The sequence below is a fragment of the Cibotium barometz genome, chromosome 2, assembly GCF_041138505.1.
Source record: "Cibotium barometz isolate CiBa-2024 chromosome 2, ASM4113850v1, whole genome shotgun sequence".
Taxonomy (NCBI): Eukaryota; Viridiplantae; Streptophyta; class Polypodiopsida; order Cyatheales; family Cibotiaceae; genus Cibotium; species Cibotium barometz.
This window is the reverse complement of record NC_141047.1, coordinates 40,961,360-41,033,448: the sequence shown is the minus strand read 5'-3', so window position 1 is coordinate 41,033,448 and position 72,089 is coordinate 40,961,360. Positions and strand designations below refer to the sequence as shown.

Sequence of the window (72,089 nt, the reverse complement as noted above, 5' to 3'; positions counted from 1 at the left end):
GGCGGCAAATTACAGCAACTTCCCGTGATGGAATTGCTCTACCTGCCAAGTACTTGATGTCTACGGCCTACCTGGTGCTAGTCCAGCACTCCCGGCTCGAAAACTACACATCTTGCTCACCCGCCGCAGGCTACTCTGGCTCTGGTTCTTGCTCCCTCTAGCCTCCTCTCAGTAAATTCAGCAGCCTCCGCTCGCCGTCTTCTCTCCGGGCAACCGTAGCAAGCCCACAGTTGATCTCCTCTACTTTCGCAGCTTCGTAGCTTCCCAAATTTTTAAAAAACACATGCACCTCCTTCAGCTCCACGCTCCTGGTCGCTCCCAATCCTTCTCCTTTAGCCCACGATAGTCCTTCCCCTCTCCTACTGATGGCGCTCCTCCTATGGATCTCCCGACTTGCAGTAGCGACCTCTGAACCCGTCGAGAGCTCTCCAAAGCAACAGTCCACCAGAGAGAAGCGCCAGCAAAGGAAGCCTACGTCCAAGGCTTTAGTCTCCCAGCTAGCCCGTCAGATACTGCCTCCTCTCTCCCTCCTGGCCTGCAGTTGATGCCACCATCAACCCACGAGACGACTCTACCCCAAGCTCCTCTGAGGGATCCTCTGCTCCCCCTATGTTGCCCATCTCCCCCCCTGCAAATACTCAGTGGCTCCTTCTTTATGTGATCATCCTCCATGTGTCCACGAACTCCTTCCCGAATCCTCCTACAACCTGTCATCTCCATTTTCATCCAGCTCGTCGACTTGCCTTTTCTTCTCTACATAGCCACATGCATGCTTTTCTTAAAATTAGCCACGTCACCTTTGCCTTTTACCACTCTCCAAGGATTCCCACAATTTCATACACCAAGGCACTTAAGCACATATTCATTGACTATGTGCACACAAATGCATGCCACCAGCATTTAGTGCCATATTGCCCATACTACCACATATGGTGAAAACCATCCTGACACAATGGATTTACAAGACAACCGTGACAAAAAAATGCTCATGCCCTCATATAGAAAGAACTCGGGACAACCATGAAAGGTGTATGTCATCCCACAACAAAACCCCGTCATACTCTGGATACCATGCTCTGGATTAGCCTAGTGCTCCCACACCTTGGGCTCATCATTTCCCTTGCACATACACTTCCATCAAAGCGTAAAGCTTGATTGCCACATATAACCACACATCCATGATGCCCACAGTGAGTCAATGAGTGCTCCCATGACTTTACCACAATACGGAACAGTGCTCCCACACCTTGGGCTCATCATTTCCCTTGCACATACACTTCCATCAAAGCGTAAAGCTTGATTGCCACATATAACCACACATCCATGATGCCCACAGTGAGTCAATGAGTGCTCCCATGACTTTACCACAATACGGAACATCACTCATGTACACATGTACAAGTTGAGTTTGGGGTTTTCAAAAATCTTCACACATATTTAGCAACCCCACTCTTCTGCTGTGACATTCATGTCCAGCAGTAGCGGTACAAACAAAAACTATTTATCCTCCTGGATCAAAAAAAAATCTCGGTGCATACACCTTCCAATTCTTCAAGCATTTTCCTCTGTCCAATAACCATTGATACATTCTGTCATGATCTTCCATTTTCAGCAACCCCCTGGGTTCTTTATATATGTCATCATCAATATATACTATTGCATTTCCTCCTCCATACCAGCTCACATAATCTTGTGATGGAAACAACCATTCCTCACCTCTACTCCTCTCTAACACATCTGAATCCCACTCATAATCATATACTGAATTAACAAACATCTGATCATCAACTTCCATCTCATGCAACCTACATCATTGGTTTCCAACTCTTCCTCTAGACAAACTGCCAAACTAAGACTATAGCCAAACCACTCATCCATATGTTGAGCATCAACATGAGGTGTATCCCCACCATAAATTCATTTCCCTTCAGCTCATCAACATCAAACATAGCAACTTCATGCACTGTAGACTCATCATTGCCACTTCCCTGTAGTTTCTCCAGCTTCAAGATCATTGGTGTGATCAAGATTCTCCACATCTTGCACAGGCATCTCTACCAAGTCTAAGCTTCCTAAACTACCAGAGGCAAAGCATCTTGGTCCCCTTGACCAACAACAATAACCTCACATGCATTCTCACTACTGACAACTGACTCATTCTCTTGGGCATGACACGAAACACACACCTTATGATCATCAACCACACATGCAAAATCTATCACATCATCTTCCAAAATAGCATCTAACTCATCATCAGTCACACCATCACTCCCTTCCTGCACAACTGGTATGCAAGTATTTGTTATCTTCTCCAAGGAATCCAATTCCAACAGATCATCCAATGCATTATCAAGAATACAATTCAACTCATCATCCAAATTCTCACAAGCTACAATATCCAACTCATCACCTGGATCATCAATATGTACTTCATCCATGGTATCTTCATTAGTAACATTTTGATCATCACATTCTACCTTGACTGGCTGAAGTACAGGCACATGCAAGTCATTACTCATTTCTAAATCAAAGAGAACATCCAAGTCATATCCATACTCAAACACATCAGGTTCCTCAGCATTAACATCACTGTCACAATCTACAGCATCATCAATAATCTTCTTGAACAACATATCACGATTTCTTTGCCAAGAGTCAGAAGTACAATCAACAAGCTCATAATCAGTTTCAGCCTGTTTAATAGTATGACCAGTAGCCTCTTCCACATTAAAATCATGACAAACAGACATACAGGAACCCTTATCCTCATCCTTGATAACATGCAAGGAAAAAATAGTAAACTGTTCACATGGTAGATAGCACACTGGAGTCTTCATCACTTCCCTAATCATAGCCTGAATAACTGGCTGCACATCATCAATACTTCCATCCTCCTCCTCCTCATCTTCTGAAAACTCTTCAGGGCTGATTCCAAAAACCTTACCCTTCTCCATTTCCAACAGGTTAATCTGTCCCATATCCTGCTCTGCAAATGTGACCTTACGGACTTCATGAACATTGGGCTGAATTGCATCCTTCATCTGCATACTAGGGTCAATCACCCTATCATTCATTCCTATAGACAATTGATACATACCACCATTAGCTTTGGCTGGTTTCTCACATTGCGGACTGATATGACCCCACTCATCACAATTCCAGCATTGCACATTACTCGGATACCGTCTCCCTCTTCCAATATCTGCTGAATTTCCTTCAGAACTAGATGATGCCTCAGTCTTCCTTCCCATAACACCTATGTCTCTTCCTCTTCCTGCAGACTCTATCCAATTCAAGCTTAAAGACTTCATGAGCTCCACTGCTTCATGAACATCTTTCTTCAATGAATCCTCTTGTTTAGGAATTGCTATAGCTTCTTTCTCAGGATGTACATTCACCATCTCTGGAACATTCACATGCTTCTTCGGTTCTTCCTGTATTCCCAACTGCCTCCTCAGACGCTTCACCTTCCACTCCTTCTCACGAGCAACTCTGACAGCCTCCTCAAAGCTATCAGATTCTTCAGCTCCATCTTCAGACGGAGGGTTGGCTCCAGCCACAAACCGGTCTCCCTTAATCATCTGTGGGGGTACTTCAGGAATCAAAGCCTCACACCATAGACTCCACAGTCTACCAAACTCAATTAGATACTGATCCACATCCTGTCCATCCTTCTCTGCTGAATTTTACACAACTCTTTCCACACATCATTCGGACTTCTTACATGGGCAAACTGTGTCAAAAATGCAGCTCTAGCTACACGGTACTCAGGGTCCTGTTGAGCATTCCTGTGTGTAGTCACAAACATCTATAGCCATGCTTTTGCATCACCCTGTAAGCAATAAGTCAAAATCTGAGGGAGGATCTCCAAGGTTGTCCTGTCTTTCATCAACGCTGTAAATTCCATCTTTTCCATAAATTTAAACGCACTTTCATGTGGTAATCCCCAATATTCTGGAAAGTCCTGAGCCATCTCTTCAATCTTTCTTCACTCAAACCCTTGTCTTCTTTCACAAACCAAAGAAAATTTCTTCCCCTATGGAGGCACCAAAAAGTGATGACACAGAAGCGGTATAGCTATATATGCCTTTATAGAGTGTCACACTTCCACACACTAATACAAACACACCCAGAACACTAGACCCAAGAGTATGTACAAACCTTTATTTCAATACAAGTCTTCATCTTTACAGAGTTAAACATCCATTACATCCTCAGAACCATCTTCATCTAACACCCATTCATAATCGGCCTGCTTCTCTGCACTGCCTCGCAACAAGAAACTCCAAAAAAATAAAAGTTGCCAACCTTTGGCCACTGATTGGCTCCTGTCTGCTTCTCAATCAGCTTAGCCTACTCCTCAGGCTCTAAAACACTGTAAACAGGCCGCTTCTCCTCTGTGTTTCTCCTGCAAGTAGATACAGCACAAAGAAAAAGTACACTTACCTTTTTCCCTTGTTCTTGCGCCTGCTACCAAGGATCCTTTTTTTTCAGGTCACCCTGCTGATTTGCTCTCCCTGGCTCTGTTTTAGCAAAATCTCACTTCTCAACTCTCTTGACACCCAAGGGCGGAAAATTACAGCAACTTCCCGTGATGGAATTGCTCTACCTGCCAAGTACTTGTGTCTACGGCCTACCTGGTGCTAGTCCCCAGCTCAAAAACTGCACATCTGGCTCACCCGCAAGCTACTCTGGCTTTGGTTCTTGCTCCCTCCAGCCTCCTCTCAGTAAATTCAGTAGCCTCCACTCGCCATCTTCTCTCCGGGCAACCGTAGAAGCAAGCCCACAGTTGATCTCCTCTACTTCCGCAGCTTCGCAGCTTCCCCAAATTTTTAAAAAACACACGCGCCTCCTTCAGCTCCACGCTCCTAGTCGCTCCCAATCCTTCTCGTTTAGCCCACGATAGTCCTTACCCTCTCCTACTGATGGTGCCCCTCCTACGGATCTCCCAACTTGCAGTAGCGACCTCTGAACCCGAGAGCTCTCCAAAGCAATAGTCCACCAAAGAGAAGCGCCAGCAAAGGAAGCCCAAGGCTTTAGTCTCCTAGCTAGCCCATTGGATACTGCCTCCTCTCTCCCTCCTAGCCTGCAGTCGATGCCACCATCAACCCACGAGACGACTCTACCCCAAGCTACTCTAAGGGATCCTCTGCTCCCCCTCTGTTGCCCATCTCCCCCCTGCAAATACTTAGTGGCTCCTTCTTTACGTGATCATCCTCCATGTGTCCACGAACTCCTTCCTGAATCCTCCTGCAAGCTGTCATCTCCATTTTGACTTGCCTTTTCTTCTCTACATAGCCACATGTATGCGTTTCTTAAAACTAGCCACGTCACCTTTGCCTTTTACCACTCTCCAAGGATTCCCACTTTCATACACCCAGGCACTTAAGCACATATTCATTGACTATGTGCACACAAATGCATGCCACCAGCATTTAGTGCCATATTGCCCATACTACCACATATGGTGAACACCATCCTGACACAATGGATTTACAAGACAACCACGACAAAAAAATGCTCATGCCCTCATACAGAAAGAACTCGGGACAACCATGAAAGGTGTATGTCATCCCACAACAAAACCCCGTCATACTCTGGATACCATGAAAGGTGTATGTCATCCCACAACCATGAAAGGTGTATGTCATCCCACAACAAAACCCCGTCATACTCTGGATACCATGCTCTGGATTAGCCTGGTACTCCCACACCTTGGGCTCATCATTTCCCTTGCACATACACTTCCATCAAAGCCTAAAGCTTGATTTCCACATATAACCACACATCCATGACGCCCACATTGAGTCAATGAGTGCTCCCATGACTTTACCACAATACGGAACATCACTCATGTACACATGTACAAGTTGAGTTTGGGGTTTTCAAAAATCTTCACACACCGTAAGGCAGCTCAGAGTAGTAGGTCCCATTGTTGAACCATATGGAGCCTTCACATGTGCAATATGAGTAGAACCACTCTCTTGAGTACCTTTGTATTGCAACTATGAGCATATTTCTCCTTATAAATCTTAGCCAACATCATAGCTTCCTTAATAGAGAAGAAAGAGGTCTTTGTGCATTCACATTCGCACCAATGCCACGCTTTAAGCCCTTGATGTACTTGATTATTCGGTAATTTTCACTCACCCCTTATACATGTAAAGCAAGCTTGAGAAAACAGTGTGAGACTCCTTAACACTATTTTCCCTTTGTTCCAAGTCATTCCAAGCACCAAAATGACCTTATTATTGTGCAATTCTAATGATGTAAAAGTCTCCCTCATATCTTCTTTAAAAGTTTTCCAAGTATTAACCTCAAAATCATGACAAGAAATGTGTCTCCACCAAGTGTGAGCATATACTTCAAGGTGAAGAGTGGAGAAATAGACTTTGTTCCTTTCACTCCTTGGATTGAGATGAAAATACATGTCCATTTTGTTGACCCATATTCGTTAAACTCCTAGTTGGAATTACTTTCTCCTTTGAGCTGCTTGGTAAAAACTACTTTGTCTTTGACCCCTTTGAATTCATCCCTCTATTCATCATTAGTGTTATCCGAATGCATACTTGTAGAAGGTCTTCTATCATTCCAAATGCCATCCATGCATGTGAAATCATGTCACATGTTTCCCATATTCTTTAAACTCCTAGTTGGAATTACTTTCTCCTTTGAGCTGCTTGGTAAAAACTACTTTGTCTTTGACCCCTTTGAATTCATCCCTCTATTCATCATTAGTGTTATCCAAATGCATACTTGTAGAAGGTCTTCTATCATTCCAAGTGCCATCCATGCATGTGAAATCATGTCACATGTTTCCCTTTATCTTGACTCCGTAATGAAGGAGGCACTTGGTAATGATTTCCTCCCATGGTTCATGATGGTGGTGGATGATTCTTCTTATTGGCATGAATACCCTCATTTGTATTGCCAATAAAAATTCCCATAGGTTGCCTTAAATAGTGATGTCATTTCTTCATATACCCTAGAAGAAGAACCCACTCCTTGTGTACCATGCATTGGATTTACACCATGAGTTGCACCAAGTGATGATTTGCCACCATAATGCATGCCTTCACTCTTAAGATAATTTCAATCAACTTCTCTTGTTTCTTGTTGTTGAAATTATCCCATCATGCCCTCCATCATAGAATACATCATCATTATCATTGATTTCATCTCCATGCTCATTAGAGGGTTTGTACTAGTCATCCCCACACGGTAATCCACACTCTCATCCATGTCATGCACTTTTTCCATAATATTGTGACTATCGTCGCCTAGATGCACTGAGAAACATTCTTTTCATCAATTGTATCCATATTGTGAAGCTCCACATTGGCATCTTGTAACACTTCTGAAAACCTCTTTGGTCTTCCCCTTGGCACGGCTAAAAAACTATTCAAATTAGTTGAGCACCAAAATAATGTTAAATTTAGAATTTCTTTAGCTTAATGGAAATGTTATGATCTCTATTTTCCGAATATGTATGCTATTTCTTTAGCTTAATGGAAAATTTATGATCTCTATTATCCCAATATGTATGTCATTTCATTTTAGTCCGAGACTAACCATTCTCTATTATTTTAACTTCTTTAGGAAGTCAACTAGTGCAATGGACTATCCAAACAACATCCAAATGTAGTGCTCTTTAGCTCAATATAGGAAGCTCATAGGGTGTAATTTCGAACTATGTAATCATTTCCCAAAAATATTATGAGGTTCATTATTGGTCCCACTTGCAAGTTATAAGAACTTTGCCAAAATGACCCACAAAACAAACTCCAAATTAAGTTTTCTTGGCTTGTTATTAGGAAGCCCCAAGATAGCTCTATTGAACTATGTAAATTCTTTTGAAATATCCCTTAGGGTTTTGATCTAAATTAGGGTTTAGCACTTTCTTAAATATTGCTAATTTTGACCAAATTTTGCACATAAATCCACCAAAATGAATATATCAAGTCCTTCTTATCCATAATCAGCCACTCCTGGGACAATAAGGCATACCCTTGCTGCCTGCCTCCTCCTGGGCTGTCACCCTACTACTAGATGTGGCTTCACCCCTAGTTGCCTTCAGATCCATCCAATGCTGGACCAAGCCTATCAGTTGCTCTCCTATTTCCTCGCTCAAACCACATAATTGAGGAAGGGTGATTTTCACCTTTCCTCCTCCCAACTTAAATTACTAACCTTGGGTTGGGTAGACTCCTCATCCGTCTTTGAAGGTGTAGCGATTGAGGGTATGACCAAGGTGGGTGCCGCTACCTAGGTGTGGTGTTTGAGTGAACTCCTCAACAGTCTCCTTATAAGATTTTTCCACCATGGATGGGTAAATTGCACCATCAAGAGGAGGAGTTAGTGTCTTTGGGGCTCCTTGGGATCGGGTGTCAGCCGCCACTATTGGAGTGCCAGCAATGGGACGTGGCACCACTGCCACTATTGGAGTGTCAACCCTGGGAGATGAAACCACTACTTCCACCATGTTAACTAGTGGAGTTCTAGGACAATACTTGGTGTAGTGGTCTCGGCTCTCTAGGAGGAAATGGAGGCATGGGATCGAGCCCTCTCTGGTACAATGCATTGAGCTTGCATGTGGCCACTTTCCCTCTCACAACGGTAGCATATAAGAGGTCGAGTGGGGTTGTTGTTGGGAGGACAGCGACTGGCGAGCCTTTGGTTAGTAGGCCAAGCCTCATACGTGTTGTTAGTAGTAGCCGAAGGTACTAGAGGGGCTGCCGCATAGACCACCGAGGGTGGGTTTTGATAGACTTGGGGTGTTTGTGGGACTGTCAATCACAGGTGGGAGGTACTATTGATAGGTTGGCAGAGTGCTTGCTTAATATGGGATTTGCATAGGCAGAGGGTTGTATGTTAGGGTTTGTGTATGCTAATGTGGCTACTTGAGCTCCCTGAGATGATGTGGCCTGGGGTAGTGGAGGGGTTTGTACAAAAGTAGCCATGGGGGAGGGAAGGGTATGTGGGGAAGCTAAGTAGGAGGGACCAATGGGAACAGGGTAAATATAAGCTTGGGATTGGGGGGTAACTACTCTAGTTGATTGAGGGTTCAAGAAGGGTGTTGGGCTTGTTTGGTGCTTGGGGGCCTAGGCAAAAGTTGAAGCACTACTGGTTGGGGTCACCATGTAGTCTTTGGCAAAGGGATTAAGTGGGGAGGCACCTTGCTTAAGTTGGTGTTGCATATAAGGCAAAGTCCCTTGAGATAGTAACACTCCTTGTCCTCATGGCTCGCCTTTGAGCAAAATGAGCAATATTTTGGAAGATGGCCTTGCGAGCTACATACTGGGCATCATGGACTCATCGTGGGATCTTCAACCTTGAGTTGCTCGATCTCCTTCCTAAGTGCTCCCACAACCGCGTCCTCTTGTTGTGACCTTTTGAAATCTTCAATCTCCTTCTTGAGCTTGGCTAGCTCGTCCATGGAAGTGGATGTAGAAGCTACCATCAGGACTAAAGGAACAATTGGAGGAGCTGAAGACATGCCGGAGATAAGTGGAGACCAGGAGCTATTGTGCTCCGCCACATGAGGCGAGCATTCTCCAATTGTGTAGCACTGTTACAGCATGTAGTTTCCAGGATCTTAGGGTAGTCGAGTAACCAAAACTTTAGCTCTTGTGAGTGACAAATTGGGCCACTGACTCCCCCGTCTTCATGGAGAGTTGGTTGAGCTCTTGAGTAATGAGGTCGAAGTAGTTCCCCGGCCAAAAGGTAGCCAAGAACTGTAGCCTGGGAGTGGCCCAATCTGAGAAGTGGTTGACGGGAAATTAACTGCACCATCGGTCGGCACTTTCTTCCAATGTTGTCAGGAACAAGACCAAGCATGCATTATCTCGATTTTGAGACCTCTTGAGTCACACATAATGAGGAACTGCCCTGCCGTACATGGTCTTCCGCATCTTCAGTGATGGTACCTTTGAAGGTTGGTGGCTTAACTTGCACGTGGTTAAGGACAGTAGCCAATGGCTCTGGCCCTAGAGCTTCCATAGGGTAAGAAGAGGAAGATGCTGAGGGAAGAGTAAGGAAACAAGGAAGAACCCTACGAGAGAGACGACTAGTTTGAAGAGGAGAATGAAGGGGTGAATCACCTCCAGAAGCTCTAGTCTTTGGGGCATGCATAAAACTCCTCTCACCACGATCAAAAATCACCAAAAAAGAAAAAGAAAAAATTTTGAGACTATCCTTGACCTCTAGGAGAGTCCCACCATGATTGCCAAATTTTATCTTAGCTGTGGATGACTCCATCGATCCTCGCTAGGGAAATCAAGGACTACTGACATAAACACTAAGGTTGGGAAGAAGGGAGCGTGGATCCTCTCAGGGGGGGAAGTATACCTGCCCGCCAAGGATGAGTCAACCTCACTAGCTAGACATGGAAGACCTATGCTCCACACTGTCTATCATGCTCTTCGACCACCACCTAGCACCGTAGTATCCCTACAGGCCTCTCACTCACACCACACACACCAGACCACTCACTCACCTCGCTCACACAAAGAGATAGACAAAACACCACAAGAGCGCAACACTGCATATCACGATACTGAAAGGAATGATACAAGAGAGACTCTCCTCCCACCGAGAATGTGCTAGAATGAATGTGATACAAGAGAGTGTTCCTCGTGTGAGAGTGTGTCCGAGATTGTGTGAGTGTCCTGCTCTACCGAGAGAGAGTGCTCCCCTTCCCCTTATCTCCTGCTTGGGTGTCCTCCTCCTCGGGTGGTGCTCAAGAGGATCTCTCCCTGCCTTGGGAAAGGGAGAGGGGAAAACAAGATGGTGCTCAAGATCTCGAAGAGGATCTCTCCTTGCCTTGGGAAAGGGAGAGGGGTGTTGTCTCCATGAGTGTCATCGGAGTTGGCCATGCACGTCTGAGATATCGGAGGGGACCGATGGTCGGAGGGCACCGATCGGAGGGGTTGAAGAGCACTGAGATGGTCGAAGGGCACCAGCAGTGATGGTGGTGAGAGCGGTCAGAGGGGGCACTAGTGCAGTTGAGCAGTCAAAGGAGGGCACCGGTGGTGACCGTGGTCAGAGCCATTGAAGGGCACCGGCGGTGGTCAGAGCCATCAGAGGGCAGTGGGGGTCGGAGTGGTCGGAGCACACCGATGGTGATTTGGCGGTCAGAGGAGGGCACCGGCGGTCAGGGAGCGATCGGAGCACACTGGTGGTCGAAGCGGTCGGAGGGCACTAACGATCGGAGCGGTCGGAGATGTCAGAGGTGATGGTGGGAAGCTCTTGGTGGAGTGTGGAGGACGTGGCTTTCCATCCACAACGTCAACAAGTGTGCTTTGGAAACAAATGAGCACCAACATTAGCTCCTAAGGGATTATACATGCAAAATTGTGTCATGTACTAGCCATGTCTTTTGCATTGCAATTAACATTGGCATCATTCCTTATCCATGTATTGGCAAGACAAGTATCATATAATCTATGACTTGAAGTGGAAAAGTCAATGCCATGCCTCTTTCAATGCCTCCTCGGTGGTACCTAATCTCTTCCTTAGCACTTTACAATGGCACTCATGGCGGCAAGGAAGATTCAAGAAAACTCTCTCACTTGGCACCTCTTCTTTGCTTGCCAAGCCTACCCTAATCCTCTTCCTTATTAGAACTTTACCATGGCACTCATGGCAAGGAAGATTTAAGAAAACTCTCCGACTTGGAACCTCTTCTCTGCTTGCCAAGCCTACCCTTGCAATATACTAGATTTGAATGATGGAAAAAATTTATGTAATACAAGGGAGTAAAGATGTGATTCTCTTACAATGGCCTGCATGAACTCATGCCAAAACTTTTATTAATCACGTGTGAAGAATAAGCCAACATTGAAAAAGAAAGCTCCCCTTCCTCTTCGCTGCAAGCCAATGTCCTTGTCTCTGACCTGTTGTTTGTGACCCTAGAACCTAGACAGAGCAACAGGATACTCGAATCATCATCAACAAAACACTTGATAGTCGAATCATTCGAATGTTAGATTATCTATGTTAGAGATCACCTATGATATGAGAATCCAAATCAAATCATCAAATTGTTGGAATGCTTGATCATCATTCAGAAGATAGTTGGAATGTTAGATCATCTACAACTTGAGAGCCTAATCATCAAATCATTGTTTGGAACGCTAGATGTTAGATTGCTTGTGATCTGAGATCATCTAGAATCTAAGAGCCTAATCATCAAATCATTGTTTGGAACACTGGATGTTAGATTGCTTGTGATCTGAGATCATCTAGAATCTAAAAGCCTAATCATCAAATCATTGTTTGGAATGATGGATGATGGATTGCTTGTGATCTGAGATCCCAAATGAGATCATCTCATTTTAGGATCATCACATCATTCAAACATTGGATTGCCGGTGTGATTAGAGAGCTCTGAACTGTTGATGCTAGTGAGATCTTCCAAACGGATTGCTAGAACACTGGATTGTCTATGATTGAAGAGCCTAGAGGAATCTTCTAATGCTAATTGGTGATTGTCTGAATGGATCACTGGATCATTGGAATGTTGGATCATCTATGATCAAAGAGCACAACGGAATCGTATGCTGGTGTTCATCCAAACAGATTGTTGGAACTAGATCATCTATGTTTGTCTACATCTAATGGTCTATAATCTAAGAACCTCCTTCTACAATCTAAGAACCTGAACAAATCATTGGAGTACTAGAAATCATTAGTGATGTTGAAATCATCAATAAAGTGAAAAAATTGCATTGTATATCCGAAATCCATATCTGAAATCCAATGGTAACAAGATATTCCTTGATCTTGTTTGACCATGCTTTGGGTGCCTACTTCAAAGCCATACAAGCCTTTGCGTAACCTACACACAAAATCTAGATGTGTATCGCTCTCATGTATACTTCTTACAAATCACCATATACATGAATGTATTATTTACATATCTCATGTAAATACAAACCCTTCTCACCATAACCATAGTAATGGTAGCTCTCATGGTTTTCCATTTTTGCAATCAAGATGAATGTCTCCTCGTAGTGAATGCCATATGTCTGCACATACTCCTTGGTATAACCCTTGGCAACAACTAGTCATGCCGTATACCTGCTCATAGATCCATCTGAGTTATGCTTGTTCTTCTACACCCACTTACATCCGATTGCCTTGTTATCCTTAGTCAAAGGCACTAATTCCCATATGGCATCTTTTCATTTTCAATTTCCAAGTGCCTACTTAAAGAAACTATATCTCTTATATTTCTTTAATCATATAATCATAATGATAGGTTATATATCCATTTTATCTAAGCCAACATGGTATCTAACCCGAGTAAACCTATCTACACCTCAATCACTAGGAAGTGTCCTCAAAATATTCATGGTTATCCATGCAGCAGTAACCCCACTAATGGAATGCCATGCTTCTCATTAAGGCTCAACAACTTGGAGCCATTATGCCATGCTTCTCATTAAGGCTCAACAACTCGGAGCCATTATGTCACTACCATCCACGAAAGAGCGACCTGCTAGTAGATCATGCGTAAAAGGTTGATATACCTTTTCCTTCCCTTTGCATGATACATGTGAACCACCAGCTCTATAGTACCCTGAGATGATGCATTTACATTCCTTGCATCTGTCTTAACCTGCTTGACCATGGACTAAACTAGATATAGTACACTGAGATGATGCATCAACATTCTTTGCATCTATCTTAACCTACTTGACCATGCACTAACACTAGACCCACCGTTAGAGGACTCTCTAGGTCCACTAAGCACCTGTGATTGCTGCTCTACATGTGGAGTAGCATCATTACTTCTTACATCTGTATCTTTAGTTGTCTTTAATAGTGCATAACAGCTACTAATCTCATCATGGGTAGTGGGGTTATAGCATCTATAATATTTCTACTACTCTCCAAAGCATGTCTAATGAAGGTGTAATTCTCTACCTTTGGGATCCAACTTGGCAGAAATCTACTTACATATAAGGGGGTTTTAAATGGCATTTTGAAAAAAAAAACATAAGTTTACAAAGAAAAAGGGGTCATTTATTAAGTCAAATGCATAGAAAAAGGTATTTTTTAATACTGTTTGGACGCACGTTGTATGTAGGTCTTCCTAAAAGTACACCCCTCGAGCATACATCAGAATGTATAACATTCAATGACATTGCATTGATGTGTTTTTCATGTTGAGAAGTATGTTTAGCCTACCTACATTCAGAATGTATAACATCCAAATGGTCTTGCATTGACATGCTTTTCATGTGGAAAATCATGTTTGACGTGCTTTTACTATACCAAGGCAGCATGCTTCACATACTTTATACATAATATCAACCTTAAACTTTGGAAAACCTACAACATTATTTTAGACTGCATATAATTCAACCACATGACCAATATTTTTATATGTCAATATCTACAAGGACACATACCCCATTATGCAAACATAAACATGACTGCCTTTACCTCAAACATGTTCACATCCAAAGTAAACATCGTGCCATTTATATTACCCTTTAATACCAAGTAGCATAGATTTTTTAAGTCTTCCACAAAATACCCTTGAGGATTGAACCTTGCGCAACTATCTATCCAATCATGATCGGATTTTGATAATATTAGAAACATGGAGTACATCTCTCATGTACTTTAATTTTCCATCCTCCTGCATAGACAATGGCACTTTACCAACATGCATAATGGGGTGTGTAGTATCATTGCATGTTTCCACACACCCTCGTTTTTACATTTTTTACATATCTCTAAACCTCCCTCCATGATTGGTCATGTTATGGTCATGTGGTTAGAGGTGCCTACATCAATATACCATACATCTCTATGGTTCCTTATATCTTCAGTCATAGAACTAAGTATATGTTGCATCACAAAAAGCTGCTTTTTTCTATCTTTAGCTTGATTTCTTGAAGATGTATAACTCTCTTATTGTTGTAGCATTCCTTTGCCATATAACCTAGTTTGCCATAATAATAGCACTTCTTACTATTTCCACTCTGGTTTCTTTGCCATCCATCTCGACCTCTTTGGCTACCCCTACCTCTAGAGTAGCCTATTCCATCTATTTGTACATTAGATCCTTTTTATTGCTAACCATGATTTCGGTTTCCAAATTATCCTGCACCTTGGCCTTTAGATAATGATATTCCTCTACCTCTACATGTATCTGATTAGGCTTGATCATGTGAATTTACAAAGGATGAACCACCAATATTTATCTCCTCACAGATGAAAATATGAAAAGTTATCTTGGACTCCAATGGAGGTCTAAAACTAATTATATTCCATGACAAGACCATTCACGATCATCAATACCATATCATCATTAGCTACTATACTTGTGATTTAATAGAATCAAGGGCATTTGTAAGCCTTTTAACCTTCTGAGTAATCATTTAAACTCAACTTCCCTTTGGTCACATTATGAATCTCCTGCTTTAGTTACATCTTCTAAGCTTGAGTGTTAAGGATTTGTATTGCATATCTTCACACACCAAGGTGTCCTTCCTCCTTAGGCATTTGTGCATCTTTTATATGTAAAATCACAGAGTTTGTCATACTAATAGAAAAGCAATATAGTACATTTCTAGTTCTTTCATACCATGATTTATATGCCTAAAACTACTGTGGAGCGGCATTTTCTTTCATAATCTATAGCTTCTTTTTATCACATATAATGAACTCCCAATATCCTTTTCCCATAAGGAAATTGGTCATCCTAAACTTCCATGCTGGAAATTATTCTTGTCTAGCTTCTCACTCAATTTGGAATAGGCTATCAAACATAATTACATGTAGCAACTTACTAAATAGTGCTTGCAAATACTTCTACACTTACAGTAAACTTTGTAATCTTTAATACAACGGTACCATACACCTATTATACTGTAACTATATGTGGATCAGTTACACAAACATACATCCACCAACAACCTGGAAATCTCAGAATATCTGTGTAAACAGCTGCACATTTTTCTCCAACCAAAAATTAGGCATACACAATAAAAAATGATACTTTTATAGAGTTCTTGCAAAAAAATTGCACAACCAAAACGAAGGTCGAAATGTACCCAAATCATGTCAAAACGCACAAAAACATAGTTAACTAAGGATCAATAGGATCTTCTTCCTTCACCCAAAAGGAATGCCTTAATCTGAGACAAAGACTTCCATGTGTGCCTGTAGCTCACAGCTACTACCCAAAGGTGTTTCTCCAAAATCAAAGAGAGAAAAAGATGAAATCACCCTTACCCGTATACTTCTTTCTTTGTTTTTCTCTTTATCCCTTTACATATGGATCACAACTTTGATACCATGAGAAGAACTCTGATACCATGAGAAGAATGCGAGGGAGAAGATGATCTCTTTACACAAACCATAGCGCTCTAATACCATGAAAAGAATGCGAGGGAGAAGATGATCTCTTTACACAAACCATAGCGCTCTAATACCATGAGAAAATGCAGGAGAGAAGATGAGCTTGAGCTCCTTACAAGGAAACACACACATAAGAGTAGACAAGCACACACATAAGAGTAGACAAGCTTGAGCTCCTTACAAGGAAACACACACACATAAGAGTAGACAAGCAGACAACAGATATGGACAGCTTAATTTTTTATATTCTCTTCTCTTCTCTATAACCATTAAAATAAAGACGTAATATATCCTCTTCGTAGTCAAGAGGAGCTGGTTGACTCTGAGTTAGGTGATGACACAACCATGTTCTTGGAGGCCTCACACATATGCTTATGTTCCTTCTGGGTAGCATTGGAAGAGTTTTGTTTGGGAGTAGGGGCACGCATTAATTGGCACAAATCTGTTGGTTTTTGGATTATTGACTCAACGAGAGTTGCTTGGGGTGCAAAGCTTGGTTTTCCTTAGATCAATGGATGCACTACTAGATATTTGGGATGCCAGGTTGGGGTTGATATTTATCCTGAACAGGAGTTTGCTCCGGTACTTATGAAAATCCGTAAGAAGCTTCTTCATTGGAGCTCCAGGAGATTAGATTTAGCCTCCAGAGTTTTGGTGGCTAATCAGGTATTGCCTGCTCCGCCTCGGTTTATTGCCTCTTGTTTGTGGTTCTCTCATGTGTGCATTGGTCAATTGTGGAGATTGATCTGCAATTTTCTTTGGTCTGGTTTGGATGGCACCACAAACACTCGTGCCAGGGTAGCTTGACTCACAGCTATTCAGCCCAGACGAGAGGGGTGGCTGAATATTATTGATCCGGATGTTCAGTACGGGGTGTTGCTATGCAAACTTGTGGTCAGAGGTTTCCTACCAAGCACTGGGCCTTAGGACTTTTTCTTGTCTCAAATTTTCGGATGTACACCCCGTGTTGGGAGAGATTGGCTGCCCAACACACGGTTTTTGTTCACAGAGGCCGATATCATGGCACCATCTTCCCCTCTTATTGTACCCATTGTCAGAGCATGGAGAAGCATGATAATATTTTTGCGACAAAGGCTTCCTAGGTCTTTGGATAAGGCTGACTGACAACCTATTATGTGGAACGAGTTCATTAGGGATGAGACTAGTCGGGCATTGTGCATCTCATTACATACAGTGATCAGGATGGGAGGAATGTGCATACACAGTTATGCACAGTTCTTGCTTGGAAGACTCTAAAGAGTCTTACGGAGGATCGAAGACTTGCATCCATGCAACATCTTAGGGGCTCTCTCATATGTATTGATCGGGTTGATTCAACTATTTCACGTGAGTGGCTCTCTGGGATCTTTCATGGAGACTGTCATCTGAGTTGGCTGGGAGTCTTTTCAAAGATAGGCATACATTTGCAGGTCATTGCTCTCCCGAGCCAAGAGGCTACATATTGCAACGTTTATTCTATCATGCCTGGAGGGAGATTGAGGATATGTAGCATGGAGGAGATCATCCCAGATAATGGGCTTAGTCTAGTGAGGATTGTTGGTCGTTCGGGGAAGCATTGGTTCATTGACCCTTCTCCTCCGATGGTGACTCATGTGGCTATATGGTGGCATTCCTATCAGATATCTTTAGTGGGATCCAAGAGAGTGGGAGTAGATTGATGCCTTCAATCCATTGAAAAGCCTTCCCTTTTCCAGTTTCACAGTCCAGAATGCCAAGCTTCTCCTCACTCGACAGATGCATAAGATCCCTGCTCTAAAGACTCATTGGGAGAGTTATGATATCGATCCAACAATACAGTGCAGATATTGGCATAGGCTTTGGCATTCATACAGAAGGAGTCAGATCTATCGGTTCTTTTGGTTATTTTACATGGTGGTCTTCCCACCATCAGTGGAGATCAATCTTCGGTGTACCACCAACCTGCCCAAGATGTGTAGCATCAGTGGAGATCGATCTTCCCACCATCAGTGGAGATCAGTCTTTGGTGTAGCACCTACCTGCCCAAGATGTGTAGCAAATTCTGAGACCATATAGCATTGTTTATGGGGATGCAACACTACACAACAGATTTGGGTTTATATAACCCAACTTATGGGCAAATTGAGTGGTCGCGCCATGCATGTGACTTGGGGGATAATTGCTTGGCTCTCCCAGTCCAATCCGTAACCTTTTTACTAGGGCAGTGGTAAGAGACTGGTATTTTCATTCGTAGAGGTATTGCCCAACATGGTTTGTTGCAAGATGTCCATCACTTTGATTATACACCCCCCAGACAGAGGATTGACACCAATAGAGAGATTGTTGCCAATATTACAACATGGCAGATCTGGAGAGCTAGATGCGCAGAGACTATTGAGGGTGTCTAGATCTTTGGATCTAAGTACATTAGTACTATATGGGATGATATCATCCATACTCTCATGGCTACTTGGGCTCGTATTCAAAGGTCCTCTCATTCCAAGCAAAAAAAGCGCATTATATTTATGCAAGAGTGAAACCATGGCATTTTCTTTTCCGCTAGTCCCACATGTCTCTAATGGCATCATGATGCTCCTCAATGGTTGAAATCACCTTACATATTGGGGTGATTCTATTCTATTCCTGCTCATAGCTGTGATTGTCGTATGCCTTTTTCATACTTAATAGAAGTCTCTTTCCTGGAAAAAAAATTGAACATGAATGCACTACAATACGTGGATTGATTACTAAACAAAGATAACAAAAACATGTACATGAACAAAGATATTTCTACAAGATCTATAGCCTTGGATAACTTTAAAGATCCATGAATATCATTTGAAATCTTGGCCTTATAGATTCTCAGAGATCATTGACGAAGGATTGGCCATTCTATAGAATCCCAAGAAGAGTTTGGAGCATACCATACCTACTTGTTTTGGTTGGGACTATATAGAAACTTGTAAAAGAATATTAGCAAGAGAGGATGATTTTCCAACGAACATCATCACACCCACATTAACATGGAAGTGCTTAAAATGCCTTGTCAATCCCTTGATAGAAATATAATTGCACATGTAAAAAAAATAACTTCTACATTTTTCCCATCATTTGCTAGTGATAATGCTTACGTCCACTCCTCCATCTAGGGATTGCAGTTCCTTGGTACCCATTATGGTGGATTGGAATCATGGCATTAGTCTCATTGCTTTCATAGTAACGACCTAGTTGATTCTATGAAAGCTTTTAGCATATCAACAATTCACAAACGAGGGAGAGAGAGAGAGAGAGAGAGCGCGCATGCACTCATTTCAAACATTGAAGACTGAAATCATGCCCATGCAAGCGTCTTAGAATCAGTCGGTTCAGAATTTCTGAGGCAATTGCCCAAAAGAAGGCAAACTCTGTTTTAAAAAAATTAGCCACTTTCCTCTGAAAGCACCATTGTTGTTACCGACTTGCTGTTTACTCTGATCATTACAATCGGAAAATGGAGCACCAAAGTGGGCAGCCTCACATGATTCTCTGTGGCAGAAGTTCTAAATAGAGTAGCTTCCATGTGACACTTTCCACTCAACCAGGGTGCAATGGCAGGGACGTCATAGCTGTAGTCTCTGTTGGCACTGGACTCATTGGTGAACACTAACACTGCAGTTTTTGCCGAAGAGTTTGCAGCAACAAGACGACGGTCCGAGAATGTATCAGCCGGAAAGACTTGAAAACCAGGCCTGATCCACTTGGTGAATTGCATGAAAACATAATACTGCTTAGTTATGGTAAGGTTTATTGGGTGGACATCGCAGCTGAAAGGTGTTTGAAGGAGGCCCCATAAGCTTCCAGGCAACTCCAATGCTTGCCAATAACACCACGCTGAAGCCTGGAGCTCATTTAGATCGAGTGTGATGTGCCTCCCTAATCCTAAGGCTACATCAATATCTTCACCATGCCAGTTCAAAGGACCATATTCTGACATCCAAATCTTTTTACCACTCCTTGCAGCCGCTTCTCTCACCTGAATGTGCAAAGGAACTGCCAAGTCAGAGTGTAGCATTTCATGTTACTAATGTCAGGCTAAACCAGCTTTATCAGCAAATTAAGCAACAATACTACAAATTAAACCCACACACATCACTGGCCTTAGGTATCCCCACTCCATTCTTTGTGCCAAATTGATCTCAAAATGCTTAATGCATAAGTGCAAATTAACCTTGTGATGCATTGCTAAAACTGTCTCCATTGCCATCATGCAGTTTTGCTCTGTAACAACTAGCTTTGCCATCCACTGGTTATCAGACATGCTGCAACCACAAACAGTATTTTTCAATCTTCTCCAATGCCACACACTGCCAATAAGATGTAGGTCAGCTCACAAAACCAAGCCAGTCACAATCACAGACCCCAGTTTCTCCTAAACCACAGGACCAAGCCTCAACCACAGGGGCACCATTTGTCCTAATCCACACAGCCAAAATACTAATCTAATAGATCTTGCAAGGGTGATAATGCATTGAAAGTTGATGCTGGGAGCTCTGTTCAACCTAATGTGGATTTGATTCAGAAGAGCCTTCTTCTTATGAAGAAGCACATGAGAATGAGCATTGGTTGCAAGCTATGCAAGCTGAAATTTCTTCTATAATGAAGAACAATACATGGGATCTTGTGGAATTGCCTAAAGGCAAGCATGTCATTGGAACAAAGTGGGTGTACAAAGTCAAAAGAAAGTCTGATGGTACTATTGACAGGTACAAAGCAAGACTTGTGGCTAAAGGCTACTCCCAGAAAAAGGGAATAGATTATGAAGAGACTTTTGCTCCTACTTCGAGAATGACCACAATAAGATCAGTGATTGCATTGGCTGCACATAAAGGATGGAAAGTGCATCAATTGGACATCAAAACTGCATTCTTAAATGGGGATTTACAAGAGGAAGTATATGTAAATCAGCCCATTGGTTTTGTAGTTCCTTGTGAGGAACATAAAGTATGCAGGTTACACAAAGCATTGTATGGGTTAAAGCAAGCTCCAAGAGCTTGGTATGATAAGATACATGCTCATCTAACCAGCCAAGGTTATGATAATAGTCCAATTGAAAGCACATTGTATGTGAAGAAAACCGATGCCGATATTCTCTATATGTAGATGACATGCTCATTACAGGAACTAGCAAAGCACAAATTTCAGATTTCAAAGCTGAATTCGATATGTCAGATTTGGGACCTTTACACTACTATCTTGGCATACAGTTTATGCATACAGATGATGGCATTGTTATGCAGCAAACTAAGTACATAAAAAGTTTACTAAAAAGGTTTCACATGGATGAATGTAAGCCCATTTCTACTCCGGTAGAACCAGGTGTACGGCTTACTATGCATGATATTGGAGAGCCTTTTGAGGCCGGCATTTACAGCCAGGCAGTGGGATGCCTCATTTACTTGTGTAACACGAGGCCAGACATATCTTTTGGGGTGTCTTTTCTATCCCAGGGGGGCAGCTTGCAGCTTTATGCATACAGCGATTCAGATTGGGCTGGTGATTATGATACCAGGCAATCCACCAGTGGGAATTGTTTTTTTCTTGGCAATTCATGCATATCTTGGTTGAGTAAAAAGCAACCCTGTTGCTACATCTACTTGTGAGGCTGAGTACAGGGCAGTCTTTACAGCTACAGTAGATTGTGTATGGTTGAGGAGACTATTGGCTGATCTTCGTGAGTGTCAGCAGACACCCACCACCATTCTCACTGATAGCCAGAGTGCTATGGCCATGGCATGAAATCCAGTATTTCATGCACGTACCAAGCACATAGAGATTCATTATCACTATGTCAGAGAGAGGCTACATGCAAGGGAGATCAGTTTATCTTATTGCCCTACACAGCATAATGTTGCAGATCTATTCACAAAGGCTTTACCTCGAGAAAAGTTTGAAGCTTTCCGCAAAGCTTTGGACTTACTCTCATACAGAGCGTGATCTGCTACCTTATATAGGTTCACACTTCCACTACAGGGGGGATTTGTAGGCATATGCTCACTTATGGTAGTGCTATGTGTGAACAGGGCTTAACCAAGGGCACTTTTTCCCATGTGGTTTTTCCCCTTGAACATCAAGTGTGAAAGGACACTCTAACATAATATATTTTGTACTTCTATATTATATGGATGTGGCACACATGCAAGGGTTGACTTGCATTTTGTGGATACCACACTTTTGGCTCTCTCTCTCATTTCTGTGTGTGAGCTATTCTACCCTGCACCTAACCCTAATGTGCAGGTTTGTGTGTGTGAGTGTGTGAGTCCAACACCCAACAAAACTTGTTGTCCCTTACGTACTCCCTTGAGAAGATGCTTTGCCTTTACTACCCTAGACTTAGGTTTACATGTCTTCCCTTGAAGTGATCCTACTTGGCCATGCTTATTTTTAAAAGTGATACTCCCCTAGTTACAGAGTGAATACTAGAATTGTTTGAAATTAACAAGTCCATCCCAAGGATCCCATCATAAATTCCTAACGAGACAGGACTCTAAAATGGCCATGATTTTTCTCACTACCTAATTCAAAATCAAGGTTTCCTATAGAGTATTGAGATACTACTTGCTTCCCACTAGCTAGTTCTACAATCATTCTTCTAGTTGGTTTTTGACCCAAGTTTAATTTTTGTAAACACCTTGGAGAAAGAAATGAATGGGTACTACCACAATCAATCAAAATCTAGAATGGCTTACGTGATGAGTGGCTGGGGTTTGAATAACACCAAATTGTTGATTTGGACCTTGATGTTCTACCACCACATGGACAGTGGCACGTTCTTCTTCAGCCATCTCTAGAGTTGGTTCTTCACTTATAGCACAGGAGGTGCGAGCAACTGCTTCGCGGCCTCTGCCAGGTCCTCCACCTCTTGCACCTTGGTGGATGGGGGTTCCACGGCCTTGATCTGCTCAACCACTTTGTTTCAATGACTCCCTTGTCACGGCACCATTGCTTCCACTAGAGTTTAGCATCCCCAGTGAGATGAAATCGTGCAAGCATGGATTGGTTTTCCGCTCCAGTACCGGTAGCTAAGAAATAATCATCCATTTCTTCGATCGAAACCTCGACATCCTTCTCAATCTTTGAACCTTCCCCCTTAAAGGAGAGAGGGTGCATTTGCTTAAGTAGGAGCTTCTTCCCCTGGACATCTGTATATAGTGCATTGGGGAGTGGAGGCTGATCGTGCTGGCCATCATCGTAAGATTAAATTTTAGGATTACGAGATTCATACTTTACATTATGCTCATGCTTTTAAAAGTAAAAATTTTGAAATCATTTTATTTCTTAAATATTTTCAAGGACAAGTTTTATTACAAAGATTTGAGACTAATATAATTAGTCTTATTCTATATTAGTCTTATTCATCATAAAAGAAAATCCTAGGCTCAACTAAGACATGAGACTAGAGCGGTCCACATAGGTGAAATATGGAGGTTCCACCATAGTTTCTAAGACATGGAAGACTTATGGTAAGAGTGGTAGACTCTAGATTCCCATAACGACTACTCTATCGGTGGGTAAGACCTGCATTACTTGGTCATATACCTAGCGGTCCTGTGGTATGTGATTCCCATCTATGGTCAGAGAGCGGTCGAGTCTGAGAGTATCCACAAACCAAAATAAACGGACCATCTTTAGCTTTTCGATCCAAAGAAACTGCTTTAAATTGGTAGTGAGGTTCCCAAGTCGATCCGCTCTGATGAAAAAGTACCTTGACCCATGATTCCAAAGATGATCTCTACCCCATCCTCTTTGGATACGAGAGGGATGAGAGAGGGACAACCTCTCAAGTATTTGTGCCACAATATCATAGAACTCGAAATTTGAAGAGTGACAAGCCATCTGGAAGATGCACTGGAAGACTAGGAATCTCGAGTAAGCGTCACCCTCTTCCTAAAATCATTCAATCACCAATTCAAATTGTTCTAGTAAGTTATTTTATCAATCAACATCATTAGGTAAAACATACATTCCAAATCAACCTTAATTAGTAAGTCCTAGGAACTAAGATCGTCTCTAATACCTTTTGTACCCTTCCTAAATAGGGAAAACCTCGAGATAGTCTACTAAGTCTAACTTGGGAAATTTTCCTACTCGTCGACACCTTGACCAGGTAAAGATACAAGGATAAGATTAGTAGATAAGACCTAGTTCTATCCCACAGGGGAAGAGTGGTTTTTCTTTCTTTTTCTCTTTTTTTTTTTCCCGAGAAAAGATTCTTTCATTAGTTATATAAAAACCGCCCGTAGGGCTACAAAAGATCTCTCTTGCTCATAAGAAAAATAGAGCAGTGAACAAAGCAAGGCAGCTCGGGAGACTCTCCCTAGGTGCTGCAAAATACAAGCATCAGTACAAAGAACTGAGGGACTAAATCATACAATAGGAGGGGGGGAAAGCCAAACAGGTGGCCTGTAATGCCAACGAGGGAATCCCGCGTGTAGGGTATAGAAGGGACCGCTGCGCCAGGTGGTGTGAAAGACCTGGCGCCGCAAGATCGCCTCATCCGAGTCGCCCCGGATGCGGTCATACTGTCCTCGCAGGGTGTGGATCAACTCCTGCCAAATCCCCCGTACAGTCTCTGCTGGTGGCTCCAGTCTCCCCTCAAAGGCCCTGAAACACCGGGCCCTCCAGGTGAACCAGATGGTGAGGATGCTGAGGAGGAAGAGTGGTTTTTCTAAATGACTCCTAAAATCAAACCACTTATAGAGTGGCTTTTTTCCTCATCTATGCAAGGCACAGCCGTTGACCTAGTCCTCTAGATGCTCGATGCTCGGCGGGTGCAAAAAAAAAAAAATCGACGAAAATGTCCAAGGTGTTTCCCTAGTTGTAGGGGTGCAGTCCATTCATCAATCGAACACCCGGATGTGCATTTATTAAGGTTAAAAGTTCACCGTATTTTAACTGAAATAACTAAAAATTTGCATATAGGCTTAATCCGGTGTCTGTTTTGAGTATTGTAAAATTCTATACAGGGGTAAAAACATGCACAGATTCCAAATTTGGACTCAAAATTTTAAGATTCCAAGTGGAAATAGCTAGACTATTAAAATTGATGATTTTTACACCACAAAAAAACCATAAATTCATTTATCAAATGGGCATATCCTAAAGCTGAAGATTAAAAAAAGATGGTGAGAAGGAACAAATATCAAATAGAAGAATGAAATCAACTCTGCTATGACTATAGGCCATGAGCATGGACTTTTCATGGACCGACACGAGTGACCCTATCCTAAACCTGGATTTCTCGGAATGGTACTATCGAGGATAGCTGAGTATTCCCCCTTTCCAGACCCACTCACGCTATTTTTATGCACCAGGGGAGAGATGTTGCAGAGACAACTTTGTGGACATGTTCTACTTACACTTCTATCCCCTTGCACCATGCATTACCTGTAGCCATCGCATGTTGTACGTAGCATCCTACTTCTGTTGGCAATGTAGAATTTATTTTAGGCGCTACGAGATAGGACTATCACAGTCCATGGTAGGAGAGACACCACAGCGACACGTTCACGTGAGTGTTTGTTGTTACCCAATGAGAAGACCCCAGCAAGATAGAACTACATAGGAACAACTTGTAGAGCAATGGAGGACGCCGAGAACTTATGGACTTACACCATTATATTTGGCATATTTTTTTCCACTTCCTTGTTTCTTCTCGAGTATAGTGGCTGATTTCTTAGACAGCTTAGCTCACGGTAGCTACTTAGTAACTTACCTATAGTACCCATGTCCTATGACACTAAGGAGACACTTAGACCATCACCTAGTAGAGACTAGAGGACACATATATATATGGAGCACACCCAAGTGAGAGCGAAAGTCAAAATGACGAAGAATCGGAGCATGCTTATGCAGTATGGTTATCCTAACGAGCTTGCTAGATAGTATGATATTCACGTTATTGAGGTGCTGTCATGTAGAACATATCTAATTACAACATGCGGTGGACGTGTAACCTCGATATGGAAAAGATTTTCCTCATTGCCGAGGTGTATCCTAACCCATCCCAACTTTTGTTTACTGTTTATGATTCTGCATTGCTAGGTATCTAGTCTATCAATTTTCTAGTTATTACTTGGTAACATTTAGGCTTTGGTCCTAGCCCAATCTTCCTTGAGAATGACCTTAGAGTATGCCAAGTACTCCACCTTCCTTAGTGTGCCCTCTTTAGTTAGAATAGAGCCTTTTAGGTGAATTGTGAAAGTGACACTAGTTTATTTAGAAAAAAAAAAGAGAGAGAGAAAAAACCCACAAGAAGATAACCATCGCCATGTGCAATCTAGGTAGGACTCTTAGCTCTTAGTGATGGAGCCTTGAGACCGTAGCCTTAATTTCCATGGGATGGAACCTTGTGGCTAAAAATCTATCAGTAAAGAGCATTAAAAAACCATCATTGTAGAGGTACTTAACGGTTCTTAGATACTCTTGTATGAGGTCCCTGGACCATTGCTTGGGTCTTTGCAGAGTCGTGACCTACTTTTCCTTTTTTTTAATAAAAGAGAAACCTTATAATAATCACTTAGAAGTTCCACTTAGGAGGCTAGATATTAGCTAGAGATGGTTTCACCAAAGGATAGTGTGTTAAGACTAAGGTCATAACCTGAGGCATGCTCTTTCCTCGTTCTTAGCTTAGCTTGAATTTGGACCAAGCTTCATAGTACCCTTGTCTTAACTAGAAAATTTGACCAATCATTAAATATCATTCTTCACTGCATGATTGGTGTTTGCATTATGCTTAAATGCACTTCACTCGTGGTACCATGTTGCTTTGCAGACCTTCTAGGAGCTCCGACATTTCATACATCCAATAACAGCCTCAACAAATCTTCATCGACATATTCCAAGGACGGAATCTACATCAAGAAGGGGGGAATGTTAAACCTCATCGCACTTCTCCAACGTCATTCTATATTTTACGTGTACGATCGCCGCTTGTCTATGAAAGACACGCCACGCGATTAATAATGAAAATTTCATTCTTAGATTAACTTTTTGCATAAGCCTAGGTAGCCATGGATAGCCAGGGACCTATTTTTTAAGTATGGCCACCCAAGGTGTGAAGGTTGTGGACCAAGATAAGGATCCTTGTGTATACTCACCATTCATTCTTTTATGCTAATGGAATAGAGTGCTCTTCTTCTCTACTCTCCTATGATATTTTCTTTCTTGCTTGCCTTTTGCTTGTTTGAGCTCTTGTGTGCTTGATTGCATGTGTGTGAGTGTGAGTGTGCGTGATTGAGTGTGAGACGAGGGTCGAGATTCCATTGGAGTGCGGAGCTTAGAGTGTGGCTACGCGGCAACAAGGTCTCCTATGAGAATCCAAGCACAAGCAATCAACGAGGTGAGTGACACATCTTGTTTATGTGATTGTAGGCTAGGTTATGGTAGATTAATCTCTCGGTTTGAGCTATTTTATGTTTCCGAGTGGGGTGAGGCAAGGCCCCATGACATTGGCTAGTTCCTGAACTCTTTCTATGGTGCAAGGGCTTCCCACACATGAAGTACGTCAACCAAGTACTTCATCTTGCCATCCTGCATAGCTAATGGCACATTCCTAATGTGAGCAATAGGATGAGTTGTGTCGTTTCCTCTTCTCTACATAACCTGAATTTTTCAAAATTTTGACATCTCTAAACCACTCACTACCACCATGACAAGTCATGTGGCTAAAGTCTCCCAAATACACATACCATACATCATCATCATTTGTGGATACATCTACAGTCACTGAATTCAACATGTGCTACATAACAAACAACTGCTCATATCTATCTTTAGCTTTCTTGCTTGAAGATACATAATTGTTTTACTATAACTTGCCACTTCTTATGACACCCTGCTTCTTGTGACATTTTGTTACAAAGTGACCTGGTCTGCCACAATAAAATGAATTCTTTGAACCTGATCTCGATTGATGTCTTTGCCGATTTCCTCGATCTTTCTAGCTCTCCTTGCCTTGAGATTGACCTCTTCCACTTGTGTGTTTTTGTTGATGCTGCGAATCGTTGGAGCGGTGGTGTCCATAATTCTGATTTCTAAAATAGCCACCACCTTGGCCTTGCCCACAACCTCTACCTGAATTTGAGTAGAAGACCTGTTCTGAAGTGTTCTTGTTTTGGGACGAAGTGTCTTGACCCAAATACTTCTTTTCTATGATTAGCATAGACACCTAATCCGAAAGTTAGGAACATTCTCTCTTACAACAATAGATTAATGTATCCAAGGGATTCAACAATACACTTGATCTTCAATGCACATACTTATTAATAGACATGTTCTTCTTCTCCACTATGTGCACCTCTTGTTTTAGGTGTAACTTCCTTGCCTTTCTGTTTGTCTGGCACTAGGCTTTTCCATGTAGCTTCTGGAGTGTTGATATCCTATATATGCCCTATCATAATGTCTGTCACACTGATTGAAAGCAAATACATAACTTCTCTTATGAGATGGAAGGCTTAAATCTTTTTCTTGTTGTTTCTCTCAAAAGAGGTCTACTAAAGACAAGTGAAAAACAACATAAGAGAGTACTATGTACAAGCGGTCCATAATGTAAACACACTAAGTAGGTGAGCTGGCAAGATAAGTATGCCATAACTTGGTTGGACTAGGTAGGTGTAGCCTGGCTATAGCGAAGATCCATTGTATCAGCTACTAGATGCACTAGTAGTGTAAAGGTGTAATAGTCATGTAAGCATGTCATGAGTGTCAGCTCATGTTGAGCTTGATATCTTAACACCAATTAGTGGAGCTTGGAATCTTTGAAAGATATAAGCTCGAGAATCAACAAGTCTCCATAATAAGTTAAGGTAATCATAGCTTAGTGCTTGAGCAATCTTACGAAGGGTTGTGTAAGCCATAAAAGTTTGATGCCACTATCGAGATCAGATGTCTTTAAGAACTAAAGATTCTGAGAATGGAATCTACATCAAATAGGGGGGATGTCAACCCCATTTTGGGTTATCTCAATATCTCTTCTCTACAAATGAGAGATTACTTATAAGATAAGTGTCGTGAACAACACTATAAATGTTATATTATGAGAAACGTTGGTCAATGACCAGCAATCTTACAATGTGAATAAGGACCAATTGTATATAAGCAACGTTTTCTCATAATCTAGGACACGTATAACCTTTTATGCCAATTGAGTCTTGCTTATCTACTTGCTTTCTTGTGCTCTAGTCTTATGAGAGAGAGAGAGAGAGAGAGAGAGAGAGAGAGAGAGAGTGTATGATTCTTGATGCATGTGCCTCTTGTTTATTATGTGAGAGTGAGCAAGAGTGAGTGGAGTGAAAGCCCTTGTGGGTGTATGTGGAGATTCTTAACAGGACAACGAGGAGAGGATTTGGAGGACTAGAGGAAGAGTCTTGAAGAGATAGGATCTCTTGAGAATCAACAAGTCCCCACAACAAGTTAAAATAATAATAGCTTACTGTTTGAGAAGTCTTGGAAAGGTTTGTGCAAACAAGGCATAACATTTATGTATATATTTATAGACAAATTTGAGATTGTAGGATTGTTGTGAGTGTGTAGAAGTCACTGCAAGTTTTTGTCCTACATAATACCATATTTGGTGTAGGTCAAATTTACTCTAGGTAATAATGTTTGACAGTCATGCATGCCAAAATGTTCCTAGGGTGTGGAACTCATTGATACATGTAAGACTTACAAAAATATAATATTCCTTGTAAACCATTGAGGAATTTCCCTCTCATACCAAGGATAAAATACACGGTTAGTTAGCGCAAGTATATAGCCAATATGATGATGACATAGAATGGAATCAAATTCTCCACTTACTGTATCTTGAGGATTCATGCTAGTTGTGATGCATGGACACATGTAGAGAAGAGATGGTGGGCAAAGGAGCCTTGATATCTATGTCATGTTTTGGTAATAAATGGTATCAAGCCGTTTGCATTGTATTTAAGGATATGAAGCACATAACTGATTTTTTTGGTAGTGTAACATACCCATCTTCAATAATAATATATGTCCATTTAATAGATGAATTTAAGGTCTTTTGTGATGTAAAAATCAACAATTTTAATAAACGAGCTATTTCGACTTAGAATCTTAAAATTATGAGTCTAAATTTGGAATTTGCACGTGATTTTACCCTAATATAGGATTTTACAGTATCCAAAACGGACACCGAATCAAGTCTATATGTAAATTTTTGGTTATTTTCACTTAAAATATGTTAAACTTTAAACCTTAATAAATGCACGTCTGGGTGTCCGATTGATGAGCGGATCGCAACCCTACGACCAGGGAGACACCCTAGACATTTCCCCTACGACTAGGGAGACACCCCGGACATTTTCGTCGAAAAACATTTTTGCTCTCGTCGGGTGCTCCGACACGCATATCGAGGTTGGCGTCCCAGAAAAAGGAGTCCTCGTCCCAAAAATATGCCGTTCACATATTGGGTGCTTGTACAACGGCCATGTAAGGACCAAAGGATAACCACCCTAACGTATAGTCTCCACTGGTCGCCACATGGACGCCCATGTTGCCTTTGACCCGAAAGGTACATGCGTATTACATATTTTACCCGCGTTGTACGAGTACCATCCCTTTTCCTAGGCCAGTGCAAGCCACAGGCCGGTGTACTTACACCGTACACTATCGTTTGCACCCATACTTTGCTCTTCCTTTCCCTGCACCCGTACCTATATAAATTCCCCAGTACCCCGTGGGGTCGATACACTCAACACCTTGTTTTGTCCCTGCCCGATACTTTGCATAGTGACTATACCCGACATTTTGTGCAGCACTATACCCGACAGCCCTTTGTAGCCCTCTCCTAACAAGCCTGTTTTTCCCATCTCCAAGTAAGCTCTGTAGAAAATTTTTCACCCTCACCCTTGTCTTAAGTGGAGGGTGTCCTTAGCTGCTCTCCCCTCTCCTCCCCGTGTGAATAGACTTAAGGGAGGACTCCCCCTTCTCTCCCTCAAGCTGCAGCCTTCTTCCCTAAAAATCTAGTTTTAGAACACCTCCCCCTCTGTTAGTGCTGACTTTAATAAGGGCTTTTTGGCTCTGAGGGGTGGTTCACACCTGGGAGTTTTTTGCTCATAAAGTGCGCAAACGAGCTCCAATTTGTGATCCGACTAAAGAGTTGGATTTGCGATGACGTGGGCTATAAGATGGGAAGAATGGCTACTTCACGAAATCACCAAAATATCACCTCGAGAGACGTGCACAACGAGTCTAGAGAGAGCTCCAGATGCGGCCCCAACTCTCCCCTTGGGAGCCCCACAAGAAATTAATGGCTAGGTTAGCTTGGTCATCGTTTAAAAAGAGATTTTTGATTAATCTTTAATGATAACATTTTAAGAAAGAAGATGCCACTTTCCTTTATACCAAAAATTCTGTGAAATTGTTGTTTTCTCAAGAAAGAGATGTTGTCTATCATGTTCTATGGTTTAGTTTAGAAATTGTTATCTTGGTAAAACGTACAGGTACATCTTCTTCCCACTTGGATGCTAATCCCGTTTTCGTGCTTGTGTAGCTAGGCGACGACGTTAGTAAGGCCAGGTGTAGGCCCAAGGTGTCCCTCGTACCATTGGGAAAATGAGGTTTGCCGATTGAGGTGAGTATTGTGATGCTGCCTAGTTCTGCAGGGCCAGGCTAGTGTAGTGAATAAGTCTTTCCTAGTGTGTAGGCATACCTCTGAGGGACGGGAGAATCAAGCGATAGAGCCTGAGAGGGCGATAGGCCAGCTTGAGTCCTCGCCAGCTACCAACGATGAGGTGTATAGTCCCGTAGGGATTGCCCAGTCTAAAGAGGCTGGAAGGCCGAATTCTAAATCATCGACAGAATAAAGTAAAGAGCCTGGTTTTGGCTATGGATAATTTTGAACATTGTATTTTTTTTAATTTAAATCCTTTGTTTGTAAGCATTGTTGTATTATTGATAGACTATTTAAACGAACAATGTGTAAGGCCATTAGTTAAGGAACTTGCTTATTTATGTCAAATAGTGTGGTAGTATTAATTAGAAAACAAATTGACGCGTAAGTTGGGTGGAAAGTGGGAAGATGTAATACCCTGACAATAACATCCTATGGACGGGTGGCCCGATTAGTCGGATAGCTTTCCAACAAATTAATTCTTATAACAACACCATCCATACCTCCACGTTCAAGGCACCTTTTGAGATTGTGGGAGGAGGAAAGAAGGTACCACCCATTTTGCACACAAAGGATAAGATTTTTGAAGCTATGAAGCTTATAGGAGAGTTAAGTTGGCACTCCAAAAAACTTAGCAAAAGCAAAAGAAGACAGCAGATCGTCACAGACGTGCATTAGAGTTTGCATTGGGTGATTGGATTCTTTTGCGATTTGAGAAAGCTAGGCTCAAAAAGATGAAGGGTAAAGAGCGCTTATTTCCTAAGTTGAGCATGCTCTATTATGGACCTTTTCAGGTATTGGAAAAGATTGGTGAGGTGGTCTATCGTTTGAAGCTACCAGATCACTGGAGGATTCACTATGCATTTCATGTGAGTCTACTTAGACCTTTCCGCGGGGATGTGCCTGAGGATGTATCAAATGAGGCTCAGCCGAAAGTTGAGGAACTTGATGAGGTTCTTATTCCAAAGCAGATACTGGCGCATAAGGAAAGAAAGGTACGAGGTAAAGTTTCCCGTCGCTATCTTGTGAAGTTCAAGAACTATTCACCGAAGGATGCGAAGTGGATGGAGGATGGTGACTTAGCAGATTCACCTCAAGTATTGCAGCTTTATCTCGATGCCTTTGAGTTGGAGCCGACTCTTGCTACGGATCTAGAGGTCGCTCGGTGCAACTTTTGTCTCACCCGAAGGTACTAATAACTGACAGTACATTTGCTTATGGGACTTCTATGATATATGTGTACTAGTCACATTGGATGTTGTGGTTGTGTATGGTTCACAGTGGTATACAACTTGGACTATCCTACACCATTGGTTTGCAGTGAATGTTCTTACATATGCATGGCTTAGAGAGATTGGGACGCTGATCTTGCCATATTGTCCATTTCACTTTTAGTTGGATCACATGGCTGATATCTTACTGTATGGGGCTGACTTTGTTATCAGTGTGGTTCCACTTTGAATGTCTTGTTGTATTACCAGATTGCGATCGAGGACGCTTGCCATTTTTCAAGAGGGGGGTATGTCGTGACCCTGTGAAAATCGTACAGCAAAAGTGTGCGCATGGTGGTCGGTAAGCAAGATAAATATTTTCAAGTTCATACTTGGGTGACCGGACAAAAAGGAAACATGTGTGGACAACCCCAAGTGTGAAGGGGGACCAAGGGATTAAAGTTCATAAGGTTTATAACCTTGGGTGGCCCCTAGGAAGGTTTTAAAAACCTTAAGTGGCCCCTAGGATATTTATGGGGGGGGGGGGGAGGGGGGGCTACTCCACTTTTAGAGTACACGCCTCTCTCTCTCTATCTCTTGCCTTTTGGAAAAGTGAGGGACTGAAGGGCAGCGCTTGAAGCTCGCGTGGAAAAACAGTTTGTGAAGAGGAGGAACTGGCTGGTGCTACAGGCAGCGCAGGTGTATTGCTCTCTCTCTCTCTCTCTCTCTCTCTCTCTCTCTCTCGCGTCTTGCTGCAGGAAAAGCGTGAGAGGCTGCTCACAGGCTGGACAGAGGAGCAGGGGCGACAGCATACAGGCGGACTGTTTGCAGGCAGCGCATAGGAGAGGCAGCAGGGGCGGTGGACTGTTTTCAGTCAGCGCACAGAAAAGTGAACAGCAAGGCAGCGGGCTACTTGCAGGCGGCAAGCAGAAACTGAATTGCTATTACTCTCTATCTCTCTCTCTCTCTTGCTTGGAAAGCTGGAAGCATACAGGCTGACTTTAGGCGACTCAGTTGACAATTCACTTCTCTTTCTCTCTCTGGAGAGGAAGGTGGCATAAAGACTGTAAGTTTCTCTCTCTCTCTCTCTCTCTCAGCAAGTGGGACTGCAGGTGGTGTCTTATGGAGTCTCTCTTTTCACTGGCTCATGACTGTTCCAGAGTGGTTCTCTCTGGCCCTTTGTGAGAGGAAGGGTTTGGCAGTTCAGAGGGTGGAAACAAGACAAGATTGTGGGCTGATTTGGATGAGTTTGTGGACTGTTTTCATGGCCGAGTTTGTGGCTATGTGCATGGTTCAGTCAGATGCATATTCAAGGCCTCATGGATGTACAGACTTACCAGATTAGAGGAGATAACAGTGTGGTGTTCTTGGGACACAAAGCTGTGTAACCTCTATGCTAAGAGGTCCTGAGGATTAGCAGATTGGACTTGCAGACATATGAGCCATGAATGGCCATGTTGTAATCATCTAAAACTTTTCCATTGAAATTGAATAAAGAAATACCGAAAGGAGCGCCAAGCTTTGGGGCCAACAGGTGTCGTTCTCTTTCTTGTGTTGGAGCACTCTAGCTCCTGTTTAATTGTTTATTAGCTGGACTACAATTGGATTGGGTGACTGCTAGTCTACCGCACTTTGGTTTCTACCAGAGGTCAGTTTCAATCTGACTTATAGACTTTGTCTTTGGGAGAGCTGCTCCTTGATCCGCCTCCAGTAGCCTCCGAGAGAGTGACATTGGTGGGGCCCGTCTCGATCGGCAACACTGGCAAAAACACATCACATTGCGGAAAAATTGCCATTTATAGAGTGCACTCACATTGTCTCGAATGCAAAACAGCGCTATATGGCGATCACAATCACAGTGCTCGCAAAATCTAATAGTAATGTGCGATAGGGAAGACTGAGACTGAAGAGCACTTTTCAAAAGACTTCCATAGCATGTGATCTGGGTAGACAGCACTGCTTAGTTTGTGTCCATATAACACTCAATTTCGTGTCCTGATCAGACATTGTAGGACTTCTTCCTCCTTGAGGTGAAGCAACTCTAGGAGGGATTGATGACTCCTAGAGAAACCACTCAACAGCTAAGACACTTACCACCACCTCTCTTTAGATTAAAGAGGATAACAGGTAGTAAGAAAGACGATTTCACATTTAAACAACCAGATCCAAGTCTTCCCAGAATGCCTTCCACGTGTATCCATTAGGGATGTTTATCACATTAGCTCCAAGACCACCGTTTCCTGTGACAAGAACACGTGGGAAACGAGAAATGGCCATGGAAAAGGATGGCGTCCTGAAACGGAGAAACTCGTTTCTAGGGACTAAAACGGCCGTTTCCTGTGACTATGCACTAGACACCCTAATAGATAGCCATAGTCAAACCAAAGTTGTCCTGGTTATTTAGTGTAGAACCCTAGGCTGCCTAAAATATTGACAAAAAAATTTAAAGGTTCTCTTTATACCTGTCTCCGTTTGGCATACTCTTCTCGGGATGTTATGAAAACATAGGTGTGTACATTGATTTGATCGATCACTGATAGCGATGCTTCGTCCATACCTTGCAGTACTCGAACAGTGTTCTGGCTCCATGCATCAAAAGCACTTATTCTAGTCTGCAGTTTCTTCTGAACTAAAGCCTTTTTCAACTTTGGAATAACCTGTAAAAAAGAAGAGAAGGAACTACTGAATGGAATTTTCAATAAACCCTTCCTTGACACAGGCAGCCCCCTTCCCAAGTGGCTATCATAACATGCTGCCATGGGGCATGTGTTTGGACTCTGACACCTATATGTATGCATGTATGGATGTACATACATATGTATGCATTCATGGATGTACGTATACATGCATGCATACATGCATTTATGTACATGTGTGTATGTATGCATGCATATACACGGGTTCAACACCACATGATGAACACAAGCATGTGCAATCCCTTGCACAAGTACGTGAAGGAGAGTAACATACCCTATTGATGGAAGAAACAGAGAAGTTGCAGCCTTCTTGGGCAGTCTTCTTCTTTTTGTTTATGTTCCACCATCCTTCCACAGGCTCATTGAAAGGAGCTATGTAGTCGAACTGCAGACCCCAATGCTCCTGATAATGCTTCACTACCTCCGTTAGATAATCTACAAATGCTTCATCATAGGCAGGATTTAAATTATCTTGGCCCCATCGTGCATTGCCTGCAATGATATATCTTTAGAGTCAATTTAAGTTACTGATAAAGCTTTTACTCGTATTAGAAAACATAGCTCGTATTAGAAAACATAGCAACTTGCAGAATTCTTGAAACTAAAAACGTAGAATGAAAATCAGGTTTAGAAAATGAAAACCTCAATGAGATCTATTAGCTACCAGTCAACCAGTACTGCCCACGGTTGCCCCAGATGTAATTCTTCTCCAATGTATGCAGGCCCAGGGAGTATGGTAGAGGAATTGCATTGTTCATGTCTCCTACTCAGGAGAGAACCATTGTGTCTCACTCAGGACACAATAGCTTGGCTTATGGAGAAGGGGCCTTATGTTTTTTGTGAGAGAGCACCTACAAATCATGCCATCTATGCAGACAAAGGCACAGTGCAGATTATTTCCTTGGCTTTGGTCCCTAAGTCGCTACTCCAGACAAAAGATGCCACTTGGGATATGATTGGAAGCTTTGCAGAATGGTCGAGGATTTCACTCATTTGAGGGCACTGAAGCCTCCCAAATCCAGATGGATACTGTTGATCCTTGCCGTCTATCTTGAAGATAGATTGTTCACCATTAGATTAAAGATCAATATTGTTTGAGGTTTCCTTTCAAAGGTTCAAAAAACATTTTATTCAAGAGTTGATTGAGTATAGCCCGTGCATTGCAGGTGCATCAAACGGGATGCTACCATAAAAGAAAAGTGCAAGTACTTAAAAAATAATTCAACATCAAATGCGTCTAAGCCACTTGCTTCAGCCTCTGTTTTAGTTCTTAAATTAAAGACAGCCTGCGACCTTCAATTTTACCTCATTTTCCTGTTCTTAGCAGCCAGATCTGTTAAGTTCTCTTGGGCCCCAATGGTCCTCTAAGGACTTCAAAATCTCCTCTTAAAAGTCACATAACAGAACTCCTATCAAATATAGCAGCATAAGTTTCTGCCTGGATGATGAGTGTCACTATGAGCACTTGCAGGGCCAAAACCCCTACCACTTGGACTTGGGACTACTTATCAAGTCCATTACACCTGCAAATGACAACTAGATGTAGATTTTGGCGTCACCATCTCACTATCAATCAGAAGCACTTGAAGATCATGCTTTCTTCCCAATTATCAAGTAATGCTTTTTGAAAAGCAAATGGTAAATATAGTGTCTTGATCTAAACCAATAACATGTACGATATTGCAAGTCATCGCGCCACTAATTTATGGGTTAGAAAAACTGAATGGTGAATTTCTGGTCCTGATCCAGACACGGTACTATGAGGAATCTGGGTAACTCAATCAGATGACATTGCCAGTATCTTATAAGAAATAAGGAAACTGTGCAAAGCTACATCCACTGACATAACCATAAAAGGGGCACAAGCTGATTGAACTGCTCAATCTTCTCATTGCCCACAAACAGAGACCCAAAAAATAGCTGCATACTCCAAAACATACATGAAGCATAAAACCGTAACTGCTTCACACAGAGGAATAAACACAGCAAACCCTAGCATAAATCTACTGCTCATCATTCACTTTTCTTGGGCCATCTTACAACACTTTTTAAAGATCGCCTTAATGCCGTTAATGTTTCCAGTTAGCCACAAACCCACCCACCCACCCACCCCCGGCCAGCCCCCCTCTGCCTAAGTGCAAATGGACCTGGGGAGTCGGTACTGCCTGTGAGGGAATATCAAGACCAACTTCAATGGAAGTTTCTTTATTCAGTACGGCTTCTGATTGAATGAACATAAACTAAACATCCAAGCTGGCTAAGAACTTGTATACGTAAGGCCTTGTAAAACTTGGCAATGTTTAGCATGTAACAATATGGATGAGGTTGTTCTTGCATGGTCCACAAAATAATGAGGATAGTACCACCAAACAGCAAGTATAAAATCTAAAACCTGTATATAAAATCGTCCTGTGTAAGAGATAATGCTAATTAATTGATGCTTTCAAAGTGTTGCCAAGAGATGGCTTACCTGTGACAGAGCCACTAAGTGTCATCCAATATGGAGGTGAGTTTGAAAATGCTTCAAATAAATTAGCTCCCCTATCCCGTGCACCAAACAAAATACATTGTTGTCTCGTATCCGCACACCAATCGTAAGAAGTATCTGGGCCTGGTTTCAGTCCAGGCACATGGCCAAAAGGTCGCAAATATTCATTTAAATCAGGGTTAGCACCACCACCAATGTTGTATCGAACAATATTGAGTCCCAACCCTTTCATTGGGTCAAATAAAAGGTCCAAAATGTGCTCTCGATCATCTGTACTCAGACCTCCTGCAAAATTTGCCCACCTGTAGCATCCATCACTCTTATCTCTAATAACAAAGGCTAATGTGGTGCCAAAAACATTCCCTCAAGAAACAACGAAGTGCACGCGAGTTCTTACCAACAAAGTGAAGTGCCCCATCCTTCCCACGTAAAGCTTTTGGTTGCTTTATTTGCTGGCAATACAAAAAAATCTTCCTGGAGCATAGAAAAGCTTAACATTTAGACAAAAACAAAATTTCTGGAGCCTTCATAAAGGAGGAGAAACACTCTTCAATAGTTTAAATTTTTCTTAATTAATTTTTCTCCCCTTGCATGCCCTCTCCTTACTCAAGGGTGCAACAAAAGGCAAGAGCAGCTCTCTAAGATGCCTTTCTGGACATAAGATTTTAGAAGATGCGGTTTAACAAAACAGGTGGCTTGTAGAATCATGTGGAGTCCATAAATGCCGGAAACAGCTTGGTCTCATTAGCATAAACACACAGGACGAGGTAGAAACACCGCACTGCTGGTTTGACAATTAAAAGCTTCATCTGATCTCGGTGGCAAAACCATGCTCTCTTATGTCCTCAAGCCTTGAGACATGTTTTGTTCAGGTTGTAAGTCAGGGAAATATACTTCAATGAGAGCATTTCAAAGAAGTTGATTCATCATTTGCATGCCAGCTTGACCAAAGCTTACCATACCTTTTTGGTTGTACAAAAATGAGGCTTCATATCAGCATGCACTATACTCGAGATTCAGGTAGATATTCAAGTTTCAGCTGATTTATGTAGTATGTATGATTTATCCTACCCTTACCTTTCCATAAATGTAAAGTTGCTAAAATATATCCTTGCTGTTACTCCCAATCGTCCAAAGACCAAATATAATGGGGGCCAACCATTCTACCACAACAGACAGAGTGGATTCTGGAAGGATGATTGGACAGCACACCATTCTCTTATTTGTCGCATCTCTCTAACGCTACAATCCACCAAAAGTAATTTAGGCTGCTCCAAAACAAGTAGGCTGGATGGAATTCCTGATCTCTTACCACCATCAAACCAAAAAACAGGCTGCAAAAGATGGCTAATGGCTAATCCCCGCAACGACGAGTGGCTGGCATTTTTCGGCCATATGACTTGACATTCCTACTGCTTCACGCATTGACCTTGTGCTATTTTATTTTTTGCAGAGTCAGTGGCCAAGGTCCATGAGAGGGTGGTATCAAAACTTGAACCTGCACATCCGCAACGCCCTCAACAGTGGAGCTCTAGTACTATTAGAGTAAGTCCTTCCAACCATCCTTCACTTAAAGTACGTAATCTTGGGTGGCACCTACACTCATGGGTGTGTCATCTGGCATGCCCAGGGTAAATCTCCTGTATTCAAGGCTGGAGCCTTTCAAAGCCTTGACGCTACAATGCATAAACTAAGCCAAAGCTCCTTTCAAGAGGGTTCCAGTGAAGGATAAGGCAAGCCTTGGACTTGTTAAGTTAAACCAAGAGAAGTTAAAAGCAGAGCTGCCGTACCACACAGACTCATTCCAGAAGGAAGAAATCCCTTCTGCATTATACTGCCATTACAAAACCATCCAAACTGCAAGAGACCATGAAAAAGACAGTGGGGAAAAGCACACCTTGGTTGGAACACCAGGCCATACTGGAAACCAAGACCACCATCGCCGCACTTCTTCTTGTTTAACACCTCCTTTTTCTTCGATAGCAACATCAACATCCGCATCAGCTACGTCCGATCCAGCAGCGTTCACCAAATCTTCACATTCAGCACCAAAGCCCTCCTTCTCTGTGGTTGCTTCATCAACAGAGATAGCGTTTTCGCCATACTTACAGAGACTCCTCTCCGTTTGGCCACTGTTTTCCGGCAGAGGACGGCGTGTTTCAGTGCAAAACAGACGAAACGCGGGCAGCAGGAAGCAGCAAGGGATCAGGCTCGAAGATGGGTGGGAAAAGGAACGTGAGTCTGAGGCATGGGCGGGAGCTAGCCCTAGGGTTAGGGTTGGTAGGACAGATGCCATGGGAGGTCTCGGTGCAGAGGGTGAAAGACTGCAGCGGGTGGGTGATACATACATACCAGCCTCGCCACGCGTGGCAACCTTACACTTGTTTCACCATAACCATTCTTAAACTGCCACGTAGGACCCTCGTGTCCTGCCACGTGGCAGGACTCCGTTGATTAGCCCTTCCCGAGAAGAATAACTTGCTTTGAAGTTAAATATAATAAAGTGTGCCCAAGCCTCTAGGGCGAATAACACAAAGGGAATGTTCAATGGCCCTAGGGAGGTTAGTTTTCAAGAGGAGGGCCAGTGAAGCCATGAGCCTAGCTGTTGAAAACCAGTCTGGCTTAGGGCTATCTTCACAATGAGCAACATGATCTGGAGGTTGGATATTGAGGTTGATGACATGTGATTCTAGTCCTTCATAGCCCATGTTAGACACTAGGCGGAAGCTGATCAATTGTATTGTGTAAAGACATCCACGATGTGATGTCAACTATAGAGTTAGGTGGTGGTGATCCTCAAAACATCGGCTATTCATTAACTTAACAACTAAGATGTAGCATGTTTTTGTATGGTTTTAACCTTCAACCTTATGAAACTGCCCAAAAAAAAAAGCAAGTTTCCCAAATGTGTGTACTTATTTTTTATTTAAGGATGGATTGTGTATTGATTCAAATCAGTGCTCTTCTTCTTTGTCGTATTCTTAGCCAAACTCGCCATATTTTTATCTCGCTCTTCATCAAAAATATCAAATCCTTATTTTTCTTTTTTTTGGGAAATTTGCTTCACCCTTTCCTTTAGAAGTTACGAAAGCATTCTTTTCATTTCATCTCATGTTGCTCGTGGATTGGACCAGAATCATTTTGTATTCCAAATGCAACTTGTTTTTGTGAGTTCTTCTTTTGTCCTTTTTCTTACGCAACATCTCTTCCTTTTTCTTCTCAAGTTTTGCCATCACTCCATTAAGTTCATTCTCATTTCCTACATAATGTGGTGTGCTTTCTCAAGCTCCTTCTAATATCAAGGTGCTCCGAATGTTGTCTCTCTTGTTCTACCTATGGCCTAGCTACCATAGCTTCCTCTTTAAAAACCTCCTTAGATTTCCTCTCTTCAACCATACTTCCTTAGATCTTTATTTTAAAGACTCACTTGAGCCTTAGGTAAATTATTTGCATTAACTACATGTATTTTTTTAATAACTACCATAGCTTCCTCTTAAAAAATCTCCTTAGATTTCCTCTCTTCAATTATAGCTTCCTTAGATATTTATTCTAAAGACTCAACTTGGGCCTTGGGTAAGTTAGATGCATTAACTACATGTATTTTTTTATAACAACATGCCATCTTTCTTTTATAGACATTTTACTATACTATTCAAGTGGATTGCTGATCAAGGTGGTGTGAATAGCGAATAAGTTGTCTCCAAGTCTTGTACACTTTTTCTTAGCTTCCTTCAAGTTTTTATAGACTTTCATGTTTACCTCATCTGCACAAGGGTAATCTCTACAATCGTAATGTCTAGTTTGATTTGACCACGGATGCCTTCTTCACGTCATCATTATATTATAAAAGCATCTTTGCCATGTTTTAAGCATCTTAAAGATGTAAAGATTTGAGTGGCCATGGCTCAATGAGGAAGGTCTTATGGAGATTTTAACTGAATCTCAGCAGTGCCTAATCCTCTTACAATGATTTAAACAAATTTAGCTCAGATTTGGGTGCTAAACAAGATTAAGATCACTCACTAATTTCAAGGAGAAAAACTTAGGTAGCTTTGAGTGGTGAATTGGGATAGTTGTACTCCCGTTTAACCAAAAATGCTTTGAGAGAGTAAAATAGCAATGAGTGTGAAGACGATCTCGAGCTAATGATACTTGGAGTTAATCAATTTTTAATCAAGGATTAGTGAGCCTAACAAAACCTTGGTGAAAAAAGAGGTGCAAGCCTGGACCTCAAGTTATACTACACCACTTGCAAAACAGACTTCATCAGTGCATTCGTGGTGGCTGCCAAAAGTCCCTAGAGCCAAGTGGAATCTACCCAATTTGATGCGAGCTCGCCGTCATTACGATTTTCCCCAAAAAAAATTTAGCGTCGACTGCAGTGATGATTACCTGTGTTTCTGGATGAATTTGCTTGATTCCTCTAGCGCGCACACTTGCCTTGAGGTCCTTTACACTCTCCTTAAAGGACTTGTCCAATGGTGGAGAGAGTAGGCAATGGAAAGTGTTCCACCGCAAGGTGATTCTTTGCCCACAAGTTTTTTTAATAAGATAAGCTAATTAGTTCACTAATAGGGATGTAATCTTACTAATTAAGATATAATGGAGTGATAATGAGATGAAATGGATTGGCTCTGATACCATGTTGTGAATGAGGTGGATTTGAATAGGATATGAGTGAATGAACATAAGAAAATGAGAGCCATGGTGGATGAAAGGTGGAAGAAGACATAGTTAGAGCATAGCGTTGGCACTCATGAAAATAATCAAGATATGAATTAGGGCTAATCACATGCTCACGTTTTTACATTAAGAGAATGAGTTTGATACATCCATTTATAGCTCTCATAGAGCCCTCATCCACATGTTCCATGCACTCTTGTGCCATCCATGCGTTCATAAATGCCCACATGCCTTTGCACCCTTGCATTTTTCATGTGCCTACTTTTTGACCATTGACTCCCTTTTACATTAATCCATTCACATATCCTAATAACCTTAGACTTTATCCATTCCAATTTCATAGCATTCTAGGCTCCATCTACCTTGCTCCCACATACATGTGCCTCACATGTGACAGGACAGGGCACCATATTTCAACAAGATTGACAAGTGAGCTCTTGCTAATATAAGGGTTGAACAGTAGGTTTGGCATCATGGAAAGTTTCTCATGAACCTTTTCTCTAATAAGGCTATCAACACTTCTAGCCATGAAGCCCCCATCCCTACTAAAGTTAAATTAAATCACAAGTTTCGTCTAGCTTCCACTTACTCTCTGAAGGCCCATCTTGGAAGCCATTTAGGGACATGTTTAAGGCTATTTGATTGTGAGACTTGAGAAATCTTTATGATAGATATGCAAAAGGAATGGCCATAAGCATAGGCAGCAATGGCAAGCAAGAAGGGATAATCTTGACTAGAAGAGTCATTATTCACTCCCACAAAGGGCCATGGTATGACTTCATCTAACATTTTAAAGTCATTCAATTTTTTTGTTGTAAAGCCAGCACTATCCAACCATCTTTAATTGTATTGTAATCCTTATGTTGTGGAACCATAAATTCCATTGGCATAGATACCTTTAGCATAAAAGTTAACCAAAATGGTGTTTGAGACCTATGGTAGTCTTGGCAGCTATGCGATATGCCCACAATATGGAAATGTGGAATGAAGCTTATGTTGCTTGAAGCCTCCACAATTTTTATCAAGACCTTGCACAAATTTTTGTTAGATGCTTTGTCTTGCCCATTTTCTTGTAGATAATAAAGGGTTTATTTCTTGTGAATGACCATGAACTATGACACCTAATCTTTGTTAACTTTATTGCACTATGACATTTACTGTTTGTTAACTTTATTGCACTATGACATTTACTGTTAGTTAACTTTCTTGACAAAATGTGTACCATGGTCACTCACAACATCAATTGGGATAACTAAAATAGACTATCACATTATCATTAAGAAACTTGGTTATTGCTCTTGCATCATTGGTTCTTAGTTCCTTGCCTTCAACTCACTTAGTGATGGCTACAACCTTGCTTGAATACACTTGTAGCTGACTTGATTGTACTTGTAGCTGACTTGATTGTACTTTAAGAACTATTCTCTTTTCAACCATTGCTAATTCCCTTTTTGTGGTGGAGTATCTATGATCAGCACTATTCAATTTTTTTGTGGTGGAGTATCTATGATCAGCACTATTCAATTTTTTTAATGAGAAATAGATAGGATAAACTAGATTATGCTCACTTGGCTATGTGAGATTGCATCCACTTGCAAATTTTGATGCATCAATGTGTATATAAAACCCTATCTCCTAGTTGGATGGCTTTAAAATCAGTGCACTGACCAAGTATTTCTTTAGTTTTTCAAATGAACCATCGCATCTCTTGGTTCACCAACTCCAGTGGTGCTGTATAAAAATCCGTATGACTATGGGGCAATAAATGCCATGATGAACTGGTAGTAATATTCACATGGATCCACTAGAAATATATAAAAAGCGATATAACTATGGTGATAAATGCTGTGATGAATCGGTAGTAATATTCACATAGCGCTCGGTAAATGCCATGATGAACCAGTAGTAATATTCACATGGCACATAAAATTCTATACTTCTTTGAAATTCCTTGGTGGGTCTAAGTTCAATAAAGATAATCCTTATCTTTGATTCATCAACTATAAATCCCATGTCATAACACCACCACATAGCCGAGCAGTACTACTCCATGATGAAGTAGTAGTAATATTCATGGTTAAGCACTATTCTAAATGATGAAACGGTATTAATATTCATCATGGAGCACTACTCCATGATGAACCAGTAGTAATATTCACATGGCATGCAAAATTATGTACTTCTTTAAAATTCCTTGGTAGGGCTAAGTTCAATCAAGGCAATCCTTATCTTTACTTCATCAGTTGCAATCCTTATCTTTACTTCTTTAAAATTCCTTGGCAGGGCTAAGTTCAATCAAGGCAATTCTTATCTTTACTTCATCAGTTTGCAATCCCATGTCATAACATCACATGCTTGAGCACTCCTCCATGCGTCTCCATGAACTATCACTTAAATGGATTCAAGGAAATTATATAATACTTGGATTGTGACTAGCACCTGTCAAAAGTGTGTGCCAAAATTATCTATCCATTTAGAATGTAAATTTAAATAATCAACAAATCTCCTCAACTATTTGGAAGGTTGTAGATGAATTTCAAAGGCTAACTGGTATCACCCTATATGCATAAATCCCCCATTCACTTCCAGAGGTGGTTATATGCTAATTCTTAGGGTTAATGAGCGCCGCCACTTAATCCATCTAGAAAACTATACACATGAGATATTGCGACCCTTTCCAATGCAACCTCTCAAAATGGTATCTTTAGTACTATGATAACTAGCTACACCCAATCTGTGTGCTCAATTTCTGAAATTATGCCCATATTCAAGATTGTTTTAATCTCCTCCTTGACCATTTTTGTATATTTGGGATATGTCTTATATGGCCCATGAGCTACTGGCTTGGCATCATCTATTAAAATTATTGTCTGCTCCACTACCTCCAGTGGAACTCCCTTTATGTCCTTGTAACTCCATGTAAAAAAGTCCTTGAATATTTCACGAGTAAAGCCTTAAGATCTACTATCCTTTTGTTTGGTAAGTCTTCACCCACATAAAGAGGCTTGGGATTCTCCCCATGCAATGTGGATTTGAGAGGTCTTTTTTGGGCTTTATAAGTCTTGACAGAGAAATGGTCTCTAACATAGAACTCAACCTTATGTAGTAGAGAAACTTACCCTTCTATCATAATTCAAGTATTCTTACTATGGTAAAGACCACTTCTGGGGTAGCCTGAAAAGTTAATTTTTTTTTCCTATTCAAAATAGGTTCCTCATTATTGACATAAAATAAACATGTTATAGGTCCTACACATCTTGAAAAACTAAAAGATTACTTTTTATGATCTTTCATGATAAAAATAAAATCTAGAAAAATAAGGGGTTTTAAAGTTTCCACAAAACTATGCAAATAATGTAGCTCGTGCTTAAAACAAAGGATTTGCTTTTTCATAAAATCCAATTTAGTAGCCTTAAATGAATTTGTGAAATCTTTGCAAGAACATTCTTAACATCCTAGTCTCTTTATCATAGATAGTTGGGTTCAGAAGTAAAAAAGAAAACAAGGAGGACTCCTAATAGTGATATCACTAGTTGGAACACTACAACACATCGGAAGCACAGTAGCGATTTTTAGTCGTGTTTTCGGAAGAAAAATATTGGGGGTTTTCACAATGTTGAGTAGCATTTTTTTGCACTGAAATTTTGCTGCCTATAGCAGCGTGTATAGTAGTGAAAAAACACTGCTATAGTGTAAAAATATCCCGCTTCTTTGGCCGCGCATAGTTTTATCTTTTGAATACAATAAACTTGTACTCTGAGTTTTTTTACAGGTTTATGCCTTATGTATCACTTCTACCTCTCCTACCGTATCCTCCTCAAGCTCAAGTAAGGTATGTCTACTCTTTTCATTTATCTCCTATGCAAACAAGCTTTCCATGAAAGCTTTCTTATGAGTATTTCCTTTCTCTTTCCTCTCTTTTAAGTTTTTCTTTTCTTCTTTTTCCCTTCTTATTGAAGCTTAACCATTACGAGTATTTTTCGTTATTCTTTTTATGTAATTAAGAGCTCTCCATTAAAGCTTCATATGGTAAGAGATCTTGATTTTACTTAACACTATTTTTTCTTGACTTGGTTTAATTTTGTAGGTTTTTAACACATACAAGCCTGAAAAGAGATCTCTTTCTTATATGTTTCTTCTTTCATGCTTTTGTATGTTTTTAGGGTTTGTAAGTTTTAGGGATTTTAAGATTAGGGTTTGTTATTAATACTTTTTTTTTCTTATTTTGGTTTAATTTAGTAGGTTTTCAACACATACAATCCTCACAAGGCAAGAGATCTCTTTCTTGTATGTTTCATCTCTTATGCTTTTACATGTTATAGGGTTTAGGGTTTTAAGATTAAGGTTTGTTATTTCTTTCATGCTCCATGCATGCTAGTAGCTACCAATGCATGCTGATAGCTACCAATGCATGCCGGTAGTAGCAACCTAGGCATGCCGATAGCTCCCTATGCATGCTGGTAGCTCCCAATGCATGCCGGTACCTAGGCATGCCAATATCTATGTATGTATGCCCAGTATCTACCCAATGCATGCTGAGAGCAACCTATGCATGCTGGTAGCAGCTTGTACATGCCGGTAGCTTCCAATGCATGCCAGTAGCTTCCTAGGCATGCCAGTAGCTACCTAGGCACGCAAGTAGCTTCCAATGCATGCCAGTAGACTACCTAGGCATTCCGATAGCTACCTATGTTTGCCAGTAGCTTCCTAGGCATGTTGGTAGCTACCGAGACATGCGAGAAGCTACCAATGCATGCCAGTAGCTTCCAATGCATGTCGGTAGCTACCAATGCATGCCGAAAGCTTCCAATGCATGTCAGTAGATGCTTATGCATGTCGGTACCATATGCATTAGCCATATACATAAGGCTATATGCATAAGGCCATATGCATAAGAGTTTGAAGTATTTATGTTTTTTCTTGGATAGATGGCAAATAACTTGCGGCACGATGTTACACGTGAAGGAGGAGTTAATATACCAACAATATTTGTAAGTATATATTAGCCTCAAAATATATCTTATCTTTTAATTAAAGAAGGTTATCTTAAATAACAACTTTCTAAAATGTTCATTTGTTTGTATGTCTAGTGGACCGTCCCCCTATGCAAGATGAATATGATTTTGCATTACAATGGGGTTTGGAAGCTCTATTTGAAAGGGTGCAAGACGAAGGATATATTGTTATTACTAGAGGACATGCTTCACAAGCATGGCAAGTAAGAACATTCCTAAACCCTGAATCTCCTTGTTTTTGCAAAATTGATTTTCACTTGTGATAGTTTTATTGTGTTTGAGATGTAGACCCCCTCAATGTAGGCCCTAGTTTCATAGTTTTTCATTACGCTTTATTTTGTATATATGAGCTTTTTGGAATCATACACTTATGTAACTCCACCAAGTATTGTAATTGAATTTTAACATTCCTAAAACCATGAATTACAATTGTCCTTTTTTTTTTTGCAGTGAAATGGGCACGACATCTCCTTACCCATCTAGTTATAAAAGCGCTACTAAACCGTGACTAAGCATGGAGTTTCTAATGAGTGTGATTAAGACTAATGAGAGTTTCTAAAGAGTGTGATTAAGACTAATGAGAGTAGAAAAAGAGATTAACACACATGAGTGGAAAAAGTAAGGATGATCCATTAACCAAGTATGTATTCTCTATTAGTTGGCTAAGCCTTTTATAGGCACCAAAAGTACATAAAAGTGAGCACCCCAAGATATTCCTTAGGATGCCCCAAAACCTTATAACCTTAGATTCTTTGAATCTTTTGCACACTCTAGTTGTTGATGTGGATGATTATTTCTTATTTCTAACACTTCGCAAAAATGATGATGTTTCACTTATTTCTAACACTCCCCCTCCATCACTCTATACACATGTGGATTTATAAAGAAATCTCTTGCTTCAGTTTCACCATGTAAGCCTTTGGAATGTTTGGATTTACCTATAAATCTTTGGCTTAGGTTTCACCCACTTAGTTAAGGTGAAGCTTTACAAAAGAGTAAGGATATTATGTGTACGGCTTTGATTCAAGGAAGCCTTTTTAAAAGGCCTATGCATAATTTTTTATGAGATTCGCCTCCTTTTAGGGCCTATTCTTCTTTATTTCTTGCTTTGCTTGCAATGTATGTTAACAATGATCACATTTTGATGGAGTAGTCCTTTTCTTCGTTATTAGCCTTTACTCTTGGTGGAAAACCCTGTCATTGGAGTTGTTGACTTAATCTTCACTTGGCAAGTGTAGAGAATATTGCATCAAAACTATCCAATGTCATGGCACATGAGATGCCGATTCTTGATATGGGAAGGTCTTATAACTAAGATTAGCTTCAATGGAAGTTTCTAATCCGTTCAGCAAAGGATTAAGGCTTAATGCCACACCTTATGATGATTAGTGTAAATCTCTGTCACGTAGGCTGTAATGCCTGTGAAGATGATGATGGCAGACCGGACTGCTAGACGGGGCTTTAGCGTCAATGTCTCGGCTGGAGCATCGAGGACATGGTCATTCGGGGTTCAGTGGGAGAGGATGCCCATGCGGAGTCATGGGCGGCCAGGCTAGTGTGGACGGCAGGCCACACAATACCTGTGAAGGACTACGCAAAGATCGCAGTCCCATTGACCACGGTCAAAAACTAAAAACATTAGTTATGGGGAAGCCCAACAGAAGAGCTTTGATAAGCTCAAGGTGACCGTAGTAGCTGCACCTGTTTTGACTATCGTCGATCCAAATGAACCGTTTGTCTTGGAAATAGACGCTAGTAATGAGGCCATTGGGGCCGTACTTATGCAAAGGGGATGCCCAATTGCATTTAAGAGTAAAAAGTTAGATCGTGCACAGCGTAACTACTCGGCTTACGAGCGAGAGTTACTAGCGATAGTTCATACACTAAAAAAGTGGAGACACTATTTATATGGTGCTTCTTTTGAGGTCCGAACGGACCATGAAAGTTTGAAATGGCTTTTAAGTCAAAGTGAACTAAAGGGTAGAAAAGCTCGGTAGGTAGAGATTCTACAGGAGTTTGACCTTCAGATACGTTACCAGAAAGGTAAGTATAACGTGGTGGCAGATGCACTTAGTTGCATGCCATGCCATAGATTAGTTGCATGCCACAGATTAATGAACTTAGTTTCACAATCTTCAAGAACGATTTCTTGGAGTCACTACGTGGTTTATGTGAGCACGATCCATCTTTTACAGAGGTCTGGTGCGCTGTACGCGTACGCACTTCTTCACAGACGTGACCACCTCCCTCGTTGGCACGGATTGCTAGTCCAGAGAGAGTGGCCGAAGGTGCAACGGGAAGGGAAGCGAGAGTTAGTCCGGAGAGACTAGCCGTGTCTTCTGGGTATAGTTTGGAGCCGAAGAGCTCACATGTAGGCCCTTCATCACCTTTGACTGCCACCGGCTTCAAAGGGGGGTGATAAACTTCATCAGGGGGAGAAATATGCTAATTACTCCATTGACGATGGGTACTTACTCTACAAGGGTAGAGTATGTGTACCAACTATTGGTGACTTTCGGGCCCAAATTCTTAAAGAAAGTCATGATAGTCCAAGTGCGGGTCATCCCGAGATTCAGAAGACCTATGCACTAGTAAAAAGACAGTTTTATTGGCCTAGTTTGTTGAAGGACGTCCAGACTTATGTGCTGAAATGCAGTAAGTGCCACGTCAACAAACACAAACCTCTTAAGGTTGGAGGACTACTCCATCCATTAGAGATTCCTCAAGGGAAATGGGAAAGCATTTCCATGGATTTCATTACCGGTTTACCCAAGACGAGTCGAGGGAATGACTCGGTGTGGGTGGTAGTGGACAGATTAACTAAAATGGCAAAGTTTATCGCCACGAAGAAAACTGTTAAAATGCCAGAGCTGGCAAAACTCTTTATTGAACATCTCTACAAGCTATATGGCCTGCCCGCATAGATATAGTGTCGGATAGAGATAGAAAGTTCAACAGTCATTTTTGGAGGGAAGTCTTCAAAAAGTTAGATACTACTGTGAGTATGAGTACGGCAGATCATCCGGAGTCTGATGGTCAAACTGAAAGAGTTAACCAAATTCTAGAGGATATGTTGCGTTCTTATGTTAGTAAGAAGCAATCTAATTGGGAAGAGTACTTGCCCTTATTGGAGTTTGCCTATAATAGCTCCAAACACTCAATGTGACTGGATTTACACCATTCATGTTAATGTATGGATTCCAGCCGAGATCTCCGATGGCTATAGGCCTAGAAAAGGAGAAGATTCAATCTGTCAAGGATTTCCTTGAAGATATGAATGATATGCTAAGAGCCACACGTGAGAGCATTCGTAGCGCTCAGGATCGCGCTAAAACTTATGCGGATAAAGGACGTAGAAAGGTAACCTTTGCAGAAGGTGACTTTGTATTCCTCAAGGTTCCTGCGCAGTCAGAAACCATGAAAACGGGAAAGTGTGATAAACTTTCTCCAAGATATTGTGGTCCTTTTAAAATCCTTAAGAAGAGTGGGGACATAGCATATAAACTTGAGTTATCAGAGAGTTCTCAAGTCCATCCTGTCTTTCATGTAGGTAAACTGAAGAAATCAGTTCACGGGTTAGAGAACGCAGTTTCTCTAGAGATTTTGGTGGACTTGATAGAGCCACCAAAGATACCACATGAACCTGAAAAGATTCTAGAGTATCGTGACAGACAAACCCGACATAAAATGTACCAGGAGGTACTTGTTAAATGGACAGACAGGGATTAGAAGGCAGCTACTTGGGAACGCCGAAGTGCAATTTCCAGTTTGTTTTCGAGGACGAAAGCTCTTGTTAAGGGGGAGTAATGTCATGTAGGCTATAACGCCAAGAGGTTTCCCCAGTTTGTTTTCGAGAACGAAAACTCTTCTTAAGAGGGGAGTAATGTCATGTAGGCTATAACGCCTGTGAGATCGACGGTAGATCGGATGGCCAGACGGGGCTTTAGCGTCAACGCCTTGGCCGGAGCGCCGAGGACGTGGCCATCTGGGGTTTAGTGGGAGAGGACGCCCATGCGGAGTCATGGGCGGCCAGGCTAGTGTGGATGGTAGGCCACACACTATATAGCCTGGGGGGGATGAGGGGCAATCCTCATTGTTCCTCTGTGGGGCTGGGTGGTGAGCCAGAGGTCGTTCCCTCCTGTGGTGGTAGCGCCCGTAGTGGTGCTACGGTAATCTAACAATCTCCCTTTAAAAAAAAAGAATCAGAAAACTAGTGTGATTTGGAGGATGGGAATCATACACCAAATGAGAGGGGATTACAAATCAGAGTTAGAGAAACCTATAAACTTGTGATTTGAATCTTGAAACCCTAAAAATCTCAGTCATTAGTGCTAATCACTTGCTTAATGACAGTGGACTGAAACAATGAAACACTTTGTGTTTATCAATTGATGGATACTATGCTTCAAGATTTGGTGTGCCAACTCCTTATACACCCTATTATTGATGGCTAAAAGGAATTTAATCAACTCCACTTGTAGGAATTGATTTTATGTTAATATTGATATGTTTTTGTGCTAAAAAACAACAATTTTTGAGTCTATTCTTGCTTGATTTAGGCTGAGACCTTTGATGTGGTGGAAGTCTTGTGAGTTGGCTTAAGGCACTATCCTTGGGTTTCAAAGAGAAGCTCTAAGGAGTGAGAAACAAGTAGATTAGTGAAAGCTACATCTTTTGTAAAGAGGGGGATAGAAGGTTATGGGGGCTAATGGAGTTATCATTATGGCTTAATGGTGATAGCTAGAGATCATGGCGCTGATACCATATTGGAAATAAAGTTTGGAGAAATACTAAGGTGGAAATTAGTGGTGATCATTATTGCTAATGAATATGATTAACACTAATGAGAGTAGCACAAGAGATGAACATAAATGAATGGAAAAGTAAGAATGAGACAATAACTACGAGTGTATATTCTCTATTAGTTGGTTGAGTCTTAAATTGTACCTAAAAGTGAGTGGCACCCAAGAATATTCATTAGGATACCCAAAAACCTTAGAAGTTTAGAAACTTTTGCACACTCTATTTATTGATGGATGATTATTTGCTTGGTTCTTAATAGGTGTATCTAAGGTTTTTAATATTTTTATTGGTGAGCTTTAGGGATGTTCTAAGAAGATAGTGAACTCTCATTGCATTTAGCTTTCAAAGCTAACTCTAGCAAGGTGAAATGGTTAATGTTTTCTTGCTTCAAGAGCATATAAAAAAGTAATTATTTTGATAAAATTTATTTTAATGCAATGTACCTACAAGGAAAGACAAAGTCACGAAACATAAGGATATCACAAACTTTATTGTTTGCATAGTGCTAAGAAAGTGCATTGGTTTATACCTATAAGTTTTTGAGATAAAAACAATGTATTCTTTTTAATCCTCATAGAATTTAAGTACATGAGAAGCTTTGTTTGAATTTTAATCTATTAAATGATATATTTTTTTCCAATAAAAGATCCTTCCATCCTGTCTCCTCATATGCTAGGGACAGTGCTAGCTCAAAAGCTCAGGCTACCAATTCCACATGTGATAGTGTGGGCTTGTTAAAACAATAAATATCTCTTTATATAATAACCATGCATAAACATGCATGAACCAAGTATATACTCATCCACCCAACCACTCTCGAGCCCAAGGGTGCACACATAAATACAATGAAGTATCATATATCTTACCTGAGTGTTCCATACCACCAAGATATGTGACTTCACTCCAACAGCACTTGGCTCTAGCTTGAAATGAAAAGAGAGTAGACACAATGCTCTACACAAGAGAACATCCCTTGTTGAGAATGCCCCATGCCCCTATTATATAGGAGGGACCTCAAGTGACTCTTGACTCTCCATTTCCATGTGTGACCCTTGGTTGCTTGACCCTAACCTCAACCCAAGGTTAGATCTAACCCTTGCCCCACTAGAGCATGTTCCCATGCTCCCATGTTCACATGCCTAGGGTGGGTTAGCCTCCTAGTATATGCACATAACATACTTTCCCTCTCTCAAAACATTGCACTCTTGCAATGAAAAGAAGGAAAACTGCGCTGAATGTTCTTAACTGACTCCCAAGTCGAATAATCCTCAATTTCCTTATCTTTCCACTTAATTTTAACCTTAGGGATTAGGCGACTACGAAGTTTCCTTTCCTTGAGTTCAAGTACCTTTTCAGGTTCATGTGGAATATAAGACAAATCTTCGACTTTAGGAGTAACCGTGTTATCCTCACCTCCCAGCTTCTCTTTCTGTGTACTGACACGAAAGACTGGATGACTTTCTCCTAAATTGGGTATCTAGTCTGTGTATCATTAAGTTTCTTACTCTCGAAGGCCATAGGCTTCCCATCCTGGAACAAAGCTATGCCTGAAGCAAAATCACTAGCATCATCAGTCTCTACAATGTAAGGTCTACTAGGATCTGGTAAGGCTAACAAAGGAGCATCTTGAACTTTATATCTTAAAGTATCAAAAGTTTCGTGTAGCTTCTCATTCCACTCAATCGGAGAATTAGACTTCTTATTTTTACCCTTAAGAAGGTTGGTAAAAGGCACTATCTGTTGAAATTTGAGCATAATGATAAGCTATGGTGGATCAAACACTAGAATCAACATGATTAACAAAGTGATTAAGAAATGATTAAGACGTAATTAGTGAATAATTAGCAGATAGATTAATGTAGGCATGGATACTCAAAAACCAGCAAATTCTCATTAGGGCTATGCCTCAATTTATAGAGTTTACATCAAGCATCAAATCCCATTGATTTCTCCATGATTCACTCCCTGAATATCTCCACCTCTTGCCTGATTCTCTCCACCTCTTCTCTTTTCCCTGATTATCTCCCAGAATAACTCCACACTCCTAAATTCCCTCATGCTACCCATTATTCTCTCCCAGTAGATTCTTCTAACCTTTTCACAGATTCTTTCACAATTACATCTCCTCTTTTACAGCCTCTATCCAAGAGCTTGTTCCCACACACACCCTATTCACTTGTATATTTCAACACCTCCCCTCAAGTGAATAATCCTAGTACACCTAGACCCTATACCAAGTTTGCCACCCATTACTCGGCAGTCCGCGACCAGTGTCTACTCCTCCCCTCAAGTTATCTCAGCACACCTGGACCCTGTATCAAGTTTCTCTCTTACTTGACAGTCCGCGACCAGTGCCTCAAGTCCCTAAACTCCATAGTCCTTGACACTCTCTCTCTCAATGTGTCCAAGGCTACTATAAGTGCCTGCGACCTTGACTAAAGTGCTCACACATACATCTACCACTTGGCCTACATCATCGGTGGCTCAGAGGTGGTTTTACTTTATTGGGGCAGGTTACATTGGGTTGTGGGGTCTCTCTCTCTCTCTCTCTCTCTGAGATTTTCACATGGCTCCTCACTCTTTGGAGCCTCACATCTTCTCTTCTCTTCAGTCTTCTTGTCGTGGCAGCATCTCTCCACGCGTCCGTCTCTTCTTTCAGTCTTCTCGGGGCAGCTTCTCTTCTCGGGGCAGCTTCTCTTCTTGTGGCAGCTTCTCTTCTCGTGTCCATGTCTTCCTTCAGGTCTTCTTCTCGGTGTGGATCCTCTTCTTGGGAAGAGATATTCTTCTTCTTTCATGGCTGGGGCCATGAGCTCGTCCGTCAGGTCATTTTGCTCCATGTGAGCAACATGTTTCAATGATTTGCTGACAGTTTCTTTGGGCTTTTGATGTTCATTTTGTATCTTTATGCAATGCAAACCCAAATTTATGCGGGAGGTCTTACCTCTTGCCTTAATCTGGACAAGGGCAGTGTCTGTTCCCATTTTTACACTGATAAAATGTGCCCAATACATAATGCGTATAGCATTCATTCTCATGCACATTACAAATGCAACTCTGGCTGTGAATAATCTTGAATTTGAGTGAGATTTACAGGCATTAACCAAGGGTTAAATGCAAAATGATGATTTTCACAATTTTATCAGCACAATTTTACCAGAAATTACATTAAATTAAGGGTAACCAATTTGTACGGGATGGTTGGAGTATCAAACCAACTCCGATTTGAAATCTGAAGTTATAGGGATCTGTATCAGATACCTAATGGTTAATTTGAACCCTCAATTGCACCAAAATACAGTGATTAGCACTGATTAATCACTGATTAGCAAATTAATGCTCTGGTTTGTGTGCAGAAAACAGAGTATGCGGGGAGCTCAGATCTGGTGCCTTCCACTTCAAATGAGCTCAAATGCTTTCAAAGGCATCAATAGCAATGAGTCTAGTAGAGGATTAAGCCAAGAAACACAAGATTTGACCAAATAATGAAAGCTTAATCTCTGTTTTACCAAAGTCACCTGCAGATTTGATGAAGAGCTTGGATCTCTCTGTAGACTTGATGAAATTGATTTCTGTCTTCACCAGCTTGTAGAGCATGCTTGATTACCCTTTGTGCTAAGAGGAATTAGCTCAATTTGATTTGATGAGCTCAAGATCTGCAAATTACTCAGAAAATTCAGCGCTGGAAAAAACGTAAAGATCTCCTGAACCCGCCGGCGGTTTGCTGCGTTTTCTTGATAGGCTTGAAGCCAAGGACCTTAGCTAGCTATGGCTAGAAGCTTTTGCCCTAATTTGATGTGTGCTAGATGCTAGAGACCCTCCACTGGCTGGGGGTGAAGGGGAAGATAAAAAAACTCACTAAAAACTGATTTTTTTTTGCTAATTACCTACTAATCCTGATTAATTCACTAATGGGCTCATAAATCTGGTTGATTCTAGGCATGGCTCTGATACCATGTTGAAATTTGAGCATAATGATAAGCTATGGTGGATCAAACACTAGAATCAACATGATTAACAAAGTGATTAAGAAATGATTAAGACGTAATTAGTGAATAATTAGCAGATAGATTAATGTAGGCATGGATACTCAAAAACCAGCAAATTCTCATTAGGGCTATGCCTCAATTTATAGAGTTTACATCAAGCATCAAATCCCATTGATTTCTCCATGATTCACTCCCTGAATATCTCCACCTCTTGCCTGATTCTCTCCACCTCTTCTCTTTTCCCTGATTATCTCCCAGAATAACTCCACACTCCTAAATTCCCTCATGCTACCCATTATTCTCTCCCAGTAGATTCTTCTAACCTTTTCACAGATTCTTTCACAATTACATCTCCTCTTTTACAGCCTCTATCCAAGAGCTTGTTCCCACACACACCCTATTCACTTGTATATTTCAACACTATCAACTTTGAATAATCCTTGATAGATTTTCGAAGAAATACCATGAAACCTAAGAAAGATCTTAACTGCCTGATCGTATGCAAAAATGGTCTTTCCAAAACCTTTTGAATGTGATCCAAATCTATACTTAAGCCATCTCGAGAGATCTTATGACCCAAGTATAACAATTTCTTTTTAAAGAAATCACACTTAGATAATTTATAATATAGTTTCTCCTTCCCTCAGCCTTCCTAGAACCTCTTTAAGATGATTCTCATGCTCAGCAAGTTTTACTATATATCAAAATATCATCTAAGAAAACCACCATGCATTTTCCTAACAGATCCCGAAATATATCATTCATCATATGTTGGAAAGTTACTGGTGCATTAGTGAGACCAAAGGGTAACACACTAAAAATTCATAATGGCCGTAACATGTCCTAAAAGCAGTTTTAGGAACATCTTCGTCTGTGATACGGATCTGATGATATTTGGTTCGTAAATCAAGCTTTGTGAAATAATTGGATCCTTGCAACCTATCAATAAGATCATTTGATCTAGGCAATGGGTATTTGTTTTTAATGGAATTTAACACTTTACTTTCTCAAACATCCATAGAAACCGTGTTTACATCAAAATGAACACATGAAGACATTGGATCCATAACCAATTGAAAAAGTTCATAATTAAAAAGATTTTCAATTAACTCAAGCTCATTAATAAAAGTTTTCTTGGGTACAACAATGTTTCCCTTAAGAGTAACAAGTTTTCCATTGTGATGGAAAGACATCAAATGTTTGACCTAATCAATAGAAAAATCCTTATTTTTTTTGATGAAACCATTCCATCCCTAGAATTATGTCTACATGACCCAACCTCATGACATGAAAATCAAGTCTATCTGAGTTCAATTTGATGTTTAACAGTAGTTTTGACACCTTCTTGTCCCATAATTGGACTTGTCCTCCAGCCATCTTGACCTTGTACATGTGATCATTTTGTGTAGTTTCTAGCTTCATCCTCTGTACCACAATGTTGTCAATAAAATTGTGAGTACTACCAGGATCAAACAAAATATGAACCTAATGTCTATTTATTGATCCATAAATACTTTGGACCAAAAACATCTTTACTAAAATTATAATATGAATATTGGCCTTCCTTCAAGATACGTAATATGGACTTCAAAAAATTTACCTTGAAGTTCTGTAATGTGTACAGATTTCTTTGGTATGAACTTCTTCGGTGTCGCCTTTTGTCCAGGTGCCGAAGGTGTTGTAGCTCCATTCAAAGGACATAATTTCTTTGTGTGTCCCCTTTCCTTGCATTTGAAACATGTGATATTATCCTTGCTCACGAATTTCTGCTTCTTGTTGGCATTGTCAGAATTTTTTGGTTTTGGTATGAAAATCAACTTTCTTTTTTGTCCACTATTTGAATAAGTGAACGTGGATTTCTTTCCATTAGATGATGGTTTTGAAGTGTTGGCAGCACCGACCATAGTCTTATAAAAAATCAAGCTGCCTGAATAGCATCCTTAACAGTTTGATCTTGCACTTCTTTACCTCGTACTGATAATCACAAGCTAGACCATTGATGAAAACCCCACACAAGGTATGATCATCAGATTTGGCTTTGGTAGCCAATTGTCTAAATTTCTGCACATAATTGTCAAAAGACTGATTTCCCATACTATTTTTAACAAGCTTAGCAATTATTTCAAATTCATCCTTTGGTTGGACAAACTCTTTTTAAAAAGCTTCCTTAAAAATTTGCCAAGTGGTGGAAATAGAATCATCTTTGAGATCCTTCCACTAAGTTAATGCCTTGTTTCAAATAAACCCTGCGCTATCTATAGCTTTTGCACATATGTGAATGGATGAAAGGCAAAATGCATAGTCCACCTATTGAGCTAGGCATCTACACATTCCTGAGTCCTCCTTTTTCTCATTGCCGTACACTTTTTGGTGCAAATGATGGAGAAACCACTTTTGTAGGAGTAGGAGGTGCGGCCACCAAAAGAGCTTTTTGCAAAGTCAAAATCTGCATCTTTGGTGACTCCATCTTGTCATGACATTTGACAATAGTTAATTAACATAGAAGGATCAATAAATCCTAGGCTGCCTCTGTGGTGGGTGAGGCTTAGTGTACTCAAAGAAAGGGATGGTGGGGGCATCCTCGGGGGTGAAGGGTTTGTGTTGCAGGCCATGGAAAAGTACTTCCAAGGCTAACCATGTAGGAGGAGTTTGTTGATGATCAACTTGCTTGAAAGGGATCTTATCTATATAGAAGGATCAATAATGCCTAGGCTTCCTCTGTTGATGAGGCTCAGTGATGACTCTTTATGCCATCTTAGCCCCTGCTGACATGCCAACATTGCTTTCCCAAAGGAAGTAGCGGAACAACCAGTGTGCGTGACCAATAAATGCCTTAACAGGAGGTAATGTACCACATGGTGGTGAGAAGGACTTGGGTTCACACCACCACTCAACACCCAGTGAGTGAGAGCATGGTCGTGCTCCAATAAAGAATCTTCTTCTAAATAACAAAAACCAATCCCCCTATCAAGGAAGTTCTCCAACCCATAGCACATCCACCACTAATACCCCGCACTCTAGCCATGCTACCTAAAAAGAGGCCTACCCTATACTTGATCATAATAGGGGTGAGTAACCAAGATCTAATGAAAGAAATGCCTAAACAAGATCAAACTTCACATTAAGTGAGCATTGAGTACCCCCTAACACAAGTGGCCTCTCCAAAAACTAAACCAACTAGCATCATTACTTCTAACATATCTAACGTTGCAGAATTAGGACCACCCATTAGTTCCCAACAACACTGATGTTTCCATGAGAAGGGCGACATGTGGTGGGTGGTATCAAAAGAAATGCTCCAAGGATAAGGTAAGTTACTATGATGGGCAGTGGAAAATTTGTTGTGCCCACCAAGAGGAATGTCCAGCATACAGTAGTCAAATTCATTCCACCGATTGGTCCACATAGCAGAGTACGAACCCCAACCCTAGACTAAATATATGGTTTTTTAACATGGAGTTGTTGGAGTCCTAAGGCTACTACACCGGAGAAAAACAACTCTAGCGACCCGGGGTGGCACGGTCTGCATTGACCCGTCGATAGGGATTTAAAATTCACGTGATCACAAGATTTTTTGTGATAATAACACATGTGAACAAGTTATTCACATGTTCTCATGTTACCGTTCACAAAATAACAGGTCACTTGCCATTTGGGAACCCCTTAAAAGCTTGGCTACACATGGGAATAAGCTATTCACATGTTCTCATGTTACCATCTTCACATAATAGTAGGTCAGTGGCCACCTAAGAAGATTTTTTATGCCCGACAAAGATAATTTTTTAGGCCCTTGTGAATATAACATGTGATCACAAGATTTTTTGTGTTATTAACATATGTTATTAACATGTTCACATGTTCTCGTTTACGTTAGTGAAATCCCTGCCCGTCGAATAAGACGACCCCCACAAAAATGTGCTACCCAAAGATGGTGGGTGCGTGACATGCTTCTAGTGGCCCAAGGGTATTATGAAGGTAATAGAGGAATTTGAGTCCTTAAGGTCACACCATTGGCTCCCCCACCAACCTCTTCAGTCTCACAACAAAAATCACCAAGAGATGGCAATGGCAAGCCAAGGTTACAAATAACATGGAAACCCCAAATGCAACCCTAGCAAAGGGTAAGGCAAAAATTGACCAATTCATGCAGTCCCATGACCCTCTCCAAACATACTTGGGATAGCATATTCCTTCCATCTCAAACTTATACGCCTACGATGGAGTTAAAGGCCTTGCACCACTTAGTTCTCTACCACAGCTAGCCTCTCTCTCAAGCCTCACAAGTGGGCCAAAAAATAGGTATCTCACAGTGCCAACAAATGAATAGAATATACCAATCTGAAAAGCCTACAAAAATTGTTGAAGAAAGTAGAAAAAAACATGGTTCCCCAAGCCTTCTAGGTATATCTCAAGATGGGGAGCCATGGTGGGTAAAAACCAAGTCCATCGTACAACCCATCGCCTTGAATAGCACTAACTAAGGCACCCTAATGATGGCAACTAAAGAGATCAAGAAAGGGAGAAAGAAGAAGACTGAGAAAAAGATAAGAGGCATTATACCGGATGTTCGTGGAAGAGAGACAAAGGATGTTCGTGGCTGACGAGCTAGCCCAGGAAACAGCATCATACCAAGAAGTACTGGGGCAGCAAGAAGCAAGTCTCATCTTGATAGCACCTCAAGAGAGGACCAAAGTACAACATCTAACTCCTCAAAGTCTGGCACAATACAACATCTAACTCCTCAATGAATATTCAAGAATATTTCTCCCCTTAAGAATTCAACAATGTCATATACACTTGCTTCTATTGGGCTGCTTGCAGAAAGAGTCTGCACCAGAAGCATTGCCAGAAGAAGACCCCAAGGACATGAGGAAGCCACATCACGCCGAGTACGACTCATAGATGAGCCACTAGATACAAGGAAATGACCAAGAGCTGAAGATACACCAAGTCCCAGTAAAAGGCAACGTCTGGAGGATGAGGAGGAGATACCAGGCAACGTTTGGAGGATGAGGAGGAGATACCAGAGACATCTTTCCTACATAATTTGGATTATGACAGATTCTTTCAAGAGACTGTGGAGGGACTATATGAACTCCTGCAATTGCCACATGCTAGACTAGAAGGAGCCGTAGAGCAACAAGTTCTTCCCTTTGGGAACAAGAGCAACGTGTATGGTGATGCCATACGAACTCCTGCAATTGCCACATGCTAGACTAGAAGGAGTCGTAGAGCAACAAGTTCTTCCCTTTGGGAACAAGAGCAACGTGTATGGTGATGCCATGCTTCAGACCGAAATGCAACATTATGGAAGTAGGTTCAAGAGGCTACCAATCAAGTTCAAACATTGCAAGAGCACCTAACAGCAGCAGAAGTGTTAGATATCCGTAACGCCACTACGGGCGTTACCACAAGAGGGGACGGCCTCTGGCTCACCACCCAGCCATAGAGGAAGAATGAGGATTGCCCCTCATCCCCCAGGCTATATAGTGTGTGGCCTGCCGTCCACACTAGCTTGGCCGCCCATGACTCCGCATGGGTGTCCTCTCCCACTGAACCCCGGACATGGCCATCCGGTCTGCCGTCGGTCACAGGCATTATAGCCTACGTGACATTACCCCCCCCTTAAGAAGAGTTTTTGTCCTCGAAAACAAACTGGGGAAACCGTTTGGAAATTGCACTACGGCGTTCCCAGGTTGCCACCTCCTCATCCCTATCTGTCCATTTAACAAGTACTTCCTGGTACACTTTATGTTGGGTTTGTCTATCACGATACTGTAGAATCTTTTCAGGTTCATGTGGTATCTTTGGTGGCTCTATCAAGTCCACCAAAATCTCTGGAGAAACTGCGTTCTCTAACCCGTGAACTGATTTCTTCAGTTTACTGACATGGAAGACAGGATGGACTTGAGAACTCTCCGGTAACTCAAGTTTATATGCTACGTCCCCAATCTTCTTAAGGATTTTAAAAGGACCACAATATCTCGGAGAAAGTTTATCACACTTTCCCGTTTTCATGGTTTCTTACTGTGCAGGAACCTTGAGGAATACAAAGTCACCTTCTGCAAAGGTCACCTTTCTTTGTCCTTTATCCGCATAAGTTTTAGCGCGATCTTGAGCGCTACGAATGCTCTCACGTGCGGCTCTGAGCATATCATTCATATCTTCAAGGAAATCCTTGACAGATTGAATCTTCTCCTTTTCTAGGCCTACAGCCATTGGAGATCTCGGCTGGAATCCATACATTAACATGAATGGTGTAAATCCCAGTTTGCTGAGTGTTTGGAGCTGTTATAGGCAAACTCCAGTAAGGGTAAGTACTCTTCCCAATTAGATTGCTTCTTACTAACATAAGAACGCAACATATCCTCTAGAATTTGGTTAATTCTTTCAGTTTGACCATTAGACTCCGGATGATCTGCCGTACTCATACTCAGAGTAGTATCTAGCTTTTTGAAGACTTCCCTCCAAAAATGACTGTTAAACTTTCTATCTCTATCCGACACTATATCTGCGGGCAGGCCATATAGCTTGTAGAGATGTTCAATAAAGAGTTTTGCCAACTCTGGCGTTTTAATAGTTTTCTTCGTGGCAATAAACTTTGCCATTTTAGTTAACCTGTCCACTACCACCCACACCGAGTCATTCCCTCGACTCGTCTTGGGTAAACCAGTAATGAAATCCATGGAAATGCTTTCCCATTTCCCTTGAGGAATCTCCAGCAGATGGAGTAGTCCTCCAACCTTAAGACGTTCATATTTATTGAGCTGGCACTTATTGCATTTCAGCACATAAGTCTGGACGTCCTTAAACAAACTAGGCCAATAAAACTGTCTTTTTACTAGTGCATAGGTCTTCTGAATCTCGGGATGACCCGCACTTGGACTATCATGACTTTCTTTAAGAATTTGGGCCCGAAAGTCACCAATAGTTGGTACACATATTCTACCCTTGTAGAGTAAGTACCCGCCGTCAATGGAGTAATTAGCATATTTCTCCCCCCGACGAAGTTTATCACTCCCCTTTGAAGCCGTGGCAGTCAAAGGTGATGAAGGGCCTACGTCAGAACTCTCCGGTTCCAAACTATACCCAGAAGACACGGCTAGTCTCTCCGGACTAACTCTCACTTCCCTTCCCGTTGCACCTTCGGCCAGTCTCTCCGGACTAGCAATACGTGCCAACGAGGGAGGTGGTCGCGTCTGTGAAGAAGTGCGTACGCGTACAGCACGCCAGACCTCTGTAAAAGATGGATCGTGCTCACATAAACCACGTAGGGACTCCAAGAAATCATTCTTGAAGACTGTGAAACTAAGTTCATTAATCTGTGGCATGCGACTAAGTGCATCTGCCACCACGTTATACTTACCTTTCTGGTAACGTATCTGAAGGTCAAACTCCTGTAGAATCTCCGCCCACCGAGCTTTTCTACCCTTCAGTTCATTTTGACTTGAAAGCCATTTCAGACTTTCATGGTCCGTCCGGACCTCAAAGTAGCACCATATAAATAGTGTCTCCACTTTTTCAGTGCGTGAACTATCGCTAGTAACTCTCGCTTGTAAGCCGAGTAGTTACGCTGTGCACGATCTAACTTTTTACTCTCAAATGCAATTGGGCGTCCCTTTTGCATAAGTACGGCCCCAATGGCCTCATTACTAGCGTCTGTTTCCAAAACAAACGGCTCATTTGGATCGACAATTGTCAAAACAGGTGCAGCTGCTACGGTCACCTTGAGCTTGTCAAAGCTCTTCTGTTGGGCGTCCCCCAACTAATGTTTTTTGTTTTTGACCGTAAACTGGTCAGTCAACGGGACTGCGATCTTCGCGTAGTCCTTCACATACTGTCGGTAGAACCCCGACATGCCAAGAAAAATCTGCAGTTCCTCGAGATTCTTTGGCGCTGGCCATTTAAGAATAGCCTCTACTTTTTCTGGCTCCATCCGCGTACCATCGGCGGATATAATATGGCCAAGGTAGTGAATTTCTGTTTCAAAAAATTCACATTTGCTTTTCTTTACAAATAATTTGTGCTCTCGCAACAACTTGAACACTAGACGCAAATGCTCTATGTGTTCTTTCTGTGTCTTACTGTACACAAGAATATCATCTAGGAAAACTACTACGAATTTTCCCAGATATGGACGTAAAATACTGTCCATCAGCGTCATAAACGTCGCTGGAGCATTGGTTAGCCCAAATGGCATAACCAAAAACTCAAAATGCCCGAAACGGGTCCTAAATGCTGTCTTCGCAACATCTTCTGCTTTTATTCTAACCTGATGATACCCAGATCTCAGGTCTATTTTTGTGAAGTATCTCGATCCATAGAGTTGATCAAACAACTCATCCGTGCATGGCATCGGATACTTGTTCTTAATCGTTATCTGATTAAGAGCCATATAGTCTATGCACATCCGCATAGATCCGTCTTTCTTCTTTACCAGAAGAATAGGCGATGCCCACGGACTTGAACTAGGCCGAATAAAGCCTTTGTTCAAATATTCCGTTTAATTTTTTTTCCACCTCCTGTGCCTCAGAGTGGCTTAATCTATAAGCAGGTTTGCTTATAGGTTTTGATCCTGGCATAACTTTGATGCCATGGTCTACTTCTCTAGATGGTGGTAAACCATCTGGTAAATCATCAGGAAAAACATCCTGAAATTCCTCTAATAAATTCATTAAAGTATCTACGTACTTTTTCTTTAATGTCTCATTCACCTTGGATTTTTTCTTGTTTGAATCACATGCATGCCAAACAGGGTTTTCAAACAGTGGGTCTCGTCCAAGGTTATTTTGTTTTTCTTGTTTGTCTATGCAAACATCATTTATCGTTTCTTCTACGGAAACAGAATTCAAAAGAGGGTAACAAGCATATACCTCTGCTATCTGGTCTCTGCGGACCGCTGTACACAACTCCATGGAGGAAATAAGTGGTGTGGCAGGGACAGTACGGTCACCCTGCAGGGTGATGACTCTACCTCCATGCTCAAAACATAGCGTATTATATAAGTAATTCCGAGCTAGACTAGGGCCCAAGCCATACAGCCACTCCCTGCCTAGATATACGTCTGCTCTGGCTAAGTGCATGACCTGAAAGTCAAGCGGAGCCTTGTAGTCCTGCATAGATAATGGGACCCCCAATACTACGGTATTCCATACCGTTTTGTCATATCCGTTGGCTAGGCCAACAGTATACTCATGATCACTCCGGGTCTTAGTCAATCCCAACTTCTTGACTAACGAGTAGTTCAAGAAGTTGTGGCTAGCTCCATCATCAATAAAAACTGTGACTCTACGGCCACCTATGGTGCCATACATGCGCACCATGTCATGCAGACCTATAGTAGGCTGCCACATCGCTGGTGTCACTGAACAAGCGTGATGCTCATCACAATGACACACTGTCACCTCTCTGAACTCTGCGGAACTGAGAGGGAGTCTCTGCACTGTATGCAATTGTCTAGAAGATTTACCATCTTTTTTGGGCTCGTTGCCACTCATGCTGGCTTTAGGCTTTGGACACTCAACCTTCGTGTGTCCTACTCCATTGCAATCAAAGTAGCGATTTTCCTTTCGCGCTTTAATATATTGCTCTTTCTTTTGGTTTTCGGTGTCTCTTTTTTTTCTGGATGGTCGCGGTTTTTTAGACCAATGACCACCCTGTCCTTCCTGGTCCGTCCTATCCCCTTGTTTGTCACTGCGGAACCCTTTTCTTTTTAGGCCTGACCTCCTCTTTTCACTACCCTCGGCCCTGCTAGAACCACCACGCGCACTACGGCGCTTGATGTCATCGAATATCTCTGCATATTGAATTGCCTCTACTAAGTCCTTAGGCTGTAGGGGTTCTACGTACTCAAGGTAATCATCTTTGAGGCCTCTCTTAAAGCCTCGCAATGTCTGGAATGCATTGATTCCCTTTAGCTTGAGTACTATCTCCCTGTAGTTTGAGATGTACTGAGTTAGGGATTTGTTCTCCATCGAGCACTTGTCCCATAACTCCTAGCTTCTCTCTGCCTCATTAACAGGCAAAAATTCTTTTCGAAACATTGTTTCAAATTCCGTCCAAGTGGCAGGGCGAGTTGTCAGACTCATCCACCACTTGTACGCTTTGTCGGTTAAAGAGAGGCTAGCCTCTACGGGCTGTATACGGCTAGGCTGCTGTCACAGCGCGTGCAAATCTGACCACTTCGCTAGAAACATATTGACTGCGTCCTTGTTTCTCTCCTTTTCCTCGCCACCAAAACTAGGCGCCTTTAAGTCTTTTAACAACGACGAAGCTGTCGCTACGGACGGCCCCGCAGGCGCATCGGCCTGTACTCCTGCAACCACTGGCGAGGCTACGCTCACCTTTTCCACAGGAGCTCGGCTACCACGAGGAGTCGGAGTATTAGCCGAGGCGGCTGTCAGTGCATCTAACCGTGTGGAGATGCTCTGTAGCATCGTGACTAAATCAGCCTGGACTTTACCCATAGTGTTCAATTTGGCATTAAGATATTTAAACAGTCCACTAGAGAGCTCCGTCTTTGTCAGGACATCAGCAGGGTCCAATAGGTCATAGTCATCGTCGTCATAATCCAAGAGGTCCTCCTTGGTCCCCTCGGCGACGTCAGTGTTCATGTCCTCTGGCTCATCGGCTAGAAAGGGGTCATCAGCCAATGCGGCCGCTGTGCGGGCTCGCTGGGTCCTAAGACGGGGTCAATAGACGAGGAGGGCGCTGGCGAATCACGAGTGACCGATAAGCGCACTCCGGACCGAACAACGGTCGGGCGTGTACGGCTTGACAATTCGGTCGGGGTCAAACCCGCGACCGAGGACAAGAGACTGGAAAAACCTAGAGAAGTAGAAGGCGGTGGGGACACACTACGCCTAGCAGACATTTTTAATTCTTGCAAAAAAATAATGCGAGAACTCGGAAATTACTAAAAAAAACGCTAATAAAAATGAGCAATGGTGGAGAGAGAAAATAGTCACCCCCCTTTACGGTCGCCTGTCGATTTGTTGCAGGGCGCTTCTGGGATGCTCCGATCCACGAGAAAATATGCCTGCAACTCATAACAAAAATTAATCTCCGGAAACACTTATCCCTTGCTGGGATTATTTCTTGTGGGGATGATTTTCTTCCCCAGCCGAGAAAGAGTGTTTTCTTGAATTTTTTGATTTTTAATTTTCAAGGAATGAATAATGAAAATTAAATTTTTAAAAAAATAATTGTTTTTTTTTTGGGCAGTTAGTGGCCGCTGGTGGGTTGGCTGGCGTCACCGGCGTTCTGGTTTGACTGGCCGCCATTCCTGGCCGGTCGCCGCCGCCATGGCTGGCCGGCGCCACCGCCCATGGCTGGCCGCCCATGGCTGGCCGCCTGGGCCTGGCTGGCCTAGGCGCTTGGGCTGGCCGCCTAAGTACTACGGGCGTTACCACGAGAGGGGACGGCCTCTGGCTCACCACCCAGCCATAGAGGAAGAATGAGGATTGCCCCTCATCCCCCAGGCTATATAGTGTGTGGCTTGCCGTCCACACTAGCCTGGCCGCCCATGACTCCGCATGGGTGTCCTCTCCCACTGAACCCCGGACATGGCCATCCGGTCTGCCGTCGATCACAGGCATTACAGCCTATGTGACAAGAAGCAACCTACAAGGATGTTATCCTAAAGAGCTTAAAGGCAACCGAGGAGCAAGAAGCCAGATACCAAAGCACTAGAAAATAACAATCTTGTTCTAAGTCAAACCATTGTGCAAAAGATCAAAGAGAATACAGATTTGAAAGCGCAGCTGGAACAAGACAAGGAGAAACTTCAAAAGGAAGTCACACATAACAAGAACAAGTGGTTATCCACAGCTACAGGAGCTAAAGCACACCTTACAAGCCAAGGAAGAAGAGCTACAAGGACAACTACATTCACTATCCTTAACTCTAAAGGAAGCAAAAAAAAGAGTGCTCCAACTATAACAAGAAAGGGAACAGAGCAACAAAGAAAATGTAGAAAAAATTAGAGCACTCAATGAGACCATCAGCACCAATAAGTCCAAAATGCAAAAAATGATGACACACCAAGAAGCTATGGTGCAAATAACCCATCAACTCCAAGAAAGTCAAAATTTGGCCACAGAAAGACTTCACAAGATTACAGAGGCTCAAGGAAGGGAGGTTGCAACCAGACAAGCACAAGAAGAAGCAATACGGCATTTTAAAGAGCTAGATGTTGCAAGGATGGTAAGAGAAACCACTATTTTTGACCTTCTCATCACCAAGCACTCGCGAATACAAGAGTTGGAACCTCACCTGGCCATCCAAGAACGTAGCCAACAATAAGAACCAACCGACGAGATGCAACTACTCCTTGAGTGAGTCTCGGACAGGTTCGTTGTTGCCAGTAACTCCTCGGGTCCCTCCTCAAACTTTGACTCTCTTTTTGTCTACACAATACCCTCTCTTTACTTCAATATGATATAAACCTATTTGATGACTTGAGCCTAGGAGAACTAACACTTATTAAACAAAACACAGAAAGTGATATTGATCCTACCACCATCATGGGAATTTTTTGGGGGGACTTAGCACTAAATAACTGATCCTAAAGATATTTACTTTTATCCTTTGCACCTCATTATGCTCAACCTTTGTAGTTGGTGTCGGGTGCTACAAAACTCTGACATCCTGGACAACAATGTCGATAAATTAGACTTGTTTGTTCTAGATGATATTCCTGAAACACTGGCCAACTACGAGGTTGTAGCTTAAAAGTATCAATGGATCATAAGCCATGGGTGGTTAGAGGTATATAATACTCACCAGCATTTAAATCTATGTGAGTCATTATATCATCCTTTTGGTATTCTCAAACTATATCAAAATATCCACAAACATCTAGAAGCCATGTTAAACACCATACTTTATAATTTTGATAAAACACATATTGAGTATCCTAACATATCTCCGAGGGATATCACTGAGCTACAAGACTTTATGAAGCTCCACAAACCCAGCCACCCACCCCCTAGTTCAAGAGAAGGTCAAGAAAAAGCATCCAGTTCATCCCTTAATCCTACCTTCCCTGTATATTCAAATTTTTCCAGTAAATTACTTAATCCATATCCAAGAGCTCCTCCTACTGACAAATCTCAAGTCGACTGTATATTTTCTACTCTTCCTTCTCAACCCTTAGAATTTCCCACTAACACTCTCGCCCTTGAGGAGTTGCCATCACCTGGCACCACGGCCAACTCAAGAGGTTAGTCACACTCTACCACAAGATATAATTGAGCCATTTATTGATGATTATATTCTTGAGTCAGAGGACGAAGGTTTAATAAGAGCCAAGAATCTCCTACTTAAATGAAATCTCATGCTCAAGGTGTTAATGCAAATAACACCCTTTGAACCTACTCGGTGGATTCTACCCAAAGCTTACTCAGATGTCACACCAACAAAGCAGCCGTATGTATCATACCCTCTCCGAGCACCAAGATCAAAATTAGAAGAGCTATTGCCTTTGGCTGGAGAGGGCACGTTATGGTCCAACATGGCATGACACACAAAGCTGGAAAACCCACATTTGGAAGATCTGCTGGAAATAAGGATTGTTACATTTATGATCAGTTACTACTTCTGCAGGTGGAGGAAGGCTAATCCAGTCCACACAAGAATGGGCTATACAACGATTATCAAAGATGATGCCAACCCCAAACTGGAGGATTTTAGTATACAGCTGCGGATTGGAGGAAAGAGTACCTTACAATTCCAGAATATAGCCATCAATATATGTGTGCACCACCAACACAGAGAGTAGATCCTTTGTACATGCCACTGAAGAGAAGGTGGACACCATTGGAGTTTCAAGAGGCAAATCAACGAGATTCACATGTCTGCTACAACTTTCCTGTATTCATACCAGCAACATTTACAGATATAGGGGAGCAAAGAAAGCAAATGCTGAATTGGATAAATGCATGGCGTCGTATTTCGGACCCGACAATTGTAGCCAGTGTTCGATTCTTGAAACTGCTTGTGGTCCTGATAGATCAACCCAAAGAAAGATATGATGGATATGGTGCTGATCAACTGCAATTTCACATGAATCAAGGATCAAGTGACAGAGGCATGATGTTATATTATCATCGCCTAGGGTGTCTACCATCATATATGCATGTCACATTCGAGGATATGGTTGACACTAGGTTCTGGAGATCACACGCTGCATTCACAAGAACCCTTAAAAAGCTTTAGATGCATTGAAACTTCTACCGTCATCATGAGTTCAGCGAACAGGTCTTTCGACCTCGGTAATAGGTTGTGAGGACAGAACCTACATCAGGTAGGGGGGGATGATAATCCCATTTTGGATTAACAAATATGATCCTCCATTTGAGGACAGTAATAAGTGTCATGCAAAGGCACTATAAAAGTTGTACATTATGAGATATTGGCCACCCAAGGCCTTAGTTAAGTAAGTTTTGGGCACCCAAGTGTGAATAAGGGCCTTAGTTAAGTAAGTTTTGGGCACCCGTGTGAATAAGGGCCAATTGTGTATAAGGCATTTTCTCATAAACGAATGGAAAAAATCCCCCTTTGTGTTATAAGAGATCTTGCTTTTGTCTTGAGAGAGAGATTGCGAGACAGAATTCTAGCACTTGTGCCTTCTCTATACTTGTATGTTGCATGCTTGTATTGAGGAGTGAGAGAGAGTGATTGCCTTGTGTGGTGGTGTGAGCAACTCTACGGTGACAGCATGGAGGTGGAGCTTCTCAAGTGATCTTGGAGACCTCAAGGGAAACAAGTTCGAAGCATTGGTAAGTGCCCTATGGCAGTTGTGTTCTATTGCTCTTTCCAAAGGTGAATGCATTGAGTTCCCTCTTGGAGGTGTGGTAGCCCATAACAGTGTCCCACACCCAACCCTTCTCTCTTGATGCCTGCTCTGTTGGATTCTGTCATGCCAAGAGTCATGCTTCTCTTTTCACACTAGCTATCATGCCAAGGTCAGCGCTTCTCTCTTGATGCCTGCTCTGTTGGATTCTATCATGCCATGAGTCATGCTTCTCTTTTCGCACTAGCTATCGTGCCAAGATCAGCGCTTCTCTCTTGGTTGCCTTGCTCCATGCCGTGTGCTTTGTTTCCCGCACCCAAAAGCTATCATCAAAGGTGACGATCTCATTGCACCTTTTTGAATCATGTAATTGCACCTTTTTGAATA

General features: G+C 41.8%; 1 protein-coding gene across 8 annotated transcripts; it reads right to left on the bottom strand.

Moving 5' to 3' along the window:
• Positions 1-19,311: 19,311 nt before the first annotated feature.
• LOC147641075 (endo-beta-1,6-galactanase-like) lies at positions 19,312-40,783 on the bottom strand. 8 transcript variants are annotated; one of them, XR_015268835.1, is made up of 7 exons: positions 40,319-40,781; positions 38,819-38,895; positions 38,404-38,723; positions 36,208-36,425; positions 35,700-35,894; positions 20,564-20,654; positions 20,343-20,368 (listed from the first exon to the last, which is right to left on the bottom strand). XR_015268835.1 is itself a non-coding variant. In XM_086817910.1 (6 exons), exons 1-6 carry the CDS (start codon positions 40,769-40,771, stop codon positions 19,775-19,777), a joined length of 1,779 nt encoding a protein of 592 aa, XP_086674036.1. In that variant the 5' UTR covers positions 40,772-40,779; the 3' UTR covers positions 19,312-19,774. The 8 variants fall into 8 exon arrangements, 7 of the variants coding, with proteins under 7 accessions (XP_086674036.1, XP_086674032.1, XP_086674038.1 ...); XM_086817910.1 differs by lacking the exon at positions 20,564-20,654 and having other exon boundaries at positions 19,312-20,385; positions 35,795-35,894; positions 40,319-40,779; XM_086817906.1 differs by lacking the exon at positions 20,564-20,654 and having other exon boundaries at positions 19,312-20,368; positions 40,319-40,777.
• Positions 40,784-72,089: the final 31,306 nt, after the last annotated feature.

What these genes read in the sequence shown, in the direction of transcription:
- LOC147641075 (XM_086817906.1), bottom strand. Translation starts at nt 40,771, where the DNA reads ATGTATGTATCACCCACCCGCTGCAGTCTTTCACCCTCTGCACCGAGA. An exon ending in TGGGGCACTTCACTTTGTTG is followed by an intron (nt 38,724 to 38,818) that starts GTAAGAACTCGC and finishes TGGATGCTACAG; the next exon opens with GTGGGCAAATTTTGCAGGAG. An exon ending in ACTTAGTGGCTCTGTCACAG is followed by an intron (nt 36,426 to 38,403) that starts GTAAGCCATCTC and finishes ATATCATTGCAG; the next exon opens with GCAATGCACGATGGGGCCAA.